The sequence below is a fragment of the Rattus rattus genome, chromosome 10 (genome assembly GCF_011064425.1).
Source record: "Rattus rattus isolate New Zealand chromosome 10, Rrattus_CSIRO_v1, whole genome shotgun sequence".
Lineage (NCBI taxonomy): Eukaryota > Metazoa > Chordata > Mammalia > Rodentia > Muridae > Rattus > Rattus rattus.
Window position 1 is genome coordinate 35,461,394 of NC_046163.1, and position 71,189 is coordinate 35,532,582.

General features: G+C 45.9%; 3 protein-coding genes across 4 annotated transcripts; 2 read left to right on the forward strand and 1 right to left on the reverse strand.

Moving 5' to 3' along the window:
- Window positions 1-425: 425 nt before the first annotated feature.
- On the forward strand, window positions 426-12,614 carry Tor1aip2 (torsin 1A interacting protein 2). Of its 2 annotated transcripts, XM_032915648.1 has the most exons (3): window positions 428-534; window positions 608-667; window positions 10,430-12,614. In XM_032915648.1, exon 3 carries the CDS (start codon window positions 11,007-11,009, stop codon window positions 11,400-11,402), a length of 396 nt encoding a protein of 131 aa, XP_032771539.1. In that variant the 5' UTR covers window positions 428-534; window positions 608-667; window positions 10,430-11,006; the 3' UTR covers window positions 11,403-12,614. The 2 variants fall into 2 exon arrangements, with proteins under 2 accessions (XP_032771540.1, XP_032771539.1); XM_032915649.1 differs by lacking the exon at window positions 608-667 and having other exon boundaries at window positions 426-534.
- Window positions 10,679-25,306, forward strand: LOC116911690 (torsin-1A-interacting protein 2-like). The gene is given in 6 exon segments (XM_032915647.1): window positions 10,679-10,761; window positions 18,637-18,813; window positions 20,437-20,997; window positions 21,000-21,209; window positions 22,782-22,883; window positions 23,882-25,306. Coding segments are annotated over 5 exon segments (1,698 nt in total). The 5' UTR covers window positions 10,679-10,761; window positions 18,637-18,746; the 3' UTR covers window positions 24,640-25,306.
- A 9,139-nt stretch (window positions 25,307-34,445) lies between these two features.
- Fam163a (family with sequence similarity 163 member A) lies at window positions 34,446-39,069 on the reverse strand. Its single transcript, XM_032915399.1, has 2 exons — window positions 38,802-39,069; window positions 34,446-37,824 (listed from the first exon to the last, which is right to left on the reverse strand). Exons 1-2 carry the CDS (start codon window positions 38,892-38,894, stop codon window positions 37,411-37,413), a joined length of 507 nt encoding a protein of 168 aa, XP_032771290.1. The 5' UTR covers window positions 38,895-39,069; the 3' UTR covers window positions 34,446-37,410.
- Between the last annotated feature and the right edge of the window lie 32,120 nt (window positions 39,070-71,189).

Below are 71,189 nucleotides of genomic sequence, written 5' to 3' on the forward strand. Positions count from 1 at the left end.
TGGGTATGAAGCCTTGTCCCCACTGACCCACGCGCAAACAAAGTTTTAGATTAAGCAATCAGTTTGAGGATAGCCTCTAGTTAGAGTAAGAGGCTGGGTTCAAAGGCGTGTCTTAGTGAGTGGTGCTTGCCACTACTTCACTTACTGTCTCTTACTTTACTGCCCTCGTGTGGTTTTGTAAGCTTTGCATTTCAGGTTATTATAAGGGACGAGGTGGTCAGAGTCTTGCAGCCTGTTTACGTAGTCACTTCAGCCTTGAGAAATAGTGCTGGCTGTGGCTGGAAGGCTTACACAGAATCTTGTGCTAACGTTCTAGGAAGTCTAGTGGGAGGAGCTGGGGGAGGTGGGGCCAAGGGACTACCTATCCCAGCATTCCGTGGGCTCCTCCCTGCGGAGCTCACGTCACGTGGGCGGTACAGGCGACATTCTGCCGTGGCGGCTGGGGGTTGCAGACCAGCGCTGTGGAGCAGGAGGGACAGCCGAGTGGCGCCGCTGATCCTGACTGTCCCATATTTTAAAACCTGGCTGGAAATTGTAAGTAAGCAAAACGAAAACACAACTTTAACATTATTTTAGTGTCTGAACTACTATTTTCTCCTTTCAAAAGGTCTTTGAGAAAGGATCCCTCCCCACCCCCACCTCCCCTACGGCACAAACAGAAATCGAGGTAGGTTGGGATGGGTCTGTAATTTCCGGGAGGGTGCAGAAAACATACCTGGAATCTTTCAAGCATAAAACGAAACAAGGTGAGAGTAGATTTTTGATACGGACTGTAGATGAGAGGTAAGATTACTTAAAAGTTTTCAAATGTAAACCAGAATTCTTATTGTAAGAGTTAATTTCTCTTATTTCGCTGCGTAAGGATTCCAGTAATCTTCTAATCCTTAAAAGATAGAACAGTTAAGTTTTTCAGTTAGTAACTAGTAATGCTGAAATGGACAAACTTTGAAACTCGGAATTACTTTACTTACCTATTTATGTACTCAACTGTTTCATACCCAGCTTTTTAAAAAAACAAACAAAAAAACTTCTTTGAACAAAATCTTTGGTAATCTCTACTTTGTCAGATTTTATGCTTGTTTATATAGATCCAGGGATGTTAACTTTTCTAATTAAATTTGCCTGTTTTGTTTGCCTTACCTCCCCCTCCCCCCACCGTGAAGGTAGTTTCTGTTTCTGGCCCTGGCTGGCCCCGAACTCCCGCCTCTGCCTCTGGAGCGTTGGGATCTAAGGCATGCACTACCACACCCAAGTGCCTGTCCTTAGGTTTAAAAACCGCTTATTTAAATGTATAAGAGGGTTTTGTTGGGTTTTTTGTTGTTTTTTTAAAGGCTGCGTGTAGCGGGGACCCAGGACTACCAGTTTTATATACTGTATAAATCCTTTGCAAATAGAAAATGATTTAAGTAAAGAACTTCCGCAGTAGACAAACTAAAAATAAAAAACGTTCTAGGAAGCCTTTTGAATAGCTTAAAAAAAAAAACAACCTGAGATTCTGTATGAAAACTTTGAGGCCCTTAAGTAGTGTTGTTGATCTGGATGCAGAGTCCACCCCCAGATAAGGAGGTTTGTTGCAGTTATCATGTGACCTTAGCTGACTCATTTACTCTTTTTTTTTAGTCGTTTCCCTCCTAATGTAGAGGTACCACACCTAGAGCTTCTGTAATAAACAAGTAACCAGAATTTAGCTGGTCACTTGAGGAGTAGGGTTTTTGGTTAGTTTGCTTGTTTTGTGGGGTTTTTTTTAGTTTATTTTTCTGAGGTAGGATCTCTATTCTATATCCCTGGCCTCCCTGGACCCCTCTATTAGGCCAGTTTAATGTGACCTCAGCACAAGCCTCTGCCTCCTCAATAGAGAGTTGTGCCACCACACTTGACTGTTGTAGTTGCGCGTTGCATCCTGCACGTAGTTATTGTAAACCATCCCAAGGAACTAAAGTGCCCCTTAAATTTCTCAAGGGGAAATTGGTTTAGAGAAGCTTTGTCTGCCTTTCACTTTCCTACTAAGCTTCAAGGCCACTATGAAAAGCACACACACACTTGGCTTTCTGCAGCCCACACCCTCGTGGGTCTGAGTTTCCAACACCCTTGTCAATTGACCTACAAGTGGTTTTCCAGCGTAGTTCTCATATTTTATCATAAACTTTGCACAGTAAGACAAGCGTTTGTCAGTAAGGGTATCTTGAACAGTGACTGTATACGTGGACTTTGGAGTCATAACTGATCGGACTTCCGGTACTATCTGAGGATCGTAGGACTTTGGCAGATAACTACTTCTGAGCCTGTTTCCTTAGCAAAGTGGAGAACTGTAGGGTCATTTAGAATATTTAATGAAATCATTTAAGTACAGAAGTAAAAACAGCTATTATTAATTGGGTTTTTTCCCCTGTATAAAATATTAGAAGGATTATATATAGAATGTGATTTTGGTAACCCAGATTGAAATGAAAAAAGTTCATCTGTAATTTTGTAACTTCTACAGGTCAAATTGTATTGCTTTTTAGTAACTCTGCTTTAGTACTTGACAAAACCAAATTTAAAATGTTAGCTTTTGCACTCTGGAGGTGTAGATAGGTCTAACAGAGCTACCTGGATTTGCCTCTTTCTACCTTGATAGAGCAAAACAGCAGGGCTTTAAGTATTGCAGGTCCACTTAAGAGTGCCAGTGTTTGAGACCTTTCTGTGTGCTTCAGTAGGGCTACATGCTGCTCTCATTTAAGTGTCTAGGTGGTGGCATTGCACTGGTGGTTACGAACAGCTAGTTGGCCCAGAAGCAGCCATTTGGGTTCAGGCAGAAAAGGAGATTGCCGTCGGTCAGTATTTGTAGACTTTCTGTGGATGTCAGGCCATTCTACATTCATCCTAGGGATTGACTTCAAACTTCTCTGCACAAAAGAAACGGTGTTTATGCTTTGACTATTTGGCCCACCGTTTTAACATTTTATAGGGAAATAAGAATCGTAATGGCGAATGCCAGCGGCAAACCACTGAACTGAGAATAGGACCCCCGTTGAAGGAATCAGAGAAAGAACTGGAAGAGCTTGAAGGGGCTCGAGACCCCATATGTACAACAATGCCAAGCAACCAGAGCTTCCAGGGACAAAGCCACTACCTAAAGACTATACATGGACTGACCCTGGACTCTGACCTCATAGGTAGCAATGAATATCCTAGTAAGAGCACCAGTGGAAGGGGAAGCCCTGGGTCCTGCTAAGACTGAACCCCCAGTGAACTAGACAGTTGGGGGGAGGGCGGCAATAGGGGGAGGGTGGGGAGGGGAACACCCATAAGGAAGGGGAGGGGGGAGGGGGATGTTTGCCCAGAAACCGGGAAAGGGAATAACACTCGAAATGTATATAAGAAATATTCAAATTAATAAAAAAAAAAAAAAAAAAAAAAAAAAAGAATCGTAATGGCATGAGTGCCTTAAGAGACAGATCTATTAGTGGTCGCTGTAAAAATACAATTTAGACTCAGGGCGTGGTACAGATTTTATTTTATTTTATTTTATTTTATTTTTTTAGGACGGGGTTTCTCTGTGTAGCCCTAGCTGTCCTGGAACCTGTCCATAGGTCAGGCTGGCCTCCAACTCAGAGATTCTCCTGTGTCTGCTGAGTGCTGGATTGAAGGCCTGGCCCGCCTACCCACTTCTAAGTTGTTTTCTCAAAAAGAGTAATAAGCATGGTATTTTATAGTAAAGGGAACTAACTTTTCTTTAAAGAGAAATGTTTTCTTTAAATGTTAAACTTTGTGGGACCCGAGTTTAGATCCCAGTGTAGGAGTAAAAAGTCAGGTGTGGCTGTGTAACTGCAGGCTTGCCTTGTAACCTCAGGCTAGCTCCAGATTCAGCAACTTACCCTGTCTCAAAGGGTCGTCTGGCATGAGACCCATGGGTTTTTAAGAGAGTCAGGTCTAATGGGTCTCAGGGATGGTGTGTCTAAATTTGTAGTTCAAACAAACTCCCAGGAAATGGAATGATTCTTGGATGATTAGTTGAGTATAGTAAAAGAAATGAAGGAATGGTGGTAAACTGGGTCCAGTAGCACCAACCTGTGTTACTAGCTACTTAGTAAGCTGAGAGAGCAAGATTTTAGGTTTAGGGACCACCCGAGCAACATGATGAGGTCCTGTTTTAACAAAAGAAGTTATTGCCTTAATTGTTACTTTGATGGTGCCTCCCCAATAGAAGTGGATGTTCAGATCTTGGATTTTGAAAAGCTTATTGGAAGGATAGGGGTCGGCGTTGAGAAGTGCCTAATGGCCAAACTGAAACAATGTGAACCACAAAGAATGGTAGTGTGACATTTAAACCCATAAACTGTACTCAGGAGTCACTTACTGACTAGGTCAGTGATAGAGAAGGGATGAGTCACTGGTAGAAGTTGAGTGGACAGACAGCAGGCAGGTAAGAAGGAAATAGGAAGGCAGTGGTATGCAAGCATTACTAAAGTAACTGTAATGCTAGCGGGGAAAGGTAGAGGAGAGTCAGGATAGCTATGGCATCTCAGAGCGTCTCCCCTGAGGTAATCATTAACTACAAATGAGAAAGGAATGGATGGTGGAGATAGCACACAGACCTGGTGGTCAAGGTCCATGCTCCATAAGACAGGGACAGCATGAACCTAAGTAACATGCGTGACACCTGAGGAGGACACATTGTTTCTTCAGGTTTGGTTATTCTTGAAAAAAATATCTAATTTTTTCTTTCAAATCATGATAAAATATTACACAAACTTAAAGTGACAGACTTTCTCCAACTGACACTGTTCTTCCAAATTATCAAGGTCACAAAAGACAAGGTAAGAGATTGAGGAAAAGTAAGAACTAGATGTAACGTGATCTGTTTTAAACATGAAGATTCTTTCCAAGTTCTTGAAGTTTGCTGATGCAGATTTCAGATAACCCGGCCGTTTAACATAAGATTGGAGGTTGCAAGATACTCAAACTGTAGAGTATAGGAAGGTACCAGCTATCATGTAAGGCTTTATTTCAGGAAGTTAGTCCTATTATTCCCTGTTTCCCAAAGGCAGTAGGGAGAATATGAGGTATGGGTGATTCCCTCTACAAGGGTAGCCACTTTGATCTAACAGGATCCTGTCTTGGAACCTAGAACAGAAAGGAACATTCATTAGTGGGGAAACTGGTGACATTTGAATGTGACTTCATTAATAGACTTAGCAGTATTAAATTTCTTGGTTTAAATAATGGCACCTTGATACCGTATGAATTATATAAGGTAACTAGATCATTTCTGAAACTTTTCTGTAAGTTTGAAAGTATTTAAAAATGACTCTCTAGTAGTAAGCTGGTGGGACCACATACGGTAGCACACAGCCAAGGGCAGCTTGGTCTCTACATAGCTAGTTCCAGCCCAGCCAGAGCTACATAGTAAGACCCTGTCTGTAATCCTAGCCTTGGAGTAGTGGGGATGGAATGGGAAGGGTAGAAACAGGAAGACTGCTGACTACCAGCCTGTCCCCACCCCTATTTGAGTGAGAGACCCTGTCTCATAAAGAAGTAAGACAGAACAGGCTGTGGGGCATGTGCCATTAATCCCAGCATCGGGAGATAGAGGTGGTCCTGGCAGCTCTGAGTTTGCAGTTCAACAAGGTTACATAAAGATGCACAAGTAATCCTGTAACCCTAGTATTCAGAAGGCTACAAGAGGAGATTATCAGTTCAAACTTGGGTTCCATAACAAGACTCTCCAGAATAAAAGTGATTATGGAAGTTGAGGTAAAAGTGGGGGTCATGACCCAGTCTCACTGTGTATATAATGCCAGCACTCAGGAAGCTGAGGCAGGAGAGGCACCAACTGAGGCCAGGTTGTGCTACTAGGGAGATCTGGGCATTAAAAATACCACCTGATTGGGGTTGGGGATTTAGCTCAGTGGTAGAGCGCTTGCCTAGCAAGCACAAGGCCCTGGGTTCGGTCCCCAGCTCCGAAAAAAAAGAAAAAAGAAAAAGAAAAAAAGAAAAAAAAATACCACCTGAGTCAGTTATGCAGCCTAGAATTAGATTTCTCAGCAAACTCGTGGATCCTTTGTGCATCACTGTTGTCCTGTAAGTTAGCAGGAACTAGAAGTGGTGTGAGAATCATCAAGGGATTTGGTGCGAGATGGGAAAAGATTTTCTTTTTGCACTCAGAAAAATGTCTTAACCGGAAGTATGTATAGTATCTGAACTGCTCCAGGCGTCTAGTTTCTGTTACAAAAAGTCCCTAAGAGGAGGTAATGGAGTGCTTTGCCCGCTCGCTCTCTTAAACTCCCCTTTCAAGCGTCCGAAGCCCTTGTTATCAGTTAGTGAAGCAACAATACCTGGGATATTTCAAGACTAGAGCAAGTTACCTGGATGCAGCCACCTAGTACAAATAAAGAAGTAAACAATTTTGACACCAGGTCAAGAAGCTGCCCATAAATTTGGTTTGGCGTTGCTGTTTTAAACTGAAACTATAGACAATCTGAACAGGCAGGGCAGAGTAGATCCAGCTGTGCTCATAAGGTCTAAAATAGCTCTTTATGCTTGGTCTCCCTTCCCCATGAGTGTACGAGCCATGCGCATGTGCACATGCGTGCTTGCTTGGATGTGTGCACACTCACACCTGTTCTGTCTGTCAGTTCCTGGAGCAAAAAGCAGTCGCAGCTGTTTCTTGCCTAGCATTTTTAGTTGTCCACTCTTGTGATGAGGAGCACGTGTGCTCAGTAGTGAAGATTATAAATCCGTACTTCCTGTCCCATCTATTAGAACTAGATGTGAAGTGGGACGCTCTCGTCATTTTACTTTATAAACCTTAGTGAGACAGTGATGACTCTTTACTATATATAGCCTTAGAATTCCCAGGGGAAAATACTTAAAGTGATAATCCCAGAAAAAAAATCAAAACATTGTTTTTAACTTTAAAAGTCTGTTCATTTTATTTTATGAGTGAATCTTTTATCTTTATGTCTGTCTGTACTACATTCATGTGTGGTGCCTATGGAGGTCAGAACTAGAATTCTGAAAGTTCTGGGAATGGTTTCCAGTCCTTTAAGAGCGGCAGTCCAGGGGGTTAGGGATTTAGCTCAGTGGTAGAGCGCTTGCTAGGCAAGACCCTGGGTTCGGTTCTCCGCTCCGGAAAAAAAAAAAAAAAAAAGCGGCAGTCCTCTTAAGCATTAAACTGTCTCTCTGGCCCCTCAAAGGTTTTTTTTTTTTTTTTTTTTTTTTTTAATTTGTACACAATCTATAGATCAGTAATATCAGTGGCGGATTTGGAGTCGGGGCATGGTGGCACACATCTTTAATCTTGGTGCTTATGAGGCACAGACAGGGGATGTCTGTTAATGTGGGTAGCTTTAGGTCAGTCAGGCTATACAGTGAGACCTTGTCTCAAAAACAAACCAGCAAACAAGTAAAGCAGATAGGTGTTAGGAATGTAGCTCAGCTGGTAGAGTGCCCACCTAGGATGAATACACATACAATTAGAGGTGGTGGATATGCCTATAGTCCTGCCATTCCTGGAGGCCAACATAGAGGAGCAGAAGGTCAAAGCTATATTGAGTTTGAGACCAAAGTGAGCTGCTATATGAGATGACTTAGTGGTGTTAGAATACTGGCTGCTCTTCCAGAGGACCCAGGTTCTAGTCCCAGCACCCTTGTGGTATCTCACAAATGTCTGTAATCAGTCAGTTTCAGGGAATCTGATACTGGGCACCAGGAGTACACTACACATAAATTTACACACACACATAAAATCTCAAGGAACAGGTAGATTTGGGAATTTCATACTAACATTTATTAATGAGAATGAGACAGGATCAGAGTAGTTAAATTATTTACTGCCTGGAAAGTTCACTCCAGAGGGTTGAAGTAGAATTCAGTTTTTTGGTTAGGGCTGGTTAGAATTTGCAGTCCTAAGTGCTCAAACAACAAAAACCAGAACAGATCTTTGTCTTAGATATACACTACATGTTCAGGTTACATGGAAGCTTTTTGAGCTTTAGTTTTGGCCCACTGTGTTTGATCAGTCATTTTGTTTAGAAATGCGAGGTGTGCCAGCTTTGTCTATATACCTTACTAAATGTCCTGTGACATCTGCGTGGCTCTTTTTAAATCCATTTAAAAGTCAGGAAGCGGGGTTGGGGATTTAGCTCAGTGGTAGAGTGCTTGCCTAGCAAGCGCCAAGGCCCTGGGTTCGGTCCCCAGCTCAAAAAAAAAAAAAAAAAAAAAAAAAAAAAGTCAGGAAGCCTTCACATCTATAACACTGATTCCAATCTGGACTCGGGAAGTGTAGACGATTATTTTCCTTGTATGTGTAGTAGTCGACATTGGGCCTCACGCAAGGCAGTGTTTTACTGTGTTTCCATGAAGACACGTGTCCTTAGAATTTTGTAAGAGAAGAGACCGTACATACTCTCTGTAGGCCCCCTCCTTTCATCTTTATTCTGCTTTTAGATAAGGAGGGACTCTCTGTGGCACCTAGGCTGTCCTGCCTCTGTCTGAGTACTGGGCTCCTCTGTATCACAGCGTTGGATACCTACTTTGCTTCTGAGCAGTGTCCCTGCCTCTTGTCTTCTGTATAAAGGCTGGTTTTGCCTGTTTTTCTCTCTTACTGCTGTTTCTGCTATTTTGAGTTATAAAGTAACGAACAGAGATGCCATAAGCCATTAGTACTTGTGATAAGAGAATGGTTTTCTCCACCAAGGTACGAGAAGAAAAAGTGGTCTCAGTGGTCAAGCACTTGCTTAGCACATATGAGGCCCTGGGGTAACAGAGAAGGGGTTGTATTAAACGCCACAGTGGACTTCCTGTTTGTCAGTGTGTTTGCTCTGTGGCAGGGCCTCAGTTTATTCTCTTCCTCATGGACATCTGGCCTTCAGTCTGCCCACACACTGGGTTACATGGAGGCTTTGGTTCCACCTTTAAAGCACTGTGAGAGTCTCATGAATGTATTTCTAAAGGTACAGGCAGGTTAATTTGCAGAGTTGTCCTGTTCATTTATACTCCTATCACTAGGGTACAGGGGTTCAGACTCCCCTTTATTTGCACGTACTTTCTGAAGACTGGCAAGATGGCTGAAGGGGTAAAGGAGCTTGATGCCAGGCCTAACAGCCTCCTTGGGATTCACATCCTAGTCCTCTAACCTCCGCATGTGTGCTGTGGCATGTCCACATCCACATCCATACACAAAACAAATAAGATAGAATATGTCACAGAGATACTCGTGAGAGGGGACGAAATCCGTGTAGTAAGGAAAGCACAAAAATGCTGGCTGCTTATGCTCTGGTGACAACACAGCAGCAGCAAACCCAGCCAAGTTGTATGTAGTTTCTGGGAAATAAGCCCAGGTACTGATTCAAGTCGAAGAGATGAAGTAATATCGAGGGAGTCCTGAGAGTCTCATGATTGACATAAGGCTATGGGCTTGGTCCTGAGGCTTTGAAATAATGGTAGTGAAGTTGCTGGTGTTGGGATCAGGTCTTTCCATGAGCATTTTTTGGCTCCTTCATTCCTCATCTATCAGATCTATCATTGTAAGTATAAAGAATGAATGAGAGGCTGGTGATGGGTGGTGGTTGGAGATCTGGAGCTCTCTTTTGATTCACGCTGTAATAGTCTGAAGGGTCAGAATGGCTTGTCTAAATGAGCAACAGTGAATTATTTGATTTTATGTATATGAGTAGTACACTGTAGCTGTCTTCAGACACACCAGAAGAGGGCGTCACATCTCATTACAGGTGGTTGTGAGCCACCATGTGGTTGCTGGGAATTGAACTCAGGACCTCTGGAAGAGCAGACAGTGCTCTTAACCTCTGAGCCATCTCTCCAGGCCCGTGCATCCATCTCTTGATCCCTGTGCCCTTGCCTACCTTGTGTGTTGCATTCAGGATCTTGAGAATGGCTTAGGTCTATTGCTCATTCAGGGTTTTACGTGTCATCTCAAAATGGCAATGTGTGTCAGCCTGTATGATAAATTCAGCTGTGAGACTTGCCCCTTTTTTCAGCTTTTAAAAGAATTTTTAACTTCTTATGGTTAGCTGCTTAAAAATGCTGTCTAATAGTTTGCTAAGATTTTTCCTGGTTGGTTGAAGCCTGTGTTGGAAAGGCTGTCACAGTTACGGCTGCCCTCATGTTATAAAAGGACACCATATGGTGCCTATTTCACAGAAGTGATAAACAGATCATTCATTCCTAAATATAGAGGTAGAGAAAGCAAAACAAAAAACAAAATCACACCAACCCTCAGATAAATCCTAAGTCAGTCAAAACCCATCCTGGTGTCCAGAGTTAACTTCCTAATAGCTTGGCATAGTTTGACCTAAATTAAGCCGTGGGGAACCCCATAAGACCATTGTCATCTCCCTTGACTGTTGCACATATTCCCGAATGCATGTTTGTAATGCTGTGAGCAAGTGCAAAGCCCATGAGTCGTCTGAAGTTTTATCATTTACAGGTGTGACGCATTCCCAGACCGTCCCCCAAACTCAACACCAGCAACTTCTCTGTGACTGGGTCCAGATAAAGGTCCTTTCAAGACTGACGGCACTGGATCTACTCCACCAGGTCTTCCTGACCCTACCGTATCACTGTAGTGTTACTGGCGAGACTGCCCGCACCAACAGAAGACTCACCGGATCCACCAGCGCATCTTTCACCAAGCATCTTACCAGCAGAGCACAGCCTCTGCGTGATTCTGCCTCCACTGACACTGGACAGGAAAAGGCATCCGGCTTGGATTAGAGGCCTGGCTTTCTTTTGAAGGAGCTATTGTGATCTGTGCTGCTAGTAAGTGACTGACGTGTTGTAGACTGGACTGGTCCCTGAGTACAGAGACTGAGTTGCAATTGAGTGAAGAATAAACAAGATCTCGAAGAACAGCACTAAGGTGCAAGCCAGGTTCAGCAGTCCAGTGTTGCTGCACTGACAAGTGGCTAAAGGAAACTGTAACGGGACTGATTGTCGCTTACTGCTTTCCTCTCTGTCATTGTTGCTTTTTGTTCCATTGCTTTGTGTTGTCTTTCTAAGCCCAGATGTTCTCTGATAATTCACACTGCCCTGATTGTGGGCAGCAGTGGTTCCCTAGTTTAGAACTAGGCCACTGGTTGTACCAAACTGAACTTGTTGAAAATGAATGTTACCAAGTGTTCTTAGACCGTATTAACAGGGCTGATTATTGCCCTGAATGTTACCCTGACAATCCTGCTAACAGAAGCCTTGTTCTGCCTTGGTCTTTCCCACTTGAGTGGGCACCTCAGAATCTCACCAGGTGGACCTTTGAGAAAGCTTGCCATCCATTTCTTCTGGGCCCTCCACTGGTTAGAAAAAAGATACATGACTCCAGGGTAGCTGGGTTTAATCCTGCGTTACAGTTAATCTTGAGCAGAACAGACAAAACCTTAAACAAGAAACTTGGCCAAAGCAAATGACTTCTGTAACAGAATCATGGAGACTTTCAAGGGCTTTGTGTTCATAGCCTAGTGGAGGAGAAGAATTAACTTGTTTCTGTTTTCCTTCTCTTTTTCTTTCTTAATTTTTTTTAAGGTGCTGGGGATTGGATCTGGGTGCCTTGTGCATGCTAGGCAAGTGCCCTTCCACTGAGTTAAAACCAAGGCTCCCCTTTCTAAGGCTGACTCAGACTGCTGTCACTACTCTGTCAACTGCTTCAATCGTTGGATCTGCTTCTGTGGTCTATGCATATTTTAGCATAAATTTAGTTGAAATGGCAGCCAGTGTATTTACCTAGACCCAGACTAACCTATAGCCCCTATAAATGCTTTAGAACTACCTGGCCCCTCCTGAAAATTGCCACAGCCTAAGTATTGACAAGATAATGTGGTCCTAGCAGGGAGGCCCCATGGTGTATGCCTCATTAAGTGTTTTTCTATCAGTACCTGTTATGAGAACATGTTCTTGTAGCTGGATTCTAGATTATTCTAATAAATTTTAATACACTACATTGTTCTAATTTTCTCTAATATATTGATCAATAATGAGAGATGTGTGTATGTACATGTAAATTTTTTTCATATAGATAACCATTCTTTGACACTGTTTTATCCTCAGTGTAAGTATTACAGTGTTGATAACTGGTCCTGTCACATACTATTTGGCAATACCTACACAGGTTGCAAAAGATGTGTTAATGCTACCAGTTTACAATTACTCGTCTCTATATAACCAAAGACTGTCTTGTCTTGTGGTGACGGAACTCAATGGCCTCCCCCGGAAGGGGAATTTATAACAGATGATAAAGCTTGACTCCATATAATTGAAGAATAATTTAGACCTAGTGGATGCTCTGTCTTAGACATAAGAATGTGCTGTTGAACCTCAGCCACGTTCTAGAATTCATTTGGAGTTAAGCAGCTTAGACGAAGCCCCTGGAAACATCCAAGAAGCCACACTGAACATTTAAAAAATTCCAGGTGAGCCAGTGCCTGTGTAGAAGCAGAAATGTCAAGGACCCGGGTTCTTCTCTTTCCTCTCTGGGGTCTTTATAGTCTCTGTTCTCGTGACAGTTTTTAAATGGGTTCAGTATGGTTTGTTGTGCCAGATATTTCCATTGCAACCAGAAGCAGGGGGCACCTGGCTTGCTTTCTTACACGTCTTAATTTGGAAATAAAATCTTCTTAAAGCGACTCGGCAGATTATTTTTTCAAATGTCATTAGCAGGTACTGGTTCATACGCTAGTGTGAGAAGAGTGGCCTTGCCCTGATACGGCACATCACCTCCGCTGATAAAACTGAGATCCCTAAAGTGGGGAAGTGGAGGGCTGGCTGTTGATACGCAACGAATCTTGCTTTCCACCCGTGAAACCTGGCTTTTGTCTCTATAAAGGATGGAGTCTAGTTAGCCACTCCTATGTCTGTCATGGTGGAGATTCTCTCTTGGTACATAAAATACACTGTGTGGACTGCTAAAACGTGCGAAGTTAGTTGTTGATTGGCAATGAGGTACTTATTCCCTTACTGTTTATCCTAAAACATACTTTTTAGAGGCAAGCACTATTGCCTCCTCATTTTTTAGTTATTAATAATGTCTATGCCTCAAGGACACAATGCTAAGATTTACCTATATGAGATTTAAATATTAGCAAAATAGAAACCAAACTTTTAACCAACTAGATTCAGAGAATTTATACCATTGAGTTCTTGAAACAAACAGTGACTAACAGTACTTGTAAGTTAAATCTGTTAGTCGGGAGAATTCTGTGGGTTAGTATGTGGACCCTACATGGAGACTGCATTAGTACACTTGGCTTAAAAGGACGGGAGACTGGTGAGCTCTCATAACGCTGTAAGGGCAAGTTGAGCAATTCACCGGAACTGTTCTGACCTCTGCAGCACTTCCGGGTTATAACCTTGTGTAACAGCATGAGTATATGAGCCAGAGAAAGGACTGAAGAAGTAGTCACTTTTAGTATGAAGATTCATATGTGACATTGCACACCCAGAGTATAATGTAATATCAACAGCATGTGGAGGAGCTACACTGAGCAGAAAGGAAAGCTTGAAGCTTTTGGTAGCCTAGGTCTTTGGAGTTTTGTTTGTCTTGCTTTTAAGTATTAGATTAGGACTTTATAGTAAATGTGAATAATGGATTTTAAAATGATTTGGTTAAATTCTAATGATTAAAATCATCTGAGATACTCTGTTCCAGCTGTATGTGTTACAGTCTCCATAGTGTGAAGAGTAGGTTAAAATATACATCATAGTAACATATCTAATGACCATCACTTCCTATTTTCTGGCGGATTTGGGAATAGAAACATTGGGGCAGACTGGAAGAAAATACTTTCCCCAGGGAGACTGCTCTTATGGGATGTGGGTGACTAAGATTATACTGTCCAGGTTACAGGGAAAGGACCCTCAGCCAAGAAATACGGTAATCTCAGGCCATAGCCTTCAAAGAACATGACAGCCTATATATCATGGCTGGCTAAAACAATGAAGTCAGCTTGAAAATTACCCTTTTCCTCTTGAGACAGGATCTCTAGGGACCAGACTGGTCTTGAATTCACCGAGAGCCGCCTGCCTCTGCCTCCCAAGTGCTGGGATTAAAGGCATGTGCCACTAAGCCTGTAAAAACTGCTTTTGTAAGAGAGAATAGCTCTTCAGCTTCTGGGTTTCATTCTGATTTGGATATATTAAATGGCCTGGGCATTTTAATGGACTTCAAGTATGCAATAGTGATAGTGCCTGCCTTATACTGTCATGCACTTGACCATCACGGGACACACAATGTTCAGGACAATGAGGCAGAAAATAGAGAAAAGGGCCAAATCCTAGCCAGTTAAAACTCGATGCTTCAATTGTCAAAACTTAAATCTGATGGCAAGACAAGATTGATCTTGGGCAGTGAGACTGAATAGTAAGCCGTGTTGTCTCGGGTATGAAGCTTGAGCAACCTGAGAGACAGATGACCCAAGATTGATACAAAGATCTTTTGGATCTTAACTGTTAAATATGAATGTGATAGAAATTGGTGTTACCAGAGACTTTCTACAAGGTTGAAATAAACATTTTAGAAACTGTTACAGATTTGATCTGGGCATGGTGGCCTAAACCATTAATCCCAGCACCCGGGAGGCAGAGGCAGGTATATTTCTTTGGTCTACATCGTAAGCTCCATGCCGTCCAGCCACCTTGTCTTGGGGGTGTGTTAGAGGGGTGTTAAATCTGCTGATTTACTCAGACTCTGTATTAGAGTCCCAGTCCAAACCAAGATCACTGTACCAGGGTCAGGGACCTTTGCAGTGTTTGCTGGGGCTCTTTTTGGTTTATTGGGGTTTCTTTAGGGTGATGGTTAAAACATCGGGTACCTTAGGCAGACTGCCTGACCTCAGATCCTGACTACCTTTAGTTGTGTGTTCTAGAGTAAGGTTCTTAACCTGCATCTTGGTTTGGAAAGTTAAGAATTAGAATAGTTTCGACTTTGTTCAGTGTTGAAAAGATTGAGTTATGTGTTTGGCTCCTGGCACCAAGAAGGCACTCTTAATGATCAAAAACAGCATTTGATAAATAGTGACAATCACACTTGTTAGATATGCTGTGTTCTCAGGATGCTAGAGCAGGAAGGCAGATTGTTTCATGTCCAAGGTATCATGTTCTTTTACCCGTTCTTTTGAGAGCCTTATTATCAGGGCCCACTGCTATCCACTTGAGATGATGTCATTCATGTCTAAACTTCTATCCAGTAGGGGCTCATGGTCTTTTGCTCTCTTTATACTGAATTTTATTCCCAACCCCATGGTCTTTGCGTCCTGGTACCTAGCCCTTCCCTTCTGTTCCTATCTTCTCCAAATCTGTCTTTCCTTGGTTTCCATAGGTCCCTTTGGCAACACCAGAGACTTGTAGAACATGAAGGATGAGCATGGTCCAGCAAGGCCCTGTGAGTCCTGGTTTTCCTCCACACAGGGAGTTTCTCCTTGCTCCGTCATCTTCCAGCTTGTTACAGAATGTGCAGGCAGCTGTGGTTGAAGCTTCTGGGGTAGAAGTTCACCCCATGTGCTCCTAGGGCCTTATGGGTACAAAATATATTTCGTTATTTTTGTCTTGTGTGTGTGTGTGTATACCCATGCACCGTGGTGGCTAGCAGAGAAAATTGGTTGTTTTTCTTTATCAGTCTTCACTTACTGTTTTGACTAAGCCAGCTGACCAGCAGGCTTCCATTCTGTCACCCAACCTTGGGGATTTGAACTCAGGTCAACTTGTTCTCACCCATTACAACATCTCCCTTACTATTCGTTTCTGAAAATTACTAATTACCTTAAACACAGAGAAAATGCCAGGACATAAACATTTGTATGTCCCAATCTGAAAGACATTTTGTCTTAACATTTGTCTTAACATTTTGTCACATTTGCCAGAAAAATGTAAACTCCCATTTAGTATAGTTTCCATGAGTGGAGAGTGACTCTTACAATTGTAACCAGTTCCACACCCTGAAGAAGATCAAGCAGAATGATCAGGGTTATAGGATCAGGGTTAAAGTGGACATGATCCTGAGAGACTTGAGCCAAGTTTTACTTAAGTAGAAAAATAAATTACTATGGGACACTAAAAACCAACATTTCACAATTGAACTTGGAAGAAGTTCACTAAAATTAAATATGCTTGTGCCAGTTGGGAGACATTCTATGCTTTGTGGGGAGAATACCATCAAATACCTTTTGTGGACAGTTAGGTCTCCCAACAGCACATTTGATCACTATGAGGCATAGCCTCAATTTTGTTTTTTGACATGACTTTCAGGTAGCTCAGGCTGGCCTAGAGCTTGCCATGTAGCCCAGGATGGCCTCAAACTTGTGATCTTTCTGCCTCTGCCTCCCAAGTGCTAGGATTACAGGCCAAAGCCGTACATCTGGCTTCTGCCACACTCTGTGACATTCCACACGAAAGTTGCTTCCTAATATGGGCTTGTCACTGCTCAAAAAGATTTGCATGATTCTGAAACGTCGGCCTCCAGATCGCTCAGATACCAGACCATATGACATTGTGAGTTGAGGGAAAAAACATGTTTGTCCCACTTCTGTTCCGAGGGAATGCTGTTTCAACCCTGTACAGAGGTGAGGGCTTGCTGCGGGGCTGACGTCAGTGAGCTTGTGAGGAGAAGCATATGCTGAGCCTTGGAGACATGTCTGTGGTCGTTCCTTTTTTCTTGCACTGTAGATGGAGGAGACATTTTGGGACATGCTAGTTGTCATAACGTTAGGACACTGTAATTGCAGGGGCTTTAAGTTTGATGGCAGATGAAACGCTAATGGCCTAGGTTTTCCTCAGTGGTGGTTTTCCAGTCCATACTCCCTCCTCTACATGTTTTATTCACTGTAGATTTTAATCATTTACTCAGTCTAGAACTTCCTGTAAATGGAATCATTAGTGATGTTTTGAATGTGGTGCTAATGATGAAATCTAGGGCCGTGCACAGCTATACAAGTCTACACTGAGCTATACTACAGCCTTGTTGTTGTTATAATTCAGATACGAGAAAATTCTACCAAAGTCCTTTTACTGTTAAAATTCATTACTAGGAGGCTGGGTGTGGTAACACATACCTGTGATCTCAGCACTCAGGCAGGAGGACTGCCTCGGCTGTATAGAAAGTTCTAGGCCTGCCAGAAATATGTACGAGCCGTTGTCTCAACAACAACAACAACAAAAGCAAAAAGAAACAACAAAGGAGGGAGATATCTTGAGAGCTAGGGGTGTAACTCAGCAGTAAAACACTTGCCAAGCCTGGATGAGGTCTGTGTTCTCACACACGCACACACACACACACACACGCACAGGCACGCACACAAAAGCTGAAGTATCAAATACAAGCTTTAAAGAGGGGAAAGGGAAAGAAGGTCTTTAACTCTCAGACGCTTGTAAACAGTCAAACCATCAGACAGTGGGTGTGTTCCATATCTCCAGTCTCTCCAATGCATACGCCACAATCACTCATTTTCTTTAAAAAAATTAATATTTATGTGTTCGCATTACATAATTCTGTTGTGGAGGTTGTGGCTCTAGGATAACCTGTGGAAGTTGGGGTTTTTTTCATGGTGACATGGGGATCCTAGCACTCATCTTGGGTTGGTTCTGTATTTTATTTTGCAATTTGGGGATTGAACCTCTTAGGTGAGAGCTGTACCCCTGAGCCTGTCCCTAGCCCTTGGTTATCTGTTTTAGGGGCAAATGCTTTTATCTCCTCCTCACTCTTCTCATAATTTAAGATATACTCTCAACAATATGCACAGTTTTACTGTGCCCGGGCACTGACTGTGCTAGATAGATGAGGTCGAGATGGGTAACAGTTTTAAGATGTGAGAGCGCTGGGGTTGGGGATTTGGCTCAGTGGTAGAGCGCTTGCCTAGGAAGCGCAAGGTCCTGTTCGGTCCCCAGCCCCGGGAAAAAAAAAAAAAAAAAAAAAAAAGATGTGAGAGCGCTGTGAAAAAGCTCAAAGAAAGCTGGCTTTATGTGCCTCTCAGGTAGGATTTCAAAAAGTGTAACACAACTGTCATCTGTGTTGCTGTGTTTAACCCTTGACCTCTTTTTAAAACCCAGTGCAGGTCAGGTGACTTACTGAGCAAATGGTATTGAGCAGTAAGACCTTACAGTGGCGTGATTTCGACGGCCTACAAACGGCTCCTGACTCTGCTCCTCCTGAGAGAGTTGTACCTGTTTGTCCTCTCTGAATGTCACGAGGACATGCGTGAATGGTTCGGGGTCTCCCTGAGATCCCAAATGTGAGCGTGCTGCATCTTCCGGCAGCGCCTGAGCAGCTACCCGTTCATAAGTGGTCGAGCACCTCTACTCTGAGTGGCCTGAGGGATGACACGGCCTGACACGGGCACAGTGACCGCCTCCACGTCCACTTTCAAGAGGGTTTCATGTCTTAATTCAAAGTACCCTAGGCTCCGGCTCACTTGGCCTTACACCCCGTTTATACTCCGATAAGTCTACTAGGGTGTTAGGAGATGGCCGCCTCTGTCCGAGAGCTAGTCCCGGGAGTGTTTCTTTCCATTGTCTGGGGTTGGGATATGAAAGCCAGAGGGCAACTTTTCTTAAGAAATAACACAACACAAAAGAGATTTTATTCAAAGGGCTGGCACTGGCGTTTTGCCCTTGAATGGATAAAAAGTCATTTAAATGTTCGTTTTCATTTTATTTTAGCCACTGTCGATATCCCTTGCTTCTTGCTTCCATGGGAAGCATGAGTCTGTTGGAACTTGGGACAAGAAGAAATCAAGGTATCTCTACTACAGAGCCCAGACACTAAACACATGTCCCAAACTCTGAAGAGCCAGGACACAAACATGAGTGACAGTGGCTGCAGGGATCCTGTGGAAGGTAAGAACTGGCCCTCACAGCCCCAAAGCCTGCTGCAGGGAATGGGGCTGTGTTAAGGAAGAATGTCTCCAAGGACCAAAACCTTAAGTTTTGAAGTAAAATATAAGAATATTACCTTTTTACATTTACTGAGTTTTACATAATATCAAGTAAGTATAAGAAAGATAAATGTTTCAATGCCAGTAGTAAGGAATGATCATTTTTGCAAAATGCTGTCCATGGATCTCATAAAAAGATGGTAGACTCATCTTTAGAGTGGTACTTATTAAAGAAAACATGTGATTTAGAGGGCACCTTTCATAAAATGTAAAGTCTTCATCCTACTTTCAGAGGTGTATGTGCCTGTCTGTCTGTCTGAGAGTGACTGTGGGTATGTGTGAATCAGTCTGTGTGTTTGTGTGTGTTAGTATGTCTGCATGTATGTGGGTATGAATGTGTATGTGTAAGAGTCTGTGTGTAGGTGTGTGTGTGTGTGTGTGAGTGTGAGTCTGTGTGTGTGTGTGTGTGTGTGTGTGTGTGTGTGTGTGTGACAGAATAGGCAAATGGGAGATAGTTTTTTGAGAAGAGAAGAGGCCATCAGTTGTTTTAACATTGTGTTTGTTTCTTTGGTGGGTGTGTGAGCGCAGCCGAAGGTCAGAGGGCAGCCTCAGGAGTTGGTTTCCTCCTCCTGCCATGCAGGTCTCATGGATGAAACGAGGCATCAGCCTGACAGAAAGCGCCTCGGTCTGCCCAGCCCTCTGTTAGACCTACTTTAAATTTTTCATAGATGAAGTTTCAAATGTATAAAAGTAGAACCGTATAACGAGCCCCCATGGACTTCACGTCCAACTTCATCTGTTACCAACATAATCCGATCTTGCTGCTTGCCTTGGCGGGAGCTGTAGCGAACTGGTAAATATTTGCCCACTGTGCAGAAGGCCCTGCAGTCAGTCCTACCTCTGCAGAGGAAACAAAATGAAGTTCATGAGGCAGCTTAGGAAAATACAAATGGCAAATATTTGGTGATGTTAAGAAATTACTCACTTTTAAATATGGTAAAAGTGTTATTTTTTTCTAACATAAGTGTTTTGTTTTTTTTTCTCTAAAGAATCCTCATCTTTTTAGAGATGTATATCCTGGTATCTTAGCTACAACATGAGATGTCTAGAACTGGGTGTGTTAATATGCTACAAGGGAGGGAAAAGGGAGGGAGGAACACAGATGAGTGCGTATTTCTGTTGTTGTTGAGACGTGGTCTGTCTCTGTAGACAAGCTAGCCTTGAACCCACGAGCCTCCTGCATCAGCCTCCCAAGTGCTGGGACTGCAGTAAGGACGTGAGGATGTGCCACCGCCCTGATCAAGAGGCTGATTGTAGCCTAACTTTACTTACTCTTAAGTATGACTTTAGCCATTCCTTCCTGTTAGCTTTATTAGCACAGGCGGCTTGTTATACTGTTGCTAGGCAAGAGAAGTAAGGTGTAGAAAAAGTGGGTTGTAAATCATGAAAAAGAAGAGAGAGAGAGACAGAGAGACACAGAGAGAGAGAGAGAGAGAGACAGAGAGAGAGTGAGAGTGTGTGTGTAATTGCAGACCTTGTTTGCTGTGGGGGAAATGTTTAAGATAAAACATTTTTATCTCACCAGACTCTCAAAACGTTTTGGGAAATGATCCATCAGTAAACTCTCAAGCACAGGACCCCACAGTCACACCGAGTAACACTGTGGAAGCCCAGACCCTACATCCCACATCTGATCTTAAGGAAGACCATCATGAAATAGGGGCCAAAGGTCAGGAGCATGCAGACACAGCTGACAGGGCAGAAAGTTCCGAGGAACCAGCTTTGGAGAAACCTCCACTGGATAAAGCAGAGCTGGAGAGGAGCCCGAGTTCTCAGGACACAGAGCAAAGGCATCACCCCTACTCGGAACATGTGGGCGGAGACACCCTGGTTCTGGATCCTAACTGCTCTCCAAGCGACTTGGGAGGAAGAGCGGATGCACACCTGGAGAGCAGCTGTGCAGCCCCCCCAGAGGGGGCAGGTGAGGGAGGAAGAGCTGATGCACACCTGGAGAGCAGCTCTGCAGCCCCCCCAGAGGGGGCAGGTGAGGGAGATGAAGCGGATGCACACCTGGAGAGCAGCTCTGCAGCCCCCTCAGAGGGGGCAGGTGAGGGAGGAAGAGTGAATGCACACCTGGAGAGCAGCTCTGTGCAGCCCCCACAGAGGGGGCAGGTGAGAGAGGAAGAGCTGATGCACACCTGGAGAGCAGCTCTGCAGCCCCTTCAGAGGGGGCAGGTGAGGGAGGTGAAACTGCTCAGGACCTACTTGCTGTAGACTCTACCGATGCCCAGAGTCCCTGTCACTCCAGTGCAGGCCCAGGGAGCCAGGATTCACTGAGGAGAAGACTGCCTGTGACAGGTGAGAGAACCCTATGGACTGCTATTGCCCTGCTTATGTTGCCCCAAGAATGTGGTGGAAGTTATTCACAGCAGGGGGATGCTGGGCAGGTTTTTAGACTAGCTCAGTCACTGTATTAACTTGCTACCTACACGTTTAAATTTTCTTTAGTGTGTGTGTGTGTGTGTGTGTGTGTGTGTGTGTGTGTGTGGATGTCAAAGGACAACTTACATCAGTCATGTGGCTCCTGGTTGTAGCAGACACCATTCCCCACCTAGCCATCATGATGGCCCACAGATTGCATTTTTTTTTTAAAGATTTATTCATTTATTATATATAAGTACACTGTAACTGTCTTCAGATACACCAGAAGAGGGCATCGGATCTCTTTACAGATGGTTGTGAGCCACTATGTGGTTGCTGGGAATTGAACTCAGGACCTCTGGAAGAGCAGTCAGTGCTCTTAACCGCTGAGCCATCTCTCTAGCCCCCCAGATTGCATTTTTTAAGAAATGTATTTTATGTGTTTAGATGTTTTCCCTTCAAGTATGTCTGTGTACCATGTGCTTGCCTGTACTCCAGATAGTCAGAAGAGGATGTCAGACCACCTCAAACTGAATTACAGATGGTTGTGAGCCACCATGTGGGTGCTGGGGATTGAACCTTGGTCCTCTGGAAGAGCAAGAAGTGCTCTTAACCACTAATCATTCCTCCAGTCCCACAAATTACATTTTTAAATGTTGTTTTATTCACTGTTTATATTTACACAATAAGATAAAAAAGAGCACAACTTATGAAAAGGTAGTATTCTTGTTTCTTATGAATTATGACTTCAAACTTTCATTTTTTTTTGTCTTTTGGAAAACACAGTATTATATAAATCAACAGGTGAGTGTGTATAAATCAGTGAGAACACATACACACAGGAAGACGCTTGGTTAGTTTTGTTGGTATGCTCTTGTTTTGAGGTAATCTCACTCTGTAGGCCAAGCTGCCCTCAAACTCACAGTGATCCTCCTGCCTCAGCCTCCTGAGATCCAAGAGTGCAGGCGTGTACCGTCACGCCCAGTACTTTCAATGCTCTGAAGAGCTCTGTCTGAGATGCCCATCTTCTGGTGCCAAGGCCTAGTATCCAAGTGTTGACCGAGTTGATAATTTGCGTCCCGCTGCTAATGTCTGATATCTCATGTGGCTCATGCGTTCCCATCACAGTAGTCTGTTCGGAGGCACTTAGCTCACTTCTCTCAGTGCATTTCTCTGGCATCCTACCCATAGGAGCAACTTCATGAATAGAGTTTGAATGAGAAAATGGATGGATGGATGAGTGATGAATGTGATTGGATGGACCATTGTCCACTATACAATTCCACCATTGTAGAGGTTCATTGCGAGTAAAAAATAAAACCGCTTCTCAGATGCAGTGTTTGTGTGGGAAAGAACCTAATATGGTGAAAGGAACTGATCAGTGGTTTTGGTTTGCATTAAGGGGGATTAGCAAAAGTCTAGGCATCCTGTCGTCCTGTAACCGGGTCAGAGGTAAAGGATACTGCCCACTCCTCAGTGTTCTGTCTACCATGTTCCTTCTCCCTCTAGAGGCTGAAAGGCATGAAGAAGAGACACAGTTGGTGACGGAAAAGGAGGAGGTCGCACAGGAAACGTTGAGAAAGACTGAGAAAAAGAGTCTCTGGACCTATGGTGAGAACAAACCTGATTTTCCACAGTTGTTTACATCATTTGCAGATCCTTGAGGAAAATACATGGAAAACTGTGTTGTTTAAGCAGTTTTAATTTTAATTACACACACACACACACACACACACACACACACACACACACACACACACGTGCTTAATACATTCAGTAAAATAGAGCAATAAAATTTTAAAGTTTTTTCCTCCAGGGCTACTGTTTGATATTTTGTTAAACACACAGAAATCCTCGTGGTCAGAGAATTTACTGCTTCTCCCTCACTCCCACCCCCACACAGCAGGGGACTAAGGGCCTTGTGCATGCCACTGAGCTACAGTGCTAGAGGCAGAAAACGTGGTGTAGAAAGTAAGAAACTACAGCTGCCTTTTGTCTTCTTTTGTTGAGGCAGGGCTTGCCATGTAGTCCCGACTGCCCTGGGGTTCCCTGGGCAGCCCAGGCTAACTCAGACCCCCGGCAGGACTCATGCCTCAGCCTCAGAAACTGCCCTTTCAGTTAGAGGCTTCTAACCTCTCCGGGTGCATGCTTAAGTTGTTTCTTTTCCCCTTTGAGACCAAATCTCAACACAAAAGGCAGGTGTCACATGTGGAGATTTCTAGGCCCTGCCACCCCGCCTGGGTCATTTTTAAGTTTTGATTACAGTGTTCTAGCTACTGTAGACGTGGAGACGGTGGACGATCAAAAGGCCTCATTGACTATGACAAAGTCTATAAATAATTTTGACACAGATAAGTATATCTCCAAATAGCTTCAAGAGATTAAAGAAGGTATTTCTGTTACGCTTTTTGTTTTCTTCCTTGCTGTATAGACCAGACTGGCCTCAAACTCATGACAATCCTCCTGCCTCAGCTTCTATTAGAAGAGTCAGCAAAGGAACTGGGCAACGCAGTAACACTTGATAGGAACCTGTGTTTCATTTCTGTTTTCCACAACCATTGTTTCTGACTCTTGTTCCTCTCATTTTCTGGTGTCTTCTCATCTGGCAGGTTCCATGGTTCTCGGCTGCCTGATTGTGGCTGTGGTGCTAAGCTCTGTCAACAGCTACTATTCCTCCCCAGCTCAGCAGGTGCCACAGAACCCAGCTCTGGAGGCCTTCCTGGCTCAGTTTAGTCAACTGAGGGAGAAATTTCCAGGTCAGAGTGCCTTCCTGTGGCAGCGAGGGCGTAAGTTTCTCCAGAAGCACCTCAACGCCTCAAACCCCAGTGAGCCGGCCACCGTCATCTTCACAGCTGCTCGAGAGGGGAAGGAGACCCTCAAGTGCCTGAGCTACCACGTGGCCAATGCCTACACCTCTTCCCAGAAGGTGACTGCCGTGTCCATAGACGGAGCGGAGAGAGCCCTGCAGGACAGTGACACAGTCAAGCTGTTGGTTGACTTGGAGCTCAGCTATGGGTTTGAGAATGGCCACAAGGCTGCTGTAGTCCACCACTTCGAATCCCTTCCTGCGAGCTCCACCCTGATCTTCTACAAGTACTGTGACCACGAGAACGCCGCCTTTAAAGATGTGGCCCTTGTCCTGACCGTCCTGCTGGAGGAGGAGACGTTAGAAGCAAGCGTGAGCCCCAGGGAAACGGAAGAAAAAGTGAGGGACTTGCTCTGGGCCAAGTTCACCGACTCCGGAACTCCCAGCTCCTTCAGCCACATGGACTCAGACAAACTGAGTGGACTCTGGAGCCGCATCTCCCACCTCGTGCTGCCCGTGCAGCCCGTCAAGAACATAGAGGAGCGAGGCTGCCTTTGGTGAAGCCAGCCACCGAGGTGACATTGAAGGGCCGGCCTGAGGGCTCTGTTGCACTGAGAGGAGGTGACTGGCACGTGAGAGGAAACAGCTGGGGCGCGAGACTTTATGTTGGAAAAGAAGCCTTTTTTTCCTTTTACTTTTATAAAAACTTTCTAGTCTGAACTTTGATAAAACTAACAATTGGCCTGATGTTTTTCTTTGTCTTTTAAAGCCAATCAGGGTTAAAACACAGCGTGATGTATGTATGGATCGTTTAAGTGTCCAGCCCATCGGTAGAATCGTTGCACAGGAAGTTCTGATTCTCCGGGAACTGCACTACCACTGCTGCCCTGCAAGGACTTTAACCGGCCACCAGGGCCGTGTTTGGACCTGGACTAGGCGTAATTCCAAGGACACTTCTACCACATTTTAAGTTCTTTTTAAGATTCACTTTAATAATGCACTCGTGGGGTTGGTTGTATCTTACACAGATTTGCACTTTGATTAGGTGAAAACAGGAAATTACAATTCAGCCCCCCAAACCTACCTAAGAACCTGGCGTGTGTATGCTTTTATTCCGTTAAGAAGCTGAGGTAGGAACAGCTGCTCTCAAACGAACAAACAAAAATGTTCCCACGCATCAATGTAGAAATTGTTAGTAATCACCGGAAATAAAAAAATCCCAACTGGCCATATCATTTCTCTGTGCCTACCAGCAGCCCCTCCTCCCTATGAGAGCATGCCTTCCCTTGGCTGCTGCTGGTATTTTGGCTTCTCTGTTAAGATTTCGGTGGAACTGAGTTTCACCGAAAGGAAGTTTAAAAACCCCTGATGAAGTGAAAGCACATTCTAGAATAGGAAGTCGGATAGGAAGAAATGACAGGGTTAGGAGTTGACCAGGGTAACAAAGACCTGCAGGTGAGCTAGCTACTCAGAGGATGTCTGTTGGTCTTTCTGGCTTCCCCACTGGAATTTCACAGTTGTCTGTGGTAAGAGTCTGAGTGCTGTTTCAGAAAAGACTTGAGTAATAGCAGCTGCTGTAGGAGGATGTTCTCCATAGGGGACAGGAAGAGGAATCATGGCCAGTGTCAGTTGTTAAGCTTCGTCCCATGATTTCAGACTGGGCCAATAGCTGTTGATCAGCACATGAACTCTGAAAGTAAAACGCTAGTAAAATGATCTTGACCCACATCCATTACATGGGTGGGGAAAGCCCTTGGAACTTGGCACTCAGTTTTGGGTCATCTGCTGCTATGAGATCATGTATGTAGTTGAGGGATTTTAGGAAACACTAAGAAGATTTCTGTTGATAGTTAAAAGGATCACAGAGGCACTCGTGAGAGGTAATCTGAAAATATTTACCGTAAGATGGCTTTGGCCAGGCCTTTGGTGTTAAGTAAGTTAATTATGGGGGCCCAGGTAAAGCAGTATGCATTTGGGATTTTGAAGGTATCCTGAAATAGACTTAAGAAAAAACCCTACACAAAATTTAAGCATGGTGAATGGGGTTTTACTGTCAAACCAGTGTAAAACATAGGGACTGTAGAAAAATCTGTCTGCCATATTTGATTTTTTTTTTTCTTCTGTATTTCTAAACTCACATGTTTCGAATGCTAGCGGCTTGTCATAGAGCCATGCTGGCCTGGTGCTTACCCTGTGGTGTAGGCTGACTTTGAACTTACAGTGATTTCTCCAACCTCGGCTTCCTGAGTGCTGAGGCTATAGGTGTGTACCGTTGTACTCAGCTCTTAGCTACTAACATTACATCACGTAAAGCCACGTCAGAAGGCGCCTTGCAGAGCTGCTGTGTTGGCCTTTGACCTGTGCTCCAGAGGAACTGTGGAGAGGACGCTAGAGTCTGTGTCAGAGGCTCAGGTCACAGGTGAACTAGGTAATCGTTTCTTCATTAAAACTGTAAAACTACAGCCTTACAAAGTTTGCTGTTAACAAAAATTCAGGGTATAATACATTCTAGAAATTTATTTTCATTTTTTTCCTATTTACCTTGTTAAAAAACACTTTTCCTTCCCTCATACATGCAATCAACTGAGACTCGTCAGTTTTCTACAGTTTCAAAACCTCGGGCCTTAACATTCAAGGAGAGCGCCCTACCACTAAGCTGTATTCCCAGACCTTTAAAAAATAATTTTGAAAAAAAACCCAAAAAACAGTATATGTTAGTTTGGGGTCAGAACAAATGATTTTCTGTTTTTGATACAGAGTCTCTACATAGCCCAAAGTAGTGATTCTCAAGCCTTAGACTTTTACATAATAAGATTCTAGGAGTGTGCCGCCATACCAGCTCAGTACAGTTACTTTTAAAACAAAAATATACTTTAAAATGTATACATATCTATTTTCAACTGAACACACACACACATACATACATAACACACACACACATACATACATAACACACACACACACACATTGGTGGTGGTTTTTTTGTTTTTTTGTTTTGTTTTGTTTTGTTTTAAATAGGAATCCCTTCTTGAGTAATACCAAGTCTCTGAAGCAAGCAGGGGAAATAGAAACTGTCTTTAGACTTGAGTCTTGCTTTCCCTTTCAGGTAAAATTTAGGGTTCTTAGGGTTCTTTTAGGTAGTTCTCAGAGATCATCAGAGAAGTTCTAGAGAGTTCTTATCCCTGAACTAATTTGAACAAATTTTATCTGGAAGTTCGCAGGCTTGGGGGAGGGTAGTGAGGATCAGTGCCCTTCCTGTTGGCCCACCCTAACAGCGCTGGCTGATGGAGGGGACAGCTTTGTCTCAAGGCCTTTGGTTCACACTCTCGTTTAAGGCCAGAGCACTGTGAGCACAGATGCTGGATATGGCAGACAGATGTGAACACGAGAGAAATGCAGCAAAACGATGACCAGCAACACGCTTACATTCTCTATCAAGGATTTCTTAACCCCAAGAATCCTGCCTTGATGTATTCACAAATTTAATGGCTTGTCAGACTTCTCAAGTCACCATAACTGCTTTTTTGCATTTGTTTCCATATTGATGATGTTGAATGTGCCTTATTCAAATCAACTGTCATTTACAATAAATCGCCTTGATTTTTCCTAGTTGATTGATTTTTGACTAAAATTTCCAAAATAAAGAGTTTATGGAAATGGGCATGTGGTGGTTAATGGTGGGAAAAGTCAAAGGATTCTGGAAACATCAAGTGGTGCTGGCAGCTGTCAGGGAAGAGATGGGGTGTGGACGGTATGCTTGGAATCCTCTGGAACCCTGGGCAGTGTCTATGTAGAATTTTTTTCTCCCACCTGGCTCTCTTGACTAGGGGAAGAGTGAGCCCAGCCTTGGTGGTTGTTCCAAACACGAGGCGTGCTGACTTGGGATGTATTAAGTGTGGCTATCCAACATCTTGTATGTTGGACAGTAGGAAGGTGGTTTGCATTTAAAATTTGAATTTAGAGGCTAGAGAGATGGTTTAATAAAGTGCTTGCTACACAAACACGAGGACCAGAGTTTGGATCCCCGTATACACATAACAAGTTGGGCTTCCTGCAGATGACTGAATCTTTACACCCTCTTCTGGCATCTGCAGTCTGCTGGGGCAGGCATATACTGACTTGTACACACATGCAAATAAATCTAAAAACTGCTCAGCAGCACATATCTGTAGATCCAGCTCTTGGGAAGGGAGAGATTTCTGGGGCTCCCTGACCAACCCACCCAGCTGAATCTATAAATTCCAGGTTGAACGAGAGACCCTCTCTAAGAAAGGTGGGGTGCAATTGAAGACTTTCAACATGAATGTCTGATGCCTTGGGAGCACAAGCACCTGAGTTCAATCTCAACAACACCTGTTTGTTTTTGTTTTGTTTTTTTTTTTTTTTTTTTTTTTTTTTTTTTTTGGTTCTTTTTCTTGGAGCTGGGGACCGAACCCAGGGCCTTGCGCTTCCTAGGCAAGCGCCCTACCACTGAGCTAAATCCCCAACCCCTGTTTTTGTTTTTTTAATAGAAAAGAAAAGCTGGGTGCAGTGGCACAGGCTTGTTACCCAGCATGGAGGAAGCAAGAGACACACAAGATCTCTGGGGCTTTGATAGCCAGCCAGCCTAACTACTTGACATACTCCAGGTCTGTCTCAACAAGATGGACTGGGCCTGAGGAAGGACAGACAGACAGGCATGGGCGAGTGCACGTGCACACAGACAGGCAGACAGACAGACAGACAGACACACACACACACACACACACACACACACACACACACACACACACACACACGAACAAAAAGGAAAATTTGCTCTGAGAATGTTGCCGGCCTGGATTAGTGGGTAGAATTCTAAGACCCAGGCTTCAACCCCCTACTGCTCAGACTCTATTGCTGGGCCCCGCTGTCTTCCTCAGCTCGGATCAGAGTGTTTCTTGACTAATTTCCTATTTGATTCTTGTAATTTAGGAAATATATTTTCAAGAGTTAGCATATCTTAAGAGTCTGTCTAACTACGTACGGCACAGGTGAGTCTGCTTGCTGAGAATGGGGCTCTTTTTTAAATATATTTTTTATTTACATTTCAAATGTTATTCCCTTTCCTGGTTTCCCATCCATAAACCCCCCTATCCCATCCCCCTCCCCTTCTTTGATGAGGGTGTTCCCCTTTCCTAACAATCCCCTCTTCCCACCTCCCCTCCCTGACATTCCCCCACACTGGGGTGTCCAGCTTTGAAAGGACCAAGGCCTTCTCCTCCCATTGCTGCCCAACAAGGCCGTCCTCTGCTACATATGCAGCTGGAGCCATGGGTCTGTCCATGTGTACTCTTTGGAAAGTGGTTTAGTCCCTGGAGCTCTGGTTGGTTGGTATTGTTGTTCTTATGGGGTTGCAAACCCCTTCAGCTCCTTCAATCCTTTCTCTAATTCCTCCAACGGGGACTGAGAATGGGGCTTCTCATCAGACTCAGTACAATTATCTACAGTAGTGAGCAGTGTGGTGGTAGTTTCATTTTTGAGTGTTTGAGTTAAAAGGGTAGAAAATGTACATATCTACGCTCAAACACAAACTGGGTAGTGGCCAAGTTTCTATATAACATATTCAAAGTTGAGAAGATTAAATGCACCAAGGAGGAAAACAAAAAACCCCCCTCAGCCCTCCTAATCAGATCGCTATCTGCAGACAGGCCAGCGGCGGTGATGCTGGGGGTGGTGGACGTGTAAACTGTCAGGCTGCAGGGATGGCTCAGTGGCTGAGACTGCTTTCTGCTCATCTAGCAGAAATCCTAGTTCAATTCCTAGCAAGCACATCTGGGGCCTCACAAATGTCTAACTCCAGGGGACCTGTCACCAACACACACACACACACACACACAAGTAATTTGTTTTTTTAAAAAAAAAAAAAAAGATGAATTGTCAATTTAGTAGCTATGGGATCATTTCCTGAGATGTTATTTCGAGCTCTCATTTGGGTTGATGCTAAATCTGCAAACAACAAAAATAGAGAAGCTAGGGGTTGAGGATTTAGCTCAGTGGTAGAGCGCTTGCCTAGCAAACGCAAGGCCCTGGGTTCGATCCCCAGCTCCGGAAGAAAAAAGAAAAAAAAAAAATAGAGAAGCGAGGGGCTGGAGAGATGGTTCGGGGCTTAGGGGTTCTTTCTGCTCTTGCAGAGGACCTATGTTAGAGAGAGATTGCTGGACAGAAGTCTGTGGGGGCAGTGGGAAGCGAAGTGTTGGTACGTGGACACTAACGGGCCGCTTTTGCCCAGGGACCCTTAAGTTGTGGACTGCTTGAGTCCTCTGCCACCCATCCCACAGCTCAGGACTTCAGTGTGCTCACAGGCTAGCGGGAAGGATCCCATCCCACCTCTGTCTGGCAAACAGCCTCGCACTCCCAGCTGGCTGCTTGTTTTCTCGTCTTCTGGCCGAGGCGCTCCATTGTGAACCCCCTTTTCCTTTTCATCTTTAATATGCTGCCCGCTCGGGTCTCCCCACGCCATCTCTCAGGGTAGGCTGCAAAGCTATCTTCTGACCTTTTCTTCCTTCGGGATGTACTTGAAGCCAGGCTTACCTTGGAAGTCCTCATGTGGGGAGAAGAGATAGTGACTCGACTCGTCTTGCCCTGCCTGCCTTTGAGCTTACAGAACCCCATTCTTCTGCCAGGACATGCAGAATAAACCTAGCTTGACACTTGTTTTGTAGATGTAAATAAGGGAGTTCTAACTCGAATGGCTGAAGAGTTTTAGAGCCACAAGAAGCTTGGGAAGGCTACTGGTAATGACTGTTCAATTCCACGAGTAAGTTCACGCCTTGCAATCCTATGTACACTTCCAAATGGTTTAAAATACATGTTTTGTGTGACTTATCTTTTGCCACTACAAAAAAAAAAATACTTTGAATTCATTCAAACTGTGCTTGCCTAGCCTTATTTTTTTCCTTTTAAGGTTATTAGCTTTTAAGGCATTAGCCGTTACCAGTTCCTGATTCATCCTCCTCAGCCCTAGGGCCGAGCGGAAGGGAAGAGGGATTCAGGTCAAGGAGGACTAGGGCCAGGGAGGTTCTCAGGAGCCAGAGGCTGGAGGTCTGGACCTTCTTTATCATTCTGGAACCCTTGGGTTTGGGGATGGAGTTCAGGGGACCTTCGAAGATGGTGAGGGTTCCAGTTTAGTTTTAAAATGTTTATTTGAGGGCTGGAGAGATGGCTCAGTGGTTAAGAGCACTGACTGCTCTCCCAGAGGTCCTGAGTTCAAATCCCAGCAACCACATGGTGGCTCACAGCCATCTGTAATGTGATCTTGATGCCCTCCTCTGATGTATCTGAAGACAGCTACAGTGTACTTATATAGAATAAATAAATCTTTAAAAAAAAAAAAAAGTTTATTTGACTCAGAACATAGCCCTTCTGAGGAAAGCGCTCTTTTGTTAGTTTTAGGACTAAACACCATTCCCAATAGGTTGAAGAACCCTGAGTCAAGGCAGAGCCCCTAAGCCATCCCTATGTGCAGAAGTAGACACAGGTTTGCCGGAGGGCCCGGGCTAGAGCCTGAGATCTACCTGCTCAGACAAGACAGAAGTGTGGCAGCCAAATGTTTCCCCTAGGCCTGGCCCAAGCCTCCCTCAGATGTGCTCATCTTTGGTAAAGGACCTCCTTGGGAGCTGGTACACCCAGGGTTGTAGAAGGAGGTGGGACTTCTTCCTTGGTCCGGGCAAGGGTCTCGGCAGGATGGTCATTGTCTACATTTCGGGAACAGTGCAGGGCTACTCAAAAGAAGAATCGGTAAGAAACCATCCCCTTAATCATCAGAAATGTGTTTGTCCTAAATATATCAACCTGTTTCCTAAGCAACTGTCCTTCGGTATATCAAAATACTTCTGAACAATAATGTCACAGATCGTCTACAGAGTATAAGCACTCCGTAGTGTTGGGACAAACCTTGAATAAACTCTGCCAGGCCCTGACTGAGGACCTCTCCCATCTCCTTAGCCTTTGAGCCTAAGGCTTGCTGAAATCCCGTCCTCCTGCCCCCCCCCCCCCCCATCCCCATCCGTCCGTCCGTCCGTCGTCGTCCCCTCCCCCCACTTCCTGTCACTCAGACTTGTCTGGACAAACAACCCCAGGAGAGGAGAAACTGCAGGCTTGCATTTAATGTCCCAGTCCCCAGACTTCCCTTAGAAACCCCAAATATCTCCATCCCTTGGGTAGACACCTCTTTCCTGCAGTGTCTGCTCCCCCATGTCCCACTGTTTAAAACAAACACCATCTGCTGAGGTCAGGTAGGTCTCCTTTCTGTCTTCTGTTGCCTCAGAAATGGAGCACAGAGCCTGCTCAGGTACTGTTCTCCCTAGTTGGAGGGACTCCATCCCTGACTTTTGTTGTTTTTCTGGACTTTAGAGACCTGTTTCCCCTGAGTAGCTCTGGCTGTCCGAGAACTTGCTCAATAGACAAGAGGCTACCTTTGAACTCAGAGATCTGCCTGCCTAGGCCTCCAGAGTCCTTTCTTACTCCCAACTCCCCGCTGTATCCCTGGCTTCTTCCCTTCACAGACAAAGCTAGTTCTCTGCTATCTAGCTTCCAGAGCGGCCTTGCCTTCTCCTCCGGTCCTCCCACCTGCGGTGCAGGGCGGTGCCTCTTTCTCCCACTTCCTTCTTCCCACTTAGGTCTGGGCCTGAGGCCGGAAAAGGTCAGACTATCATGGAAAAGGGCTGAGCCCAGGTGCCTGCCCCACTACAGGCCTGAGACAAAACGGACGCGTGAAGGGCGGTCCGATCTTTTAGAGCACCCCTAGAGTGATGGGGGTACAGGGCCACAAAGATGTGCTTCAGGCTCGTTGGTTCTCAGAGGTGAATCACACTAGCAGAACAGAGGCCGGGGCTCCCCAAGGCAAAGCTGCGCACTTCCGTTGATACTACAGGAGGGGCCGTGGCAGGGCCAGAGGTCTCAACAACAGGCTTGTCCTGGCCACCAGCTGCAGCCCACTCAGCTGTAGTCATAGCCCTGAGGTAGGGAGAGGTTCTCTTTCATACCGCGTAACACTCATGCACACACGCTGACTGCAGCCCTGACCTTTTGTTGTTTTTCTGGATTTTAGAGACCTGGTTCCTCTGAGTAGGTCTGGCTGTCCCGGAACTTGCTCAAGAGATGAGGTTACCGTTGAATTCAGAGATCTGCCTGCCTAGGCCTCTGGAGTGCTGCGACTAAAGGCACAGTACTCCCACACTCCGCTAAATCTCCCCTTCACAGTCAAAGCCAGTTCTCTGCTCTCTAGCTTCCGTTCCAGCTCTTTTGTCTCTGTAGTCTCTGTACAACTGTCTCCCTTCCTTCCCTTCCCATACAACACGAGACTGATTGTCTAACACGGTTAAGTCTTCTGAGAAACAGTGAGTTGACTCAAAGGTAGAGAGGAGGAGAAACTGCATGCCTGGAAAGTGAGGAGGATGGGGCGGAAGTCTGTACTGCCTCCCCCACCGCCCAGCGAATTCACCGTCCTGGGCAGGGCACCTGTAAGAACTACCAAATAAGTACTGTGGAGCTTGTGTCTTGGATAAAAAAAAAAAATCACATCTTTTTTTTTTTTAATCTCTCCTACCAAGTAAGACTTTTATGCAAACATTTTAATAGCCTTTCCACCCAGTTAAATATTTGTTTACGCAAAGGCCCTGCTGTTTCCTGGGAATACAATGACCCTGAGCCATGAGTGGGCCCCTTTCTCCCTTGGAGCTGTGAGCCCTTCTCTCTTCTTCCTACAGTTCCTGTGCATTGATTCTTCTCAGAGTAGCCAATGGATTAGTTCTGCGAGGACCCCAAGTATTGGGGATAAGGTCGCCCGCCCCTTGACTGAGAACAGAAACCAAGTCTGGGTGAGTTCGCTCTTCAGAGTAGTAAAGTTCTGATCAGTGATAAGTTAGGTTTGCTTGCCCAAGCACTTCAGTTGGAATGGTGCTATTTTTTTTTTTTTTTAAATAAAGGTTTATTTATTTATGAGTACACTGTCGCTGTCTTCAGACACACCAGGAGAGGGCATCAGATACCATTACAGATGGCTGTGAGCCACCATGTGGTTGCTGGGATTTGAACTCAGGACCTCTGGAAGAGCAGTCAGTGCTCTTAACTGCTGAGCCATCTCTCCAGCCCCCTCGTGCTATCTTTCTCTACGACCCGGAACTTATCGCTAACACACTTAAACCCCCTTTCTCCAAGACACAGGAAGCGCTCCCAGGTTGTGAGGGCTGACCCCGCGGAGGTTTGCCTTGCAATAAAGTGAGAGCTTTGTTAATGTGTGAGCAGAAGAGGAGAGGACGTGAGTAGATTTTGGATGTTTGGGGGTTCAGATGAGTAAAGCCATGCAGTTACCCCTCCCTGGATAAAGGACGGAAGGCCCTCTGGGGTTTCTACGTAAAATTCCTCCTTTATTTTGACAGTCACTTGGTTGTGTTCCAAGTTATCAAAGGTACAAGACAAGAAATCTGCAGCAGGAGAAGTGGAGTGATGTGGACAAAGGTGCTGGAGAGGATTGGCTAATCCCCGGGTCCCCGATTCCTTCTCTTCCTGTGTAGGGTTCAGTTTGACGAGTGCACAAATTGTGTCTCATGGCACAGACTCGACAGCTAACGGGACAATAGCGAGTTGGGTGAACCTTCTCTTCCCCCAGGATGGAGCTCATGATGCTACAGTGAAGAGTGAGGGGGCAGGTGACCTGTAGCCTAGGGTGGAGCCTGCACCTTGAACAACGTGGGCTGAAGGGAAGTGTGTGTTCCCCCTCCCCTTTGACACTTGGGATCCAGATTTTGACTCGTGGCTTAAGCTGAGAAACCTATAGGAGACACAAAGGCAAAGAGTGCTTTATACCCAGAGCCCCTAGTATAAAAGTGGCTTACATTTGGCTGGGTTCTCTTGGTTTACCCAAAGGCATTGGTATGAGGACCTTGTTTTCTAGGGTGAAGCTGCGGGACCACAGGAGAGCAAGGCACTGGGCTGGTGGTGAGGAGGTGGGGAGAGCTGCCAGACCCAGGAGCAAGTCAAGGGGTTGCACGTGGCCCAGGACGGGCAGATGGTGGGACTGGGTGCCCTGGGGCTGCAGAGCCATCCCCTCTGCACAGGGAGATGGAGACCATTAGTCCTCCTGCTGTGGCTTCCGGAGACAGTGCAGGCCTTTTGAGGTTGCTCAGTAGGGGGTTGAACAAATGTTTTGTTGTTCTTGTTGAGACCAGGGTCTCAGGTAGCCCAGGCTGACCTTGAACTAACTATGTAGCCAAGGATGACCTTGAGCAGTTCCTACCTTCCTCGCTCGACATCCGAGTATTAAGAGGTGTGCCTGCCATGCTGGGTTTAATGCAGCTTGGAGACTGAGCCCTGGGCTTTGTGCAGACCTGGCGAGAGCTCTATCAACTGACCTACAGCCTAGCCCTGACTTGCTTGCCCTTCACCAGCAATCGATTTGATTTTGTCTTCTCACTGCTTGGGCTTCCTCCCAGCATGCCTTTTGTGGTTTCTAGCCCACGACAAATGTCCCTGTACCCAGAATCAGGCAGCTGGAGAGTCCAACCAGCCCTGCCAGGATGAAGGCAAGAGAAAAGGCTGGCGAGCAGGTCTAAGAAGTCTTGGATTCTCGGAATGTTAAGGGACATTTAGAGTCCATCAAGGCAAGCTTTGCTTTTCTGGAGAAAAAAACGGATGTCTCAGTGCAGACACCTGACTGTCCCAGGGCGAAGGAATGGACAGAAAGTGAGTGGAGAGTGGGTCCTTAACCCCGAGTTCATTATTTACAGTTGGAGATGTGAGGTGCACCCTGCTCTTTGTCAGATCAACCAACCGACCAGCCAACCAGATTTCAGAACAACCAGCCCATCTCCCAGCCCACCCTCCATATCATTGTGTGACTCTGGAATGTGCAGGCATTAATTACACCCTTAGAACAGTGACCCTTGAACCACAGAGTAACTGGAGAACTTATAGACATACTAAAACAAAACAACTAAACTAAGCAAAACGAAACAAACAACAACAAAAACCCATAAGGCCACTGCTAGATATAAGTGGGAGGTGTTGGGACTTGAGACTAGAGTAAGACAGCAAAATGGCTCATCGCCATGAGTCTGGGAAGTAAGGGGCCAAAGGAGGGCAAGCAAGCTTAAAATCTAATTACTAAGACACAGCCAACCTTCAGGAGACCCCCAGATCTCAGGTGAGAAGGCCACATCTCCTGATGGGATAAAATGGTCCCGTTCATTATGTCACATCACAGATGGATGCAATAGCCTCTGGGGGAGCTTATGCAGGTGTGGGAACTTAACTGTTTCAGCATTGCCTCAGGTCCCTCCTCCTGGTTGCCATGGAGACTGGCCCCTTTAAATGCCATTGGGTCCAGTTGCTAGAGGGTCAGATTTGTCTTATGTGTTGGTTACCCTGGACCTTTCTGCTCTGCAGCTCCTGAAGGAGGCAAAGCCATATGGCAATTGGTGGTGATGAATAGGACAGGGAACTCAGCCCCACCCCAGGAATGGGCGTCCCCACACCCTCAGGGGATGGAGTTGACATATGTGGCTAAGCATGGAGGGATGGGAACAACCAGTGAGATTTATCTGTTCACTGGGCTTCTAGAACTATAATGAGTAAAATCTGGGAAAGTTTCTCTAGTAGGGAGCGTAACAAAGGACTTGAAGGGGAGACAGGTTATATAGACTCTTTTTGCTATAGTCCCCATAAACAGTCATGTGCTGTGGCACTTAGCATCAGTTTGATGCGTTTCACGAGGAGGGACTAGGTAGCAGACGTGGTGTCTCCAGAACTCAATGTTCCTGTGGGAACAGGCAACCCAAGTAAAAGATAGAGTATAAACTAGCCCACGGGTGCATTCCAGCAAGCAAACCCCGAGGGGCTCCCTTAACGCCTTTTCCTCTCTCCTCTCAAATTCTGGGATGTCTAGTCCTCACGGTTCCCTATGTGTCCATTTCTTCTAGGTCTGCCCACCTCATCTCCCAAGGTCTCTGGAAGCCTCCCTAACCCTTGCTTAATTTTCCCTGGTGTATCTTTACACAGCCCATCAAAGCAAAGGGTTTGGGCTTGTTGGAAGGGGTCATATAGAGCTTGACTGTCAGAGAGAATATCCCCAGAGAGAATTGGGTGACATTGCAGACTTATCAGGTCCCCACCTCTGGGCCACAGGGCTGGAGACAGGTCCAGCCCTGGTCCTCAAGCATTTAATAGTTCACATCCTATAGAATCTCTGCTAGGGAAGCCGGAGAAACTGAAATGGCTCCTGGGGGAGGGGAGCTATTGGAAGGGCCCCTCCCCCACTCCATGGCTCCTGCTGGGACAGCCGTGTTGGGTATGTGCAGATCAGGGTGAAAAGGATTATACATCTGTACTAATAGCCCTTGGATTAGTGAAGGCCTCATGCCCAGAACTTGGCCAGGTCACCGGGTAACTCTGAGGTGCTGCCAATTTGAGGGATGGGGTTCCCCCCTCTTTGTAGTGTGTAGGGGCAAAGGAGAGCCTCTCGCCTCCACCCCCGTTGGGCACCATGTCAGCTGTCCGTATGTAAAAGGGGGTGCGGTAAGGGGAGCAAGTGGTACAGTGGCTGGCCACCCCACACGGCTGGCTGCAGGACTCGCTGGTGAGAGGTGCCAGGCTGCCTCTGCCGTCCAGGACTTGGGAGCTGCAGGCATTGCAGGTGGGGGCTCGGGGATGGAGGGAAAGGTCATGTTCCTCCGCTTCCTCTTCCTCCTCAGCTTCCTCATCATCCGTGCCCTTCTTGCAGCAGTAATACTGGGGGGAAGAAGAAAGGACGCTTAAGAGGCGGTCTAGCCCCCCCCATCACTAGTGAGTGTACACAGGAACAACCCTCCTCCACCTTTCACTGGAGACCTCATGCCAGCCACTTTGTTGGGGAAGGGAGATATACTCTAGTACTAGAGACCCTCCGTCATCCGACAAGCATTTACTCCCAGCTTTACCAGGCCAGCCCTTCTCCCTTTTTCCCAGTGTGGAGCAGAGAGGGAGGCACATGGAGGAATGCAAGGCCAGGGTCGGAGGCTGCTAAGGCAGTTTCCAGTCTCCCAGGGTGGTTGGTGACTTTCCTACTAATGCCACTGTGATGGTTTGCTTATGCTTGGCCCAGGGAGTGGCACTATTAGAAGGTGTAGCCTTGTAAGAAGTGTGTCACTGTGGGGGTGGGCTTGGAGACCCTCCTCCTAGCTGCCTGAGGATGCTCAGTCTGTTCCTGGCTTCCTTCAGATGAAGATGTTGAACGCTCAACTCCTCCTGCACCAGGCCTGCCTGGATGCTGCCATGCTACCACCTTAATGATAATGCACTGAACCTCTGAACCTGTAAGCCAGCCCCAATTAAATGCTGTCCTTTATAAAACTTGCATTGGTCATGGTGTCTGTTCACAGCAATAAGGCCCTATCTAAGACAGCAACCATCTCAGAGGTGAATGTGAGAGTCCTGAATCTTTCCAGGACATACTCTGGTTGGTGCCTCTGTGGGGTACAGAAAACGTGTGTGTGTGTGTGTGTGTGTGTGTGTGTGTGTGTGTGTGTGTGTGTGTGTGTGTGTGATGGGGGGCGAACAGCTTCCTTCTGAACACACTCAATTTTCAGCTTCCTTCACTTATACTTCATATTTTATGGCTTTGGATATTATTGCCTCCAAAGTGGGCCTCCAGTTTCTGTCCCCATCATGCAGAAGTGGTTTGCTGATGCCGGTCCCCCAGCCTCTGACCGTAGGCCCATGGTACTGACCTGGAGCCTACAGTAGCACAGGACAGCAATGATACAGAGGAGGATCACTGTAGCTAGGATTCCGCCAGTGATCACAACTGTTCCCGCTGTCATCCGCCCGGCGCCCCATCAAACTCTGCAAAGATGTATGCCGGTAAGTGAGGAGTGGGTGATCCACATTCTCTGCACAGCAGTGGACAGCAGGACAGGAGCTGAGTGGACCCAGGCCCGCATTGGTGTCCTGAAGGCAGAGGACTTGCTACGCTTAACCCAGAGAGGGGTGGGGGCCTCGGCTGCTGGAGGGAAAAGACAGGAGAGCGCTGACTGCTCCATTGCTCCTTGTGCCATTTGGTTTCTCTTTGCCTCCTCCTCCATTATTATTATTATTATTATTATTATTATTATTATTATTATTATTATTATTTTATATATATGTATGTCTGTGTATATGTGGGTGTACAAGTAAAGGCCAAAAGACAACCTTGGGTATTGCTCCTTAGAGGCTATTATTAGCATCATCATTATTATTATTGTTGTTGTTGTTTTGTTTTGTTTTGTTTTGAAACAGGGTTTCTCCAAGTCATCTCGCTGTCCTGGAACTGGCCCTGTAGCCCAGGCTAGCCTCTGCCACCTGCCTCTGCCAGACATGCACCACCACCCAATCTTTTTTTTTTTTTTTTTTCATTTTTAGACAAAATCCTCTTACTAGCCCAGACCTTGCCAAGGAGACTAGGTTAGATGGCCAAGGAACCCCCAAAATTTGCCTGTTTTGGCCTCTGTCATCCTAGGATTACAAATACCCATCATCCCATCTGGCTCTTTTCAGATGTGAGTTCTAGGGAGCAAACTCAGGTTCTCTTTGGTGACTGAACCCTGGTCCTTATGCTTGCAAAACAAGCCTTACTGCTCCTGCCCCATCTTCACCTCCTTCTTGGCTTCCTGCTCCTGTGGCTCCAAGACAGAATACGAGAAGGGCTTGGCCTGCTTAGGAGTTATGCTAAGTATTCCCTGTTTCCCACAATGCCGCAGGACTCCTCCCATTAACCTCTTTTTTTTTTTTTTTCTGGAGCTGGGGACCGAACCCAGGGCCTTGCCTTTGCTAGGCAAGCGCTCTACCACTGAGCTAAATCCCCAACCCCTTAACCTCTTGAGATAGCTACTCATGTTCTATGTATGAGGCACTGCCCTGAGGCTTTGACATGTTTGCCTGGAATTGCACCTAACCTGGTTCCCCCCAAAGCCAGGCTCTATATCACTTCTCTCTTGGGCACAAATATCATTGGCTACTGAAACTTTGGGGGCATGAGCTCAGAGGGAGCTGGCAGGCAGCCTTCTGGCTTCTAGAAGGTCACGGTCCTAGAAGGAACTGACCTTGGTTCTTGGAACCAAATGAATAGGACAGAGGCAAGTTCTGGGTAAGGCCATTCGGGCCTTTGGCAGGCCAGTGAGGGGGGTTTCTGAGCTTCCCAGGCATATGGGACCCCACCCACACTCCTGCAGGACAGTGGGGGCTTGATGGCTTGAGGATGGAGGGAGGATTTCAAGGACTTACATTCAGTGAGGGGAGCGATGACCTGTAAGACAACAAAAGAGACAGAGATATTGGGAAGAGAATGTTACTCCCAACACAGCACTTCGATGCCCGCTGTTATCTCAAACTCAACACACCCAGGATAAAGGCATTATTTTGATCCACAGATGGATGCCCACCTCTAAGTTGTCAGTGTGGTACCTTCATTCAAAGGTACCACTTGCCCACCAGGTGCTCCCAGAAAACTTGCTTCTTGTTGGGGTTGGTTTGGTGCTGCTATGTATTCAAATGCTAAATACTGGCCCCCAAGATCTGGTTGCCCTCCCCACGAGGAGATCCTCATGTACACCAAATGATGCTATGTAACCTTCCTCCCCAAGTTAATTTGCCAATAAAAGGCTAAAGCCTGTGACTGGGCAGTAGACAGATATAGGCAGATAGAGAGAGGCCAAAGAAGAAATATGACGGAGAGAGGAGATGGGAGGAGGCAGTTATGAGGAAATGGACCATGAGCATGTAGCCAGGAGGAACAGTAAGTAACAAGGGACATATGGCTGGGATATGAGTTACAATAACCTCCAAATCTGCCCAATCTAGGCTTGCCTGAATTGTGTGTCTTTTATACAGGCTAGCTAGAATTTTAATTCCTTTTACAGTTTCTACTTCGTTTAGAGGTACCAGGCAGCCTCCCTGCTACCAACCTGACTGTGGGCCCGCAGTGTAGGCCTGGGCTAGCAGCAAGGCATCCCCTGTTCACCATCGCTAAGGAGTGGAAATGTGTATTTTAAAACGGTCTTGGGCTGGAGAGATGGTTCAGTGGTTAAGAGCACTGACTGCTCTTCCAAAGGTCCTGAGTTCAAATCCCAGTAACCACATGGTGGCTCACAACCATCTGTAATGAGATCGGATGCCCTCTTCTGGTGTGTCTGAAGACAGCTACAGTGTGTGTGTGTGTGTGTGTGTGTGTGTGTGTGTGTGTGTGTGTGTGTATAACGGTCTCCGGTGATTTATTCGCACACTAGTCTGATCAGCGTATTGGATGTGGCAAACTGTTCTGGCTGAAGTATCGCAGATTCTTTTAATCTTCTTTGGTCTTCTGTCCCCTGTGCCAGTTCAGGCTGAACTGGTGGTGTACTGGCTTCCTTTCTAACCTTCCTGGGCTTGTGTGTGAGCCCCGTTCCTTCCACTGTCTTTGGGCCTTTCATCAGCCCCTCGTGTGCCTGCCCGTGACTCCAGCATCCGTCTGGCACTGCCTGAAAATAGATACATATTTTTAAGTTGACTAGCTTCCACCAAAATAAGACTGGAAGAGTAGAATATGGGAAGGCTTTGCAATAGGACCCTGAACTTGGCAAGAGCTCAGGAATGGGGCAGCAAGAAAGGATGTGTAAGATTTGAATACATGGAGAAACATGATCATGTACCAGCAAAATCCTCAGGACTTCCTATCGCCCCCAAAAGAGTAAAGGATAACTCATCAGGACACAGCTACGAAGTGCTACCCTCCCCAACTTTCCGACATGCTCACCACCATCTAACTTATTCCCTCAGCTGAATCTCCTACCCTAAATGGTAGTCCTGGCTCTTAGGAAGTTTAGACTTTAGTGTTGGGAAGAGACTCAGACACCTATGATACCTACCATAGACCAGGGGTGCAGGGCCAGAAGGAAGGGTTACTGATTACTGAGGAAGATGTCTCCTACAAGGTCTGAGAGGAATCCTGTAAGCTGAGAGGAGGTGGTGCTGATAGAGTGAGACAGTCCAGGGGGTTGAAAAACACAGGAGTGGGGGAAGGGGGGAAGAGGAGGAACAGGGAGGGGGGATGGCTGGTGAAACAAGGCCCTGAGAACTAAATACATCACAGAATGGGTAGGCATGAAGCAAACATGGTTTGTTGGAGTGAGGTTGATGTGCAGTGGGTAAAGATTATCCTTGTATTATTCAAATGATGTCTATCCCCACAGAGAGTCGAGTACAGGCAGACTTTGGTTTCGTCTCAACGTTTTTGTAAACATTCTTCTCTAGCGTCCTTTGGTCAGTAAAGAGCTGATCAGCCAATTAGCTGTGAAGAGGAAATAGGAAGGTTGGACTTTGGATCCCAGCCAGGGGTCCCAGGGAGAAAAAAGGAAGGAAAAAAGATAGAGAGACCACGTGGGAGATCGGGAGGATTTGTCAGGAGGGCGGATGAGAGAGCAGGCATGAGGATACACATGGACCAGAGTGAGCCAGGGCAATCCAGAAATTCCCTGCAGTTATTCAGGTACAAAGAGGGCGGCAGAAAAGCCCCCAGAGACTCGGGGCTTTAGAACAAAACTTTAGAAATTTAGAACAGAAGAGGGGCTGGGATTTGATTCCTTTGGAGGTGGAGGGAAGTCCTGAGGGGCTTTGGTAGCACACAGTCATCTTTCTCAAATCTTACACATCCTTCAAAGCACCAAGCAGCCTTTCTTGGCTGCCCCATTCCTGAGCCCTTGCCTCAGTTCTATTGCAATACCTTTCCATATGCTGCTCCTCAAGTCTTATCTGGTGGGTACTAGCCAACTTAAAAATATATATTTATTTTTATTTTATGCATGCGAGTGTTTTGCCTGTGTGTATGGATGTGCAGCACATGTGTACCCAGTACCTGAGGAAACCAGAATAGGGTTTTAGATCCCCTGGAATTGGAGTTACAGATGGCTGTCAGTTACCACGTGGGAATTGAATCTGGGTCCTCTGGGGGATGGGAGGGGGAACAAAACAGCGAGCGCTCATAATTGCTGAGCCATTTCTCCTTTGATGCAAAAATATCTTGAGGCTTCTATTAAGTTGTATATTGCGGGAGCTTTGGGGGGGGTCATGCTTGAGATTCAATAATAAAGAAATAGTAGGGGTTGGGGATTTAGCTCAGTGGTAGAGTGCTTGCCTAGCAAGCGCAAGGCCCTGGGTTCGGGCCCCAGCTCCGAAAAAAAGAAAAAAAAAAAGAAATAGTATAGTATAATGTATGCATAGTATAGTATATATAGTATTTATAGTATAGAATATATGGTATAGTACAGTATATATACTATAGTATATATAGTATAGAATATATAGTATAGTATACATACACTATAGTATATATAGCATAGTATAGTATATATAGTATAGTATAGTATATATAGTATAGTATAGTATATATAGTATAGTATAGTATATATACTATAGTACATATACTATAGTATATATAGTACAATATATAGTATAGTATATATATGTATAGTATAGTATAGTATAGTAGTATAGTATAGTATAGTATAAGGCTGTTAGCCTGTTTGCTAGGGCAGTCCCTTGGCTATCTATGTACCAGACCCCCGACCTGCCCCGGCTCTGCTTCTGCCCCTCTGCCTCAGCTCCTGAAGCAAGCTCATTGTCAAAAGTCTCATTCCTTTCTCCTAGGAAAAAGTCTACTAGCACATAGGAGAGGCTCCAGTTTATCCATTCTGAGCAATCAGCAGCAGGACTATGACCAGTCCAAATCTCAGAGTTGCTTTTTGCCAGATTAAGTTCAATGTGACCTTCTGTGACCTCCCCCACTGCAACTTTCTAACATGATAATCTCAGAGAATCCTCTTTTGGGGCATGTAAGGAAGTGACAAACATTTACATATCCTGCCGGCACCAGCAATTAACAATTGAGAATTACAGGGACACACTTCCGTAGCCGGTTGATACAATATGTGTGGGAGTAGGTTACCCCAGTTGTTGTAAATTGTCTTATATTGTTTCCCATACCTGCTACTCCAAACACTATACACATCAGGTATCATGTGCCTAATAAAAGTTGGGTAATTGGTTCCGAGTAACATGTCACAGGCTGACAGTTATGATTTTAACTGACCACTAGGGGACAGCAAGCTGCAACTTTTAATGCTGCCCGCCAAATTGAGCATCCCCATTGAAGATGGATTTGGCTTTGCCCAGATGTGTGGTAAGCCTTGTTTCTGGAGGTTCCTGAAGCATCTGATTGGTAGGTGGGGGGAGGAGATGATTCTCATGCTGTAGAGAAATTATATGACGCCATTACAAGGTCAGCAAATGGGTCCCTTCCTTCCACACATACTGCCAAGGCTTTTTTTTTTTTTTCCTTTTTTCTTTCCTTCTCTTCCCTTCCAGTCCCCTTCCTATCTTCCTTTTTCTCCCCTTCGAGACCCTCCCCCCATGCGACAAGATCCCAATTCCTAGCTCAGGCTGGCCTGGAGCTTTCTATGTAGCCCAGCCTGGCCTCAGACGTGTAGCAATCCTCCTGCATGAGAACCTCAAGGCTGGTATGTTAGCTGTGAAGTTATCACACTGGCCTCAAAAGCCTTAGTCCACCCTGCTGGGATTTTTGGAAGACAAGGGCTTATTGGAAAGCCTTGTAAGAACAGTGCCTCCCTCCCTGACCAGACCCTGGCCTCCCCTCTGTCAGCTTTAGGACTTAATGGCTTAGTGGCTTAAAATGTGCTGGAAACAGCTGCCTGATGGCTTGTGTTTGAGCCCAGTTGTGCCTTACACAGCCACCCCATCTTGGAGATTCACCTTGTGGCCTTGGAAAACTCACACACTTGCGCGAGTGCGCGCACACGTACACACACACACACACACACACACACACACACACACACAAGCAAATGATTGTGAGGGGAAAGTGAGATCCCACGTGCATCTTTCATACAAGTTTGTTGGTTTGGTTTTTTGTTTCTAATTTCAGACATAGGGCATCTAGCATTTGTTTCATAGCAAAAAATAACTAATATACCTTCTTGCACCTTTCCAAAAAAATAAAATAAAATAAAATAAAAATAAAATCTCACAACACAGATGGAGAGGCCAGACTTCAGATCTAAAGTCACAGGGTAGCAGGTATCTGAGCCGGGATCTCATAGCTAGTGCTGTGGGCCCGCTGCCTCTTGGGTAGCTTCATGAGAAGGAGAATAAAGTCTCTGTGTTCCCACCCAGCTCCTCTCAGGCCTGGGCAAAACAACTCAGTGGTGGCCAACCTGAAGGACAAGTGTCAGCAAAGAGGAAAACGTGTCCACTGGGAATCCTGAGGGTCTGTTCCCTGAGTCCCAGACTGTTGCGGCAGCCCTCAGCACCCGCCTTCTTCTGGGAGGAAGGCTTTGGCCTGTGCCTCATACTTACAGGAAACAGCTGGAGCAGCCGTGGCTCACTCATGCAGGCTGAGCGTGAGCAGAAAGCAGCTGGGGATGCATCATGGCAAGGGCGTCATCAGTCCCTGCTAGAGAAGACAGGAGTGGGGAAGGTTACTGGGAGACGAAGGTTGGCTGGTCAGACAAGCTAGGTCTTCAGTTCTGAGATGATCATACTCTCAGTCCCATCTCTCCCTCATTTCCTTCTTTTAGCTCTGTCCAGTGCAGGAGCAGAGCACTGGGGAAGAGGGCTTGGGGCAAGAGGCTCAGTGGAGACAGGAACCCATCTACAACCTTTCAAACCACTAAAGAGTCAAGTGTGTGCACTGTGTGTGAGCCTCAGCTCAGAGGTCCCGAGAGGGGAATCCCATCATTAGTGACATCTACAGAGCCACCCACCACAGGGCACACTCTGCTTCTCTACCCGCTGAGGCTGGAGCTCAAGGCTTGGTGCGGATCCAAGGCCAACAGGACTTGGGGGCAGAGTGTGGGAAATGTTGAAAAGAAGGCTGATGGTCACCTAGAGAGTGACCCTGTCCACACATCCTCCTCCTCTTCTTTCTGGGTAGTTCTTGCCCCCAATGCCATAGATGCTCAGGCTTGCTTTTCTGAAGGATTTCCGAGGTCACTGAACCGTAAGTCAGATAGGAATGGTAATGCTTGCTGCAAAAGTAGTAGTCGGTCCCTTCTAAGGACAGGCTCAAGGTGCAGACCCCTTTCACTAGCTAACTCCATTCCTTGCTGGCTTTCATGCAGCAAGTGGTTGTGTCGCAAGGCCTATTGGGCCAAACTTTGTCAGTTCCCAGTGGGAACTGAAGCCTTCTGGGCTCCTATTGAATTTTGAGCGAGATTTCAAAGCATCTTAATAGAAGTCAGAAGACCACAGAGTATTCAGGCGGGTTCCCCACTCTGGCCACGTGCTGAATCTACAGTGGAAATATACAGAATCTGTTTCGGGCTCCAGCCCCACTCCACACAAATAAGATGGATCAGTAATTCGGTGAAGAGCTAGAGAGGAAGTCTCTTTGGCAAAGCTGAGCTGTGAATGCCTCCTTCCCACCGTTAAGGGAGAAGAGCTGTGGCTGACTCAGTGTTCTATCCAGTAGTTAATGAGACAACCCCAACAGGCTGGGTGGCTCCCAGATACCCAAGGGCTAAGCAAAGAATTACCAAGGGTCCCTGGAATGGAGCTGGTATGTTTGACTGGACTAAAAGAACATCACAACGGCCATCAAATGCACAAGGCAAGGGTCAGATTTAAGCTCCTCTCAGTTCTCCAGCCAAGAAGAATGCACGCTATCCTGGTAAGATAATGAAAGCAATAACTACAAAGCCACAGGGACACTTGCGTGTGTGTGTGTGTGTGTGTGTGTGTGCGCGCGCACACACACACACACACACACACACACACGCACGCATGCACACACACATTCATCTACAATAAAAATAAAAATAACTGATACATTCAACAAGCGTGATGCATGGGTTTTGCTTAAGAACAAGTTTTTGAGACTCCTTTTTTAAAAAGATTTATTTATATATTTTATGTGAGTACACTGTCGCTGTCTTCTGACACACCAGAAGAGGGCATTGGATCCCATTACAGATGGTTGTGAGCCACCATGTGGTTGCTGGGAATTGAACTCAGGACCTCTGGAAGAGCAGCCAGTGCTCTTAACCACTGAGCCATCTCTCCAGCTACCGAGACCCCTTTTACAGTATAGTCAGTGGGGAAATCTCTCCAGCTCTCCTCTAAACAAAATAAACATCCCAACAATCCCCACAAATCATGCCTTAGCCCAATCCAAATGCTTTCTTAACTTAGTCCAAAAGGCTGTGGCTTGTGTTTTTACAGACTGTAGAGCCAGCACCCTCCAGTCTCGTGGTATGGCTTTTGCCTCTGGTTCGGATCTGCTCAGGCAGAAGTGGCTGGAGCGGTCCCTCTTCTGTCCACACCACCCCTCCATCTTTCTGTATTTACCTGCTCCCATGATTTTCAGTTTAGAAAAACAATTCATGGACATGCAAAGACTCTTAAGAGAGCTGGCCCCTCTTCTTCTTCTTCCTATTTAACAGGAAGAAGCCAAGTCCAGAGAGGATGAGTAACTCCCTTAACCACACAGCAGGGGAGAGACAGATACACCTGCAGAGGCATTGAGGATGGAGCTCCTAACTCTGTTCTGCTGTCTGCCCTTCCAGAAGGGCTATACAAATTCCTCCGGGAGCTGGGGTGCCCCCTGGAGTGTACTTTCTTGAAGCAGATCAGTAGTTACAATCAACCAAGTCACAGGTTAGGAAACAGAGACCCCCAAACCTCCCAGAGCCACACCCTTAGTGGGTGGCTGGAATCCTATTATACCAGGCTTGCATCTTGCCATCCGGCCCCTGGGGAAGTGCTACAGGAATGAAGGGAGGTTTCAGTTTGGAGGCAGCAGGAGTGAGGTGGGAAGCATGTAGGAGGGGTGACCTTGCAGAATTGGTGGCATCGTCTGGTACCTACATCGAGACTGGTTCAGGGTTCTGTGTCCTTGGGGCCAAGGACACCAGCAGTCCTGAGGTGGGAATTCAGAAGAGCCAGAGGCACATAGAAGGGGAAGGACACTAAAAGCCACTCTCCATCAGACTGGAGATCTCTGCTCTCTCTAAGGGACCCCCTACCATCAGCGATCCCAAAGGCTCACTTCACTCACTTCCTGGGTGACTAAAGCTATGAAATGCAGGCTGTAGCTGGTACCAAAGCATGTGATTAATGGCCCCTGCCCCTGCTCCACCGGGTTAGGAACGCAAGTTAATTGAGTAGGGGCTAAGCACCAGCTGATGTCAATTTCTTCCGATGCAATTAAGCCTTCTCCAGTCATTTATTAACTGGTGAAATTGACACAGCAGGTTAGCAGCTGGAGGAGAGGGACTGCTGTTTCCTTGTAAACTGTCTGGGATAGCAAGCCTCAGGCCCGGGCTTGGGAGAGTGAGGCAGCAGCAGGGTGGGGGTATGGATGTAGGGGTTGGGGTGGGGTGGGGGATGACATCCAAGGACCTGTTGCTATGACTATGCCCATTGCCAAGCCCTGACTCTCAGATGAGGATCTGAAGAGTCCCTTTTGCCCCAGGTAACTGCAGGCTCCCAGAGATGTGTGCGGTCAGAAAGCAACGTCTGTAAATCATCAAGAAGAGTCGAAGCCATGACATAAACGGGGGCCTCCATCATGTCACCTTAGCCTTAGTGTGCCCTACGACCATGCAGGTCCTTGTGGCTGAGCCATTCAGGCACAATCCACCATGGGGGCAATTTCAACACTACAGGAAAAAGAACAGGGGGCAGGATCCATGATGATTCTAAATATAGTCAAGTTGACAGTGAAGGTTAACCATTATAACTCCACCCCTTGTCCCCTAAAGTCTCGTTTTCATCTCATAAGCAAATTCACTTCATCTACCTTTAAAAGTTCTCAAAGGCTTTTGACAGTTTTGACCCTGTTTAAACGTTCAAAGTCACTTCTGAAACGCAAAGCTGTCCTATTTTTATTTCTGTGCGTGCATGTGTGCATATAAGATTGTGTATGTGAGTATGTGAGTGGAGGCCAGAGACTGACATCAGGAGTCTTCCTCAGTTGCTTCCACCTCTTTTTTTGAGATAGGGTCTCCAACTTGAACCCAGAGTGTGTCAGTTTGGCTGGTCTGGCCGCATTCCTCCGAGTCCCCTCCTCTACTTCCTAAGTGTTGGGATTACAGGTAGGCCGTCACGGCTGCATTGACACTGGTGTCGTGTCCTCAAGCACAGCACTCTGAGCCATCTCCCTCATCTCAGGGCATCTCTTAAGTGTAAGCCCCGATGATATATATATATATTGATATACACACACACACACACACACACATATATACATATATATATATACACATACACATGTGTATGAGTATGCCTGAGGTGGACACTGGGAATCTCCTTCCATTGTTGTGCACCTTACATATTGAGGCAAAGTCTCTCACAAACCCAGAGCTCTCCATTTCCGTCGGTCTGGCAAGTCAGCTTATTCCCCAGGTTTTTTCCCTCTGCCTCTTGTGGGCTGGAGCTGGGCCATCAAACCCTCTCAGCTGGTTCTCACATTTGCAAAGCACTTACTTTACCTGTGGAGCCATCTTCCAGCCCTGGCTCTAATCTGTTTAATAATAACAGTTGCTTCCGTACCCGCCTTATCTGCAACTTTGGTTACCCACACTCCTTTCCTTGCCGAACAGCACACGTCTCATGGATGGTTTTGAGCCACCATGTATGTGCTGGGAATTGAACCTGGGTCCTCTGCAAGAGCAGCAGCTGCTTTTAGCCACCATCTCTCCAGCCCTATAGTACTTTTAAAATCAATGAGACTAAGAAATTCCTCTGCAAAACAGGGAGTCTCAGTTTCCCCAATCACAATGGTGCTACCTGCACTCAGCGTGGGCCTTTCTTCCTCCCTTCTTCCTCTCTGGAGACACTTTGAAGTCACATCCAAAATTATGCTTTATTAATGAGTTGGTGTTAACTAGTCCAATCTAAATTAACTATCACAGGCCTTGGCCATCTCAATGGGCGGAGCACTGAGACAGGAAATGGACAAAGAACAGCAGAGGCAAATGTACCGATGTCAACGTAAAGCCCAACCAACTCTGTTTTTGAAGAAGCCCCATTCCGTGGGAGTCCAGGGGCTAATCTCCAATTCCAGGAAGAAAATCACAAAGTCCACCTCTCCCCTCCCCCAGCAACAGCCAGGCTACAATAGCAGGACCAAGGTACAAGGAGATAACCTGAGACACCCTGCAGAGAACAGGTGACCGGACCATCCTGTTGTCAGGTGGTGTTGCCCCAGTGTTTGGTTCCTGAAGATTACACCAGGAATGCAGTTTTTAAAATATTAACTTGCTAACCCATATGGAAATTCCCCAAGCTTGTTGTAACCACAATAAATCCTCTGTACCACTAGACTCGGGGCTCTCATTCTGACCCGCTGCAACAGGCATGGGGAAAGACCTTGCTCGAAAGCTCGTTATAAAGACCCTTATGAGATTGCATCGGAATTGGCTCCTCGGTGGTTTTGGGGTCTCTGTAACGTGGGCATGACGTCAAATGAACCTAACAGATATCCATAGAACATTCCATCCAACCACCACCAAAAATACATTTTGTCATCAGCCCATGGAACATTCTCCATGATAAATGATATCACAGGCCACGGAACAAGTCCCAGCAAGTTGTAAAAGTTACAGTTCTATTAAATACCTTTTCGTGTCATCATACAATAAAACTAGAAATGTCGGCAGTGATACCAAAACATGGAAAAGAATTTATTTGAAAAAAAAAAAAAATAACCACGATGGATCAAGGAAGAAATGCAGGAACAAAATTTAAGATTTCTGAGACCAGAGAAGATGGCGACTTACATTGAACTGTATCAAAGGTAGCACAAGCATGTTGAAGAGGGATGCTCATAGCAGTCGATGGCCCCATCAGAAAGGTAGGACGACATCAGGGGCTAGCTAGATGACTCCGTGGTTAAAGCCCTTACTGTTTTTGTAGAGGACTGAGGTTCAACTCCCAGTACCCACTTAGTGACTCACAGCCATGCATATGCATACATAGGTGCACATATACACATGTAGGCAAAACATTCATCCACAAAGATAGGAAGACAATGGGCTTGAAAGACGGCTCAGGGGTTGAGAGCATTTACTGCACTTGCAGAGGACATGGGTTCTGGTCCTGGACACATATGTGGTGACTCACAGTCACCCATGCTTCTAGTTCTAGGGGATCCAACACCATTTGTGGTCTGGGCACGGCATGTGCACACCACACACACACACACACACACACACAATGCATAGGCATGTATGTTGCCAAGACACACTCATACACACGAACTAAGTAAACTTTAAAAGAAAGATATCAGATAAACCATTCTGTGTCTCAAGGGACTGGAAGGCAAAAACAAATTAAACTGAAGACCAGTTGGTGGAAATAAAGCCGTAACAAAGATCTGAGCAGAGATAGACGGAACAGAGACAAGCACACACCAAGAAGGAGCTGGCCTTTTCAAAGGACGGAAGACGGACAAACCCTGAGCCACTACCATGCTGACCTTTCCCCTTTTCTGTTTTCTGCTCAACTAGTTCAGCCATCTTCTGAACTGTGCGGATTTAGGGGAACAGGCAAGCCAGCGGGTACCTTACTGTTTGGTTGCTGCAAGTTTAAGGACTTGTAGCCCTTTAAACATTCCAGCAGTTAGGCAGTGCTCAAGGGTCTTAGAGAGACCTGGCAAGCAGACCCAGGGAGGAGCCATGGACCAAGACACCAAGGGGGTGTGGTCAAAATGGCTGGGTTATAGGCAAAGAAGAAACTGGGGGAAGGGAAGGGAAGCTCAGCCCCTGGGCTGGATAGGTTTAGGTTACAGGGCAGGGTGACACATGCTGGGAGGAGCCAAGGGTTTTCAGAGAGACATGTCCCAGGTTTCTTTGGGGCCTGACAGTTCTTTTTTTTTTTTTTTTTAAGATTTATTTATTTTATGTATGTGAGTGCATTGTTGCTATCCTCAGACACACCAGAAGAGGGCATCAGATCCTATTACCCATGGTTGTGAGCCACTATGTGGTTGCTGGGAATTGAACTCAGGACCTTTGGAAGAGCAGTCAGTGCTCTTAACCACTGAGCCATCTCTCCAGCCCTCGGGACCTGACAGTTCTTTTTTTTTTTTTTTTTTTTTTTAATTTTTTTTTTCGGGGCGGGGGACCGAACCCAGGGCCTTGCGCTTCCTTGGCAAGCACTCTACCACTGAGCCAAATCCCCAACCCCAGGACCTGACAGTTCTGATCCACTATTTAGATGACAGTACTTAGTTAAATTAATTAGACCGGGCCCTCCGGACTCTGTTTCTCTTTGCAGGTTTTAATTATAAAGAAGGACTATTCTTTTAAAGAAAATTAATTACTAGCAACTCTCAAAGACAGAAAGATACTAATAATTTATGTAAGGGTAAAAAGATATATGGTGGGCTAGTGTTTACAAACTTCCTGAACTTTGAGTCTGTGTATATCTTCAGCGTACACATAGATACCCAAGTCCCATCTCTGTAGCAAGGTGAAGGACCAGTAAATAAGATGATGGGTAAAGAGGAAAGCACGCAAAGAAAACCACCGCATAAGGACAATAGTTAATAAAGATGAAGGAGAAAGACGCCTGTGAAGGGACTTACAGGTAGGGGTTAAAGAATAAACTAGGATTAATTATAAGTGCCCAAGGCAGAAGGTCATTACCACAAGTATAACCAAGCCGAATCGTGTGTGTGTGTGTGTGCGTGCATGCATGCGTGCATGTGTGTGTGTGTGTGTGTGTGTGTGTGTGTGTGTGTGTGTGTGTGTGAAGGTACAAAGTAGACATCCTTCGAGTTGCTCCCATTGGCCAAGGTCTCTGCAACCAGCCTCTGAGTTCTGAGTGCTGTGCTTGCACGAAGGCTCCATTAGTCCCACAGACGGGAGGATGAACAGGCAGAACAAATTGAGCAGAATTTGCTAGTAAAATAGGAAGCTCCATCGAATTTGACCCCGGCAGTTCCATTTTTAAGGAGCCCGTTCTTCACAGATGTGTACACCTAGAGGGACATGCACAAGGGCATCGGGGGTGTTTGTATTGGTACACACGTCTCGTTAGAAGCGCAGTTTCACAAATATCACAGAGTACATTTACCCAAAACAAGGTGGTGTGGGTCAACTACTTGACAGGACTTCTTTTAGACAGGTTCTTCTGGCTCAGGCTGGTTTTGAACTTGATAGCTTGTGTTGCTTTTTGTTTGTTGTTTGTTTGTTTGTTTGTTTGTTTTGAGACAGGGTTTCTCTGTGCCTTAGCTCTGTAGATCAGACTGACCTCAAACTCAGAGCTCAGAGATCTGACTGCCTCTGACTCCAAGTGTTGGGAGTAAAGGCCTGTGCTGCCAACACTACCTGGCTTGATTTTGAACTTTTTCCCCCCCAAGACTAATCACCTGGTCATCTTTTTAAACATTTTGTTTATGTCTATGAGTGCACTGTCACTCTCTTCAGACACATCAGAGGGCATACAGAACCCATTACAGATTGTGAGCCACCATGTGGTTGCTGGGAATTGAACTCAGGACCTCTGGAAGAGCAACCAGTGCTCTTAACCACTGAGCCATCTCTCCAGCCCTGAACTTGAACCCTTTATACTCTTGCTTCTACTTCCCACATTGTTGTGGTTATTACAGATGTGCAGAGACAGGGCTTGGGAGACATCTCTAAATTTCATTTTCGAATATAAATGTATAATTTTAATTAAATCTATATAAATTACTTCCTCTGGGAATTTCCCAAAAATTTCAACAAAGAATTTTAATTACATCATGGTGTGGTGGTGCATACCTTTAATCTCAGCTCTCTGGAGGCAAAGGCAGGTAGAGGCAGGACATCCTAGAGATGTGGTAAGCACAGATATGGCACACATAAAAAAAATTATGCTGGTCTGACTGGCACAAACCAGCCCACCCTTATTTCAAAGGCTTCTTTGGAGATGAAGTGTAAGGGCTGCTGTCTGAACCTCCCTCGATGTTGGAAATCAGGTGACATCTCCATTTTAATTCCCTAAGTTCACAACAAAGACACAGCTCGGAACTGAGCACGGAGCAGAGGTTTCTCAGGAGAGTAAGGGCAAGGCTAGCCTGGGTTCTTGCCAAGTCCTGCCAGGCAGTACTGGCTGTGGACACTGTGAATGAAGCTTCAAGAAACTCATGCTGGGCTCCCTTTTTAGCTCTCCTTCAAGATCTTGGCTGTTTCTATTCATAGATGGTCCTCTAATGATGCCCCATGGTTAATCACATAAATTATGTCTGATACTCACCTATGAGGAGGAATACCTCTGTTAAGTTAGGCAATTGGGGCTGACGATAGCTACCTAGTGTGCGGCAGTGCTCCGCAGACTGACTGGATGCCCAGGGCATCATTAACACAGTACCACTATCTCTATGCCTGTGGCTGGGTTCAGGTTTCTTTCTAAGGAACTCACTCTCAGCTCAGTTTGATTTCATTTTAATTTACAAGCATAGGAAAGCACCCAGTTCCATCAAAGCCAATTCCAAGACCTTTGAACACTTTAGAGCTATGAAATTTGAGCCAGTCCCAGTCCTGTCTCACCAAGATGCCTTGAGACTTGTCAAGACCTGGGGTTTCATAGTGCCCTAATTAGCATTAAGCCAGCAGGCCACAGACTGTGCAAAAACACATAGTATCTTGTTTCTAGGTCCCATGCTCTTGTCTCATACTTTGCATCCATGAGACAAGCTTATACATCATTATGCAGATGGATCATAAACCTTCTGTCTTGTAAAATAACTCAAAGACCCTTGGAATTTTATTATATTCAGTTTGTGTGTATGTATGTGTGCGTATGCATGCACACATGCATGTGTGTGTGCATGCATGCATGTTTTTATGTGTGCACATGCTTATGCTACAGCCCAAGTATGGAAGTCAAAGGATAATATGTGGGAATCGGATCTCTCCTTCCACTATGTGGGACCCAGGGATGAAATTCAGGTCATCAGTTTCATAACCCATGTTACTATTCTACAGTTATCATCTAGGCTGGTCTCAAACTCATGACTCTTTTTTCTCTACTTCTTTAGTATGCCCTATTAGCAAGCATGGTACAAGCATGGTACCTTCTTTAAAAACAATGTGTTGACTATACATGAGTTACATGGCTGATAATGGCAGTTTACAGAGAACGGACAATACCCTGGAAGGACCTACCAACACTCACAGCCAATCCGGTGAACAAAACATGGCAGTGTAGGGAGGACCCTGCCCAAGAGAAACTGTTTTAGAAAGGATGATGACAGCCTACTGAGCCTTGTTAAATACTGTCTCCATTGCCAAAGCAACTTGGAGAAAAAAAGCATTTAATTTTGAAGTTTGCTTAGGTTCAGTTCATTATCGGGGGAGGGGGGGTGGCTGACAAGCAGGTATGGTGCTGGAGAAGTAGTTGGAAGCTCTATCTTCTGATCCAAGAGAGAGAGAGGGAGAGAGAGAGACCAACAAGGCCACCTCTCCTAGTCCTTCTAATCCTTCTTAATCAGTTCCACTTCAGGTGACTACACATTCAAATGTGTGAGCCTACGAGGCCATTCTCATTCAAACCACCACAAATATCTAGAACCTATCGTTTGGAAGAGGGGTTCATTTTGTTCTGCATTTATAATTCATCAACCTATGGACCTCCTGCCTTTCTTTTCCTTTCCTTCCTTGTGATATTTCATGGGGATTCTTTTTCCCACCATCTTCATCTCTGAAGTGTCGTTTCTTCTGTATTTCTCCAGGAGCCAGTTGACCCTCCTTCACAATGTATTTTTAATAAATTGCCTTTCATTTATGCAGTAGAGTGTGGGTTTCCCATATGTGATCCAGTAAGGATCTTTTGTGCATGCATTATAGGATGAATGCATGGATAAGTTTTAGGTAGGGAATATTTTGCTTGTTTTGTATTTTGAAACAGGGACTCACAATGAAGACAGGCTGTCCTCCTACTTAGTATAACTCTCCTGCCTCAGTTTCCGAAATACTGGGATTAAAAACGTAAGCCACTAGCTCCGAGTTGGTTTTAATTTGAGCTCTGTGGGTGATGAAGATGATCGGCAGTTTCATTTTATTAATTTTGTTAATACAGAGAATAGGTCACTTGTCTGAAAGTCACATGGTTCTGGCTTTTCTCTCTCTGATGCCAAGGGCTTTCTGTTGTGAGAAAAGTGAAAGAAACTAAATAACAGAAATAACCAGGTCCCTCTTAATGGGTATTGAATATGCTTCTCATTTCAGAGAGTAGCCTTCTTCTTAAGACATCAAGAATTAAAACTTGAGGCTGGAGGAGTATTGTCTTAGGCTTTTACTGCTGTGAACAGACACCATGACCAAGGCAACCCTTATAGAGACAACATCTAACTGGGGCTGCCTTACAGGTTCAGAGGTTCAGTCCATTATCATCAAGGTAGGAGCATGACAGCGTCCATGCAGATGTGGGGCTAGAGGAGCTGAGAGTTCTAGATCTTCATCCACAGGCAGACAGGAGAAGACTAGGTTCCAGACAGCCAGGAGGAAGGTCTCCAAGCCCACCCACACAATGACATACTTCCTCCAACGAAGCCACACCTACTCCAACAAGGCCACACTGCCTAATAATGCCACTCCCTGGGCTAAGCATATTCAAACCACTGCAGGTGGCTCAGTGGTTAAGAATAATGGCCACTCTTGCAGAGGATCCAGGAGTCCAGAGCCCACATAGTGGTTCACAACTATCTGTAACTCTAGTTCCAGGGGATTTGGCCTCCACATACATCACGCTTGCACGCGGTGCACAGACACATCTGTGTAGGCAAAACACACATGTGCACACAATTAATAGAACTACAGTCTCGAATGAATTAAATTTATCTATTGTAGTGACTCGTCACTAACCACTAATCGTTTTCATGTTACAGAAAGGGACACTGAAGTTCAGAACAATTAAGAAACCAGCCCGAGGTCACATATCTGGTGAAACATTTGATAGTGGAGGAACATGTAAAGACTTATTCTGCAGTAGCTTTTACATTCCCTAGCTCTGCAGAATAAATCTTCACATGTTCTACTATCGAATGTTGTTTCCCAAATAGGAAGACAAGATTTTGACTCCCAATAAAGGAACACTGTTTAGCAGTGAGGAAGCTGGACAGACAGAATGACCCAGTGGCTGTGAGACCACCTGAGGATTGTCAAGCGTTTGGTGAGAACTCAATTTTTGCTGCATGGGTGGAATACATGACTTTTCTCTCACTTAAAGTCCTGCTCCTAATATTTGTTGCTAAGATAGGAGGGTCTCAAGTTTCGAGATATCCTGGGCTACACAGTGAATTCAAGGCCAGCCTAAACAAGATAGGGACACAGTCTTGAAAGAGTCTGGGGATGTAGTACAGTGGGCAGTGCTTGCCTAGATTGTTCAGGTCGTTGGGCTGAATTCTCACACCCCCACCACATACACCACAAGCCAGGAATTGTTGTATAAAAAAATAGTTATCCTACTGTCTTGGTAAATATAACTCTTCAAAGAACAAGTTCAATTTCAGCATCCTAAGATCCTCCCCAGAGCTCTGTGCTGAAATGTGCAGCATGGGGACAGAGGGCCCAGCTGTCAACTTGCAATGTCCCCCCCCCTTCTCTTTCTATCCAGGACTGGGTCATGCAGCCACAAAGGCCCTCATGTGCGTGAACTGTGGATACTCCAACCTGGGTTCCGGGCACTGAAGCATCACTTCTCCGAGCTCCTGCAGCCTCAGGAGTATGCATGCTCTAGGTGACAGGCTGCTATTGACATGCACAGGTCCTGGAAACACTCTATAGCTCCAAGGCCAGGGTAAGGGAGACATACAGGCAGCTTCTGGACTGCACAGATGTGTCCTCCCTGATGGGGTGTTGTGTCCTGAGGCTAGCCACAGAGGGCCTCTTTTGCTGGAGTCTAAGAACAATGCTATTTCTTTTTTTCCTTTTTTCAAATTAAGTTTTATTTGAAATTACTCTTCCCCACATGCATTTTACAATCCTATACGTCAACCCTGACATGACTGACCTACTTAAAGTGTTATTTGTCTTCCCCCAAAGAAGATTAAAAAACAATTTGTCATAACCACAGATTTCTAATGTCTACTACATACAATGCTATTTTCTTTTCTTTCTTTCTTTCTTTCTTTCTTTCTTTCTTTCTTTCTTCCTTCCTTCCTTCCTTCCTTTAAAGATTTATTTATTTTAGTTATATGAGTACACTGTTGCTGTCTTCAGACACTTCAGAAAAGAGCATCAGATCCCATTACAGATGGTTGTGAACCACCATGAACCCAGAACCTCTGGAAGAGCAATCAGTGCTCTTAACCACTGAACCATCTCTCCAGCACAACAATGCTATTTCTAACAATGTCCCAGGATATTAAGTCCCTTGGTCTTTCCCTTTCTCTTGCCTGTCTCTGTTTTGTGAAGATAATGTATTATCTAAATTTAAGACCCAAATCCTGTCTGGGATTCAATGTCTAGCCTGGCTGAGTATTAGCTGAGCTTTGAGGGGCTTTGCTGGGACTTTGAGTGCAATGTCTTAACGGAACTGCTAGGGAGAGGGATGACAGGCAGAGCTTCCAATTCAGACTCTGTCGTGTCTGTTCACTTCTCACTGGCTGGCGGCTCACATATCCAATTCCTTCTTAAGAATGCCCCAGGGCCAGATGTGGCGTTGCACACTTTTAATCCCAGCACTTGGGAGGCAGAGGCAGGAGGCCAGCTTGGTCTACAGAGTAAGTTCTAGCACAGCTACAAAGAGAAACCCTGTCTTGAAAGACCAAGAAAAGAAAAGTACACCCTAGGAAGCTGGGAGATTGGGAGGCGGTGGCACATGCTTTTAGTCCCAGCACTTGGGAGGTAGAGGAGTGAGTTCGAGGCCAGCCTGGTCTATAGAGTGGACAGACAAGGCTACACAGAGAAACTCTATCTCAGGGGAGGGTGGGATGGGGTGGAGGGATATATCCTGGGATTCAGGGAAAATTCCCTTCTTGATACTGCAACTCTTTCCCAACTTTCTTTCCTCTTTCCCCGTGTTCTGGTATTCTGCAGGTCACCATTTGCGGGCCTGCTGAGCCTGAACAGGAGCTGCCTACAGTGAACTTTTTCTGGAGAAATCTCAACTCGAGTGGCTGCCATCTACTCAGGTCTGGAAAGGGGAAATTGGTCTCTTAGAGGAGATTGCAGACAAAGAGCCTATCTGAATGAGCCTGGCTCATTCAACCAAGTCTTCCTTTATCCAGCTTGTTTCTGTACTCAGTACAGGTTGACAGTGTCTATTCCGGGGACCATTAGCACAACTTGGACTAGACTATTGGCACCATAGCTCACTGGCTGTGCAATTTGGGTAAATCACTCAGGTGGGCCTCAGTTTTTCCCTATAAGATCTCTAAAATGGGGATAAGAATAACCATGTCAAAGGTCACGAAGAGGCTTTGTGAGGAAGTCCACAAAAAAGTTCACATTTTCAGCAGGAAACTCATAATAGTTGCTAAAGAAAGAAGGAAGGAAGGAAGGAAGGAAGGAAGGAAGGAAGGAAGGAAGGAAAAAGAAGGGAGACGAGAGAGAGAGAGACAGAGAGACAGAGAGACAGAGAGCATGAACTTGGCATGCATGGCAGCATGTGCCAGTGATCCCAACACTTGAAAAGTGGAGATAGGAGGACCAGGATTTCAAGGTGATCATTCCCTACATGAGGAGTTCAAGGTCAGCCAGGGCTACATGAGTCCTCGTCTCAACAACAAAGCTAGCTGCTACTCGTTGTCATCGTTGTCATCATCGTCATCATCATCATGTCTCAGAATATATGGTTAATTTGACCTTGCTCTGAGCCAAATTATTTTCCTGTGTCTAGAGTCAGGCTGCTTTTGTGTCAGCCATAGGGGATGGCTGGTGGGCATGAAACAAAATGTTGCAGCCTAACTAGGAGTGAGCTCACACTTTTTTCCCTTCATAAGCTGGCCCTGAAAAAACATTTGTGGTCCTAACTTTTAGCTCCCGAGTCTAAGCTACGGCCCTGATTGATCAGTGTTGGGTTGTACATTCAACAAATCAGCCCTGCTTAACTGAGATCCGTGTCTGAGTGGTTTGTGCGGCAGTTCCCAGACCCCGACACTTTATGGGTTGTTCTGCCTGCTTTTAAAAAAATAATAATTTATTTTTTATTTATGTGTATGTGTGCCTGGGTGAGTTTAAGTACACTGTACTCACGTAGGAGTCCTTGGAGGCCAGAGGGTATCAGATTACCTACAGCTGGAGTTAAAGGCCATTGTGAGCCACCTGATGTGGGTGCTGGAACCGGAACTCAGCTCCTCTCAAACAGCAGCAAGTCCTTTTAACCACTGAGCCATCTCTCCAGTCCTCCTTCTGTTTTCTTACACCAGGAACCACCTGCTCAGAGGTAGCCCTGCCCACAGTGGACTGGAACCCTCCCGCATGCTTATTGTGTGAGAAAATGCCCTACAGACCTCCTCCAGGCAATCTGATGGAGGCATTTTTTTCCATTGAGGAATTGAGAACTCTAGATAACTCTAGCCTGTGTCAAACTGATGAACAACCAAGAAGCAGAGAGGCTTGTAGGAGCGTTCTCGTAACAGAGAGGCCCATCAGATGGCTGGGCTCTGTGTCCGGCCCAGAGGATAGAAGCTGTCTGTACTGAGAAAACTGACCTAGAGCGTTAAGAGCTGAGCTCTAGATACAGCCCCATCAGGGACACAGACTGCAGCTTTTCCTGCTGGCTGGACACAGGCATGAGAGCTGGGCCTTTCACTTTAAGCTGGAGTGACTTGCTTGAACACTTTTTAGGCTTCCCTTTTGATGACATCTCTCCTCTCCAACCTCTAGCCCTCCACTTATGTGTTTCTGCATATCAGATAACATACATCAACTCATTTCAACCCTGCAGGATCCCTGTAATGTGTCATGTCTGCCAATGTAGACACAGAAAAACAGAGGTTAAGAAATCTCAACTTCTAGCTTGTTATGGTTAGTATTATTAACTGGCAGAATCTAAGGTCACATAGAAGACAAGTCTTTGGTGTATCTGTGAGAGATTTTCTAGATCAAGGTTGGTCTCTTGAGAATGTCTGTGATTAGGTAGGCAGGGACATTCCCCAGGCAGGGATACTGGGCTGTATGAAATATGAAAATCAAGCTAAGAATTAACTTTTATCACTCTCCGATTCTTATTAAAAAAATATTTTTGATTTTATTTATTTGATGTATGAGTGCCATGCTGCATGTACACCTGAATGCCAGAAGAGGGCATCAGATCCCTTTATAAATGATCCTGAGTCACTGTTCTGGGAATTGAACTCAGGATGTCTGGAAGAGCAGCCAGTCCTCTTAACCATTGAGCCATCTCTCCAGCTCTGCTCTCTGATTCTTGAGGGCAGATGTGCTGTGAGAGCGGCTGCTTCAAGCTTCTGCTGCCTTGACCTTCCTGCCATGATGGGGAACCCTTGAACTGTGAGCTGAAATAAGCCCTTTGTCCCTTGAGTTGCTTTTGTCAAAAGAATTTCATCACAGCAGCAGGAAAAGGAACCAAGACATCACTCACAACTGTTAAGAGGCAGGGCTAGGCTCCACACCCAAGTCTCTATGCCCCATCTCCCATGCGATGTTGAATCTATTTGGCTATCTAGATCCAGAATGATTCTTTCAGGCTTTGGTACATGCGCATAAATGGTAGTTGTGGTGGTTTGGATATACGTGGCCCACAGGAGTGATACCATTAGGACGTGTGTCCTTGTTAGAATTGGTGTGTCCTTGTTGGAGGAAGTGCGTCACTCTCTAGGTGGGCTTTGAGGGTTCCCAGTGCTCAATCTCTGCCCAGTGCAGAAGAGTTAGTCCCCGTCTGGCTTCCTTTGGGCCAAGATGTAGAACTCTTGGCTCTCCAGCACCAAGTCTGCCTGCAAGATGCCATGTTTCCCGCCGTGATGATAATGGACTGAACCTCTGAAACTGTAAGCCAACCCTAATTAAATGATTTCTTTTGTTAGAGTTATTTTGGTCATGGCGTCTCTTGACAGCAATAGAACCCTAACAAAGACAGTAGGTCAGTGGAAGATGAAGTCTTCCCTGTGAGGGTCAGGCTGCAGATGTTCTCTTGGGAAGGGATAAGTGGACTCTAGATAATTGGCGAACATGGCCTGAAAGTAACCATTGTTTCAACCAAAATTAATATGATTTGGATTCACCAAATGAACAAGCCAGGGGATGGCGGGACCGATGGAGAATTAAGTACTTTCGATATAGTTCCTTTTGGATGGAGGGCTTTTAATCTTTGCTCTTTCTTGACTGATCAAGGGCTGGAAGGTCAGGGAAATAGATGTAGAGGCATTAGAGACTGAACTGCCACCAAAGAGGAAGCACACTGTAAGAAAAGTGATCCCACGGTGGTTGGCAAATTTACTTCTGGGGAGAAACACACCCGTCATTTGCAGAGGATTGTCTAGAGAACAAAACTCATTGTCTCTGCAGTTGCAACCTCTGGTCTGGAGGACATTGGAGTCATGTCAGGGGCTCTGTAACCATCTAGGTCTCCACACTCCATGCAGACCCATCTCCACAGCTGAATGGTTAAACACACACACACACACACACACACACACACACACACACACACACACACCTCTCTCTCTCTCTCTCTCTCTCTCTCTCTCTCTCTCTTTCTCTCTTTCTCTCTCTCTCTGCCCCCATGGTGGTCCCTACCTGAGAACTGCTGGTCTCTGTCAAGACAACTCTTCCTGCTCCCACTGTCTCGCATCTGAGCCCTGTGATGGGCTTCGCCCTGAGCCCCAGTACCTTAACCAGTCCCTCCCTCCTCCACGCTGCCATTCAATTGAGTTCCCTAAAAGACAACTGATCAATCCCCTCTCATGCTCCCTCTCCTTCTCAGGACAAAGCCCGGCATTCTAGGGCAGCTGTGCAGTAAAAGATTGCCCAATTTTCTTCATTTTTTTTATTTATTTGCTGACAGTTTTTTGTGTGTTATGACATAATTTGAATATATTTATCCCCTATTCTTCTTTCTGATCCCCTTCCCTCTCTGGAAAACTTCTTTCCCACAATATGTCTGTTCCCCTTGATCACTATCCTGAGGTGCATGTGCCCTGTGTGCGGTGACTTGGACACATCTGGGCCTAGGCCTCATTCTCACGTCCATGCCTATGATAATTTATGCACAGCCCCTGGGTACTTCCTAACCTCACCCCGTCTGCATATCTGCTGCCCGTCTGTCCTCTATTGGCATTGCTCCCAAGGTTATGTCTTATTTCTGTCATTGCAGACTCATTAAGTTGTACCCAACAACTGGGGAGGTGTCTGGGGCAGCGTCTATGTCTCTTTCGTTCCTATGTCTTTGGTGACCAGCACATGGTAAGAGCTCTGAAAATACCAGCCGAGAGAACAAATGCATTCTGGTACCCTGACCTGTTATTTATGTCAATTTTAGATCAAGCAAGTCTCAGAATAGACGTGTTCGGGATGAACTCTCCAAGTTCAAAGACCTAATAGCTCAGCTAAATAGCTTACTCTATTTGCTGTAAATTAAGAGCCTCGAGCTAAAGAGCTTGTTTAGGGGCTGGAAGACTATGGTTGGGTCTGCTGCCACTCCTTCCACAGCCACTTAATGCTTTTGAAATAATCTCATTTCAAACATCAATAATTCAGATTTCTATGTCAAAGGATGTCGAGGTTCACCTAATGGACATTATCAGATTCATCCTCTCACAATGACTGTGACTGGAAGGTCTTGTACTCTCTTCCTGGCAGCAGGCCCGATGCTGCCACAGTTCAGTACTTCAGCACCCTGCTGTCCAAGCCAGCGCCTTCCAATACCAGTCCCTTGAGAATGGAACTTGGCTCCTGTCAGAGCCTCCTGGGTCCCCTGCAGTGTTTCACCCCCTTGTCAGACCCTTCTGGGTCCCTTGCAGATTTCCTAACAAAGGAGCAGTCTGGCCTGGTAAGGACACACCTGGGCGATGGTCAATTCGTTCCTGCTTTTGTCTTCCCAGTCTTTTGTTTTTGAGATTTAGGCTGGTCTTCCTGATTTCTCCCCAGTAAATTGGGGGCATGTATTCGGTCTTTTGTTACCAAAGCCTTAAGCCGGGGTTTCCCACTGTGCTTCCTAGAATTTTCCACCTGGTCAACTTGGGGTATATATTCAGAAAATAAAGCTACAGAATGGGCATTCTTTCTTAACACGAATTACCCGTGTGTGTGTGTGTGTGTGTGTGTGTGTGTGTGTGTGTGTGTGTGTGTGTGTGTGTCTGTGTCTGTGTCTGTGTCTGTGTTTCTGTGTGTCTGGGTTTTAATCCCGCAGGCTTATGCCTGGTTCTCGGTGCCGTGTGGGCATAGACAGGCTCCTAGGTCCTGACACACATATGTGTGAGTGTGTTGGGGAGAGATTTGGGGTAAGAAATGCCAGGGTCCACGGAGGTACCAGGCCCTACTGGAAATGCTCTAGAATTGGGGCTTGAAGGATAGATTTAATTCCTAGTTCTGTGTGTAACCTTCAGATAGTTTCTCTCTTTTAAATGAGGCTAATTCTTTTATACGCTTCTGAGTTGTCTAGGATCAAATGACACGATTATGTCAAAGTCAGTTGACACACCGATGTAGCTGAAATTCTGAGAGACTGAGCCCAGGGATCCTTCTTTGCTCTTGAGCACAGGGTTTTGTTTGAAACTACAAGTGCTAGGCTCTGTTCCCAGCTACCTAAGAGTTGGGTTGGACTCCAGTTCAATCTTTCAGGCCGGCAGCCCAAGTGGGTGGCTGTCCTTGAAGTAGCCCTCCTTTGAGGCATCTAGAAACTTTTGCAGATCTGTGCCTGGCTCTTGATCCACCCTAGCAGATCTTGGACCCTGGCGAAGTCGTACTGTAGAGAATGGGGGTGCTCAGCAGAGAACACACCTCAGGTTAAATTCATGAATGCTCTAGGAACCTCATGAATTTAGGTTTTTAGGAGGTTTGGAAGCATCTGAACAAAATGACACGTGTGTGTGTGTGTGTGTGTGTGTGTGTGTGTGTGTGTGTATGTGTATGATGTATATACGTCTGTGTGTGTATACTTTTTTTTTTCTTTTTTCTTTTTTTCGGAGCTGGGGACCGAACCCAGGGCCTTGCGCTTGCTAGGCAAGCGCTCTACCACTGAGCTAAATCCCCAACCCCGTCTGTGTGTATACTTATGTGTGAGAGTTGATGTTGACATTGGGTGTCTTCTATTGCTCCCACTTAAAAAAATTTATCGTGTGTATACATGTGGGTACACTTGTGTCGTAACACACTTGGACAACTTGTAGGAGTCGGTTCTCTCTGAGTGGGTCCCAGAGATCAGATTCAGGTCTTACTTCCCGCCAGCAAGAACCCTCACCTACTGAGCCATCTTATCAACCCTCTACATTAGTTTTGAGACAGGTCTCTTACTGAATGTGGAGCTCACTTATTTGGCGAGGCTAGCTGGACAGTAAGCCTCAGGGATCCGCCTTTCTCCGCCTCAAGTGTGCCTCAGTCACAGGTGCATACTAAGTCGCCTTTTTATGTGGTTTCTGGGGAGCCGAGCTAAGATTCTTTGCGTGCACAGCAAACAGGCTACTAACTTGAGCCATCTTCCCAGCCCTGACTTTTTAGATTAAAACGATGGCCTTTTAATACAATAAATTGGTTGAGATTTAGAAATGTATATTAATAGTTTTTGGCAAGAGCACGGGGGAATGGTCGTAAGCACACTGCTGTGTAGGGTAAACAGAGCCAACCTCTCTGGAAGGCAATTTGGCAGCACGAATCGGTTTCAGAGATCAAGAGCTTGGCAATTTCATTTCAAGCATTTATCATAAAGAAATGATAATGACTAGAAGACTTCAATTCCAGTAATGCAGCCTTCTATTCTAGGGCAAAGTCGGGAGTTATCTAATACCTAACAACAGGAGAACAGAACTATAACACCATCCATGCGGAATACTACAGAAAAGCATCAAATGCAGGCATCAGTGCCGCTGAGCGGGCAGGTTACAAAACAGAGTTAACTCCTACACGACGACCTTGAAGTGCGTTCCCAAAGAAAAGCAAGTGCGTACGCATATGGACAGAGCATCCCCTAAAGTGTTAACTTTTCCCTCCTTTTAATACTACTCATTAGAAAGAGTCTTGCCAAGTAGCCCCAGCTGGCCTCAGACCGGTGATCCTCCTGCCTCAGCCTCCTGAGTGTGGGATTATGGGGGGGGGGGTGTGCACAACCCCACCCTGTGTACTTTTGTCTTTGAAAGGTGTGATTATAAATTACTATTTCCTTGCGGTAATTGTCAGCATTTTTTTCTAAGTTTTGCACTGTGAAGAAAATGTTTGTCAGAGTCGAGGCAAACAATGTAGCCAGAAAGCTAAGAATTGCCAGGGTCATGTGAGAGGGTCCACTGTAAAATGCGAAGCCAGGGAGTGCCTTTTTGATCCTGGCCTGGATGTTCTTTCCAGTTTATCAAAGGAAGCCTCAGCTGGAGGACGTGGGCGGAGGAGAGCCTGCAGCACAGACTTCCACTCTGGCTTAGAGACGCCTGTATTTATAGCCCGCTCAGTGACCTTTCTAGCTGATTGCAATTTATGGTTTCCTAATTGGTTTTCTTGAAAACAAGCAGTTGGTAACTTGTATACCAGCAGGGCGCGGGTAGGGGGATGGGGAGTAGGGTGGGGGTGGGGGAGGGGGCTTGAACCATTCCCTCCGCACAGCTTCCCTGACAGACTGGATAAAGCGCCTTTAATTGATCTGTGAGTCACAGCAAGGAGATGGCGGAGAGGCTTGAAGTGAGTAATCTCTTTATGGTCTATATTTATGTGTTCTCCCACAGTGACGTGCATGGACAGTTTCTAAGGCCGGGTAGCTTTCCTTTGACATTTGGGACCACCTGCCTGGCAGTCAGGCAACAGAAGAGTCCAGTGTACTTGACAGAATTGAAGGGATAAGACGGGAGAATGAAAGCCGAGTCTTAAGTCAGTGAGATAAAATAATCCAAGGAAGGGCCTGGAAGGAGAGGAAAACCCGAGCCTGCAGCTTTCAGCGTTTGCTCGTGGTGATGTGTCATCTAGCCGTGGGCTAGCCTCCTCCGGACATTCCTTTGGCTGGCTTGTAAAAACACCCAGTCAATCAACGTTCCTCTATTTTTCCTTCTAATTTTGTGTTTTCTTCAAAAGCTAATGAGGTTATTTTTTTTCCTCTTTCCTTTTGAGGTTATAATATAATTACATTTCTCCTTTCCCTTTACTTCCTCCAAGCTCTTCCACATACCCCTCCCCGCTCACCTTCAAATTCATAACCTTTTTTTCAGCAATCATTATCACATGTATATGTGTGTATATACATATTCCTAGATATAATCTGTTTATATGTATGTTTTCAGGGCTAACCATTTGGCACTGGACAGCCAATCGGTATGCTCTTCTTGGACAAGGCCACTTCTGTCTCCAGCTTTCCTCTGTCGCCCGTAGGTAGCTCTGTGTAGGGTTAAGTTCCAGGGGCTTTTCCCCCAACCCACCTTGGCACGTCCATTGGTGGTATGTTCAGCACGCATATGGGAAGTCATGTTGGTGAGGTTTTAGTATTATGTGGAAACAGAATTTCACGGCAAATTCCCCTTCTGGTTCTTACAAACAACACCCCTTGCCCTGCCTTCCTGAACCTTCCCCAAGCCTTCGGTGTGGAAGTTTTGTAGATCTATCCACTGGGACCGTTCTCCACAGCTCTGTGTTTTGATTGGCTGTGGGTTTCTGTAGTGGTGTCCAACTGTTTCAAAGGAAGGTTTCCTTGATGAGGGGTGAGGACCACACTTACCAGGCTGGACGCTGGAGAAGGGCGTGGGAAGTTCTGAGGCAGGTGCTCATCCTGTAAGGCCTGTTTCCACTATCTGGGCATGTAGATATTCCGGGCCATGCTAGACAGAGCGGAAAGGGAGCTGCTCAAGGCGACACGGGTTGGGGTGAGGGAAGACAGTAGCGTAGCGTGAGCTTGGCGTGTTAACTAGAATTTAGCTCACAGTTTTCTTCTATTCCCTCCCCCTTCCTCCCAACCTTAATGCCAGGGTCTTGCTTGTCACCTTGGCTGACCTAGTGCTGTATAGATCAGTTTGACTTCAAACTCAAAATAATCCTCCTGCCTCAGGCGCCAGAGTGATGGGATAGCAGGCAAGAGCCACCATGCCGGGCTGAACTACGATCTCTATAACAAGTTCTACCATGCAGAGTTTCCTCCATTTTCAAGTTCAAGATTAACTCGACCAAAGATCAAGGACATCCTATCCAGACTCGACAGAGTGGAGTGTTGAGTGTAAGTGGTTTGGGACTCAACATTCTTACCTCCTCCACGAGCTGCTCTGACAGGGAAGATGGGGATACCTCAAGGTGAGGACACAGGAAACTTTAGCTGTGGCTGCATCATTCTTGGAGAAGACAGTGGGTTCTGGAAGGCTCAAGGTTCTCATGTGTGGAAACAAACACTTGCTTTTAAATGTAACCGACAGGGCACAGTCTCGAGTATCTTGGCTGCCTATGAATCCCGCAGTGGGTTGGTGCCAACCAGGAGCAACTTTCACCTCCCACACAGAAGGACCAGACCTTTGGTAGCTTCAGAGGAGTCAGGATCTTTTTTTTTTTTCTTACAGGATCCTATTTCAGATATGTCCTCTGGGTAAAGATAGAGTATCTGAGCAAAGTAGGTGTGATCAGGGAAATGTTTACAGTCACTAGCCCAGCCCCCCAGCAAGTTCTCCATTTGTTATGGTTCTGACATGCGCAGATGTGGAGAAACTGCAAAATCTTTGTGAGTGTGTGTGTGTGTGTGTGTGTGTGTGTGTGTGTGTGTGTGTGTGTTGAGTGCCCATGCACGTATGTGGGTATCTAGAACAATATATGGGTATGCAGGACAATGTCATATGTCTGTCCTTGTTTTGGAGTAGATACTCATCACTGTGTTAAGTTAGACTTCTAGATATTCCTCTCTCCACCTTCTCATCTCACTCATCTCGCTGTTGGAACCCTGGGATTACAAACGCACACTTCTCACGGGTTCTATGAAGGCCTGGACTTCTCACGGGTTCTATGAAGACTCGGGTCTTCATGCTTTTGTGGTTAAGCCACTGAGCCATCTCTCCAGATCCCTTCCAACACTCTTTCTCTGTCTGTCTGTCTCTCTTTCTCTGTTTGTCTCTCTGTGTCTCTGTGTATTTACCCGGTGCCCTAGCTATTTTGGAGTTTGCTCTGTGGAAGAAGCTGCCCTTGAACTCACAGAGATCCGCCTGCCTTTGCTTTCCAAATGCTAGGATTAAAGGTGTTGGCACCAAGCACGGCCTAATTCTCTGCTTGTTTTTCAGGCTGCTAGGAAAGCAAATCTCCAGGAACGACCAAATCGCACAGACGCTGAAAACAATCATGAGCATGGTGAGACAGCGACACGTAGGGGTGGGAGGCTGCATTGCAACTTTGACATTGCCTCTGAAGAGTTAGGTGGTCTCAGACAAGTTCCTAAACTTTCCTAGGAAACGAGTGGCTTTCTCTCCTGCAAAATGAAGATGTAGACTCAGAATCCTCAAGGTCTGCTCTCTGCCGTTCTTTATTTTTCAAGCCAGAAGGCTGCCCACTGGGGCGACCTAGAACTGTAGGCTCTGGAAAAAGAAGAGAGCAGCAAGCGCCAGATTGCGGAGAAGGAAGAAGGGAACACTAAACTGTCCAGAAGCTGGGACACGGACTTTGAAAATCCAGGTGCCTAAAATGTCCACCAACTTTACCTTCCAAGTACCAAAAGATGTCTGCTTCACCTGGCCTGCCTAGTGACCCTAATCATACTGCCAGGCCTTACCGTGTACTTCCTGATCAACCCCTTCTGGGTTCCCTTCCCCCTATCCTGTTGCTACCCCAGGTTCCCTCCTCTTAGTGCCCTTCTCATCCCTTCTACATCCGCTAATTCAATGAGTCCCGGGTCTGTTGAATTAAGCCAAATGCTGTCCCTGCCAGAATCCTCTAACTGCTCTAATTGGAAAAACAGCCCCAGCCTCTGCCCATCAAAGCTGATTATATCGGTGAGCAGAGGGGCCTGGTCCTTGTCCGGGATGCGCGTTTCACCCTGCCCTGAGCTCATCCCGCGTTCCCTGGGGCAGTGCAGGAGTCAGCTTGGGAGAGGTGCCTTCCCTGCTTGAAGGAGCAGCAGCTGGCTCTCGGCTTCTCTGACGGCATAAACAAATTTGTGCGCATCACAGGGAACTGGAAACAACTCCTGCTCAAGGCAAGAAGTCATTTTTTTTTCTCTTCCCTGCATTCACTTTTCCCTTCCGTGAATCCCAGAGGAATTTACTAAGCTGGAGGTATGGATTCACTCCAAGAAAAGGTACTCTTGCCTCAGGGACCATCCCGAGGTCCCACAATCCAACCACACACCAATACCCAGGAGCCTGCTCTTTTGAATCCCGTTCTAGGGGTGGGGAGGTTAGAGCGGTCATCCAATCAAGAGCGTGTATCATTGGCTATGCTGAAACTAGCCTGAAGAGTGGCAGGTTCGGGCCATCACCCTTTGTTCTGAACATTTCCATCATCCTCAAATCAATCACCCTCCAGACCCATGAAGCAGGCATCCCACTGCACACAACTAAAACACTAATCGACCTTGCACCTCTGGCAAACCACGGTTGGAAGAGCCCTCCTGCGTATATGTTTGCTTTCTACTTTGGTTACCAAAGACTTGCGCGATGCACACAGGATGCCGTTTCTTCTAAGATCTCCAAAACTTATTACAGCTTCTTGGGTTTTTGCCACACTTGGGGACTAAAAAGGGCCCTCTGTGTTCTCGTGGCCAAGATGCTGAGAACATTCTGGTCCTTTGATGTAAGTCTGGGAATACAGCGCTAGTCCAGTTAGGAAGTGTTAGATGTTTAGCCAATGTTAAGAAGCTTAGTTGATTTGGCATGAAGGGTAAGGCATTTTAGTAAACCCAAGAAACCATACACATGGTCAGTGCTAACCATCCTGGGGCAGGCGGCATCTTGGAGCAGGCACCAGCCTAGGAGCTGAGCAAACTCTAGCAAGCATCAGGTTCACCTGGAGGATTTAGAGTCAACCTCCGGGGGTTGGGGAGGTGGGGGGGAT

Excerpts from the sequence above, each read along its gene's own strand:
- Tor1aip2 (XM_032915649.1), top strand. The coding sequence starts at position 11,007 with ATGTTCTCTGATAATTCACACTGCCCTGATTGTGGGCAGCAGTGGTTC.
- Fam163a (XM_032915399.1), bottom strand. The coding sequence starts at position 38,894 with ATGACAGCGGGAACAGTTGTGATCACTGGCGGAATCCTAGCTACAGTG. Across the intron at positions 37,825-38,801 it reads TGTGCTACTGTAGGCTCCAG|TATTACTGCTGCAAGAAGGG; the intron begins GTCAGTACCATG and ends TCTTCCCCCCAG.